This window comes from Lacerta agilis, chromosome 18, assembly GCF_009819535.1.
Source record: "Lacerta agilis isolate rLacAgi1 chromosome 18, rLacAgi1.pri, whole genome shotgun sequence".
NCBI lineage: Eukaryota > Metazoa > Chordata > Lepidosauria > Squamata > Lacertidae > Lacerta > Lacerta agilis.
In genome coordinates this window covers 5,074,336-5,146,424 of record NC_046329.1, presented here as the reverse complement: position 1 = coordinate 5,146,424, position 72,089 = coordinate 5,074,336, and the positions used below count along the sequence as shown (strand labels likewise).

Below are 72,089 nucleotides of genomic sequence, written 5' to 3'. Positions count from 1 at the left end.
TATGCAGGCAGGTGAAGAATACACCCTTCCACAAATGTTAACGGATTTCTAATTTTAAGTGTGGTGCATGTATCTATCTATCTATCTATCTATCTATCTCTATCGTTTTTATGGTATGCTTTCATGCACAACTGTTGTAAACCGCTCTGGGGTGTTTGTTTTTAAATGAACAGCGGCATATATTAAAAAAAAAAACCTCGAAGAAAATAAATAAAGGTTGTTAAATTTATATCTTGTGCTCCCTCCCTTCCCAAAGGAGCCCAAAATGTTGTTGTTGTTGTTGTTGTTGTTGTTGTTGTTGTTGTTGTTGTTGTTGTTGTTGTTGTTGTTGTTTTAGGAGGGAAGTCTCAATACTTCATTGTATAACGTTACTTTACTCCCAACAATTCAGTATTTATTCTGTGTATATTTCTGATGGAGGAAAAATAACCGTGATGCATTTTAAAAAAATAAAGATTAAAATGCAAAAGAAACTGGGGGGGGGGCGGCGGGGGCGGGAAACACGACACAAAATGTTTTTAAGAGACACAGAACTACACTTCTCAGAGTGGGTTTAACAACCAATCCCTCTTCCCAGGGAACTCTGGGGGAATTTTAGCTCCGGGAGAGGAATCGGGGTGGGGCACGATTCCCTAACACCTCTCAGCACCCTTAAGGAAACCTACACTTCCCAGGATTTTGAAGGCGCGGCTATTTCAAGTGGGATCGTAGCGCTTTTAACTGTCTGGGGATGGGTGCCCTTTGGTGCCAATTGCCTTGGCGTCTTTTGCGCGCAAATGGGGCCAGGACCCAAGCCCCCCCCTCCTCCTCCTCCTCCAATTTGTCACCATCTGCTTGGCAATCCTTCCTGGGCGACAGCTTGCATCTCTCTCCCCCCCCCCCCACGCAACCCGGAGGCGTCCTATCCGGGCTCCTTAGCCTGCTGTGAGCGCCGGCATTAGCAGAGTCTCGCAGGTTATAATCCGCGCAAAAGACAGATTAGAAGGCAGCCCGTGTGTCTCCAATCCAGCATCAAGTTGCGCTCACTTCGCGCCACCCTGGCCAAGCGGCTTAGTGTGACGAGCGCCAGGAAAGCTCCTTTAAGACCGGGGTGGTGTGTGCGCGCCGGAAGGATATTGGCCATGGCACGGCGCCCAGCCCAATAATAAATTGGAAACGCATGTTTTTACAAGTTCTGATCTAATATTAAGATACATACAGAACGCAGGAAGATGCTTGCTGGATGAGGCGAGAGTCCAGCAATTCTCTCCTCCTACGGTTATTTATATACATATTTTTAAATTAAATTTTCTGTTTTACAATTCAAAACACTCATTTAAACATCCTTAAAATATCAACGACTTCCCTTCTTCTCTTTCCCTGGTAACCTGGTTCATTCTGCCTATCATGAATCCCTGCATACTTTACAAAAACTAATAAAACCATCCGGTATTCCACCACTTCACCCATCAAAACTTATTTACACCGTTGAATTTATCTTAATGCTGCCCACGTTTTCAGGCGTACACAGTCCCCGTCCCCCCATATATTCAATAAACGTTTCCAATCTTCTCTAAATGTATGTCTTCTTGTTCTCTCATTCTATATGTTAAGTCTGCAAGCTGCTATATTTGTCAGTTTAAGTTGCCATCTTCTTTAGTTGGGACCTCGCTCATTTTCCATTTTTGGGCTAACAAAACACGGACCGCAGTAGTTGCATACATAAACAACCTTTTTTGACACCTGGGAATTTCCGTCTGAATTATCCCCAACCAAAAGGACTCTGGTGTTTTGTTTGTTTTTTAAAAAAGTACTGTACTTATATATATTTTCCAATGATTACTGTTGTGTATTGATTCAAGGGTTATAATATCTGTATTACTATTGTCTGTATTCACATTAGGGCAAAGTAACTGCCTTCCTTTCCAGAAGGAACAGCTACTATTGCTTCATTCAAGTTGCTGCATTTGGATCCTCAGTCTTATTGGTTCCCACCAAAAGGCAGCTTTGCGATTGCTTGAGATTGTTCCCTCCAAAATGTATCCTTTCTAGCCAGTCTACTGTCCCTATAAATGTAGCATCCCTCTCCTCAGTTCCCCAGTCTTGTTTGTCTGAATAAAGAGTGTTACATGAAGAAGCTGTCTCCTGCCTGCTACGTCAGAGAGCTGAAATCACCTGCTGAATCACGATCCCCACGTTACAACAATTACGAGTTATTTCCCAATACTCTTTTACCCTTTCACAGGCCCACCACATATGAAACAATGTTCCTCAACCTATTTCCATCTCCAGCACTTACCTGATTCAGTCTTAGACATCTTAGCAAGCCTGCTTGGAGTTGAATACCACCTGTGAATAATTTTCAAGTAGTTCTCCTTCAGAGAATAACATGCTGCAAACTTCAGGTCGCTCTTCCAAAGTTTGCCCCGGGAGATTAAAATCTGTACTATGTCCTATATCTATTGCCCAAGGTGTCATAGAAACTTTGACAAGCTCGTCTTTTGTTTCCCAATCTAATAACAGATTGTACATTTTAGATTAAAAAAACGTGCCTCATTTCCAACGCTGCGGTTAAGGTGACTTAAGCGATGCTGCCCTGTTGACGTCCCTCCCATCTTTATTTAATATTTTTTTAATTACTCAGTTTACAGGTTACCTTCTCTGCGGTTTACAGCAACGGATATTCAGAAGCATTTCTGCCTCCAGCAGCGGAGGGAAGAGGGTAGCCGTTGTGGCTTGCAGCCATTGATAGTCTTCCCACTCATTGAATTTGTCCAACCCTCTTTGGGACCATTCAAACTGGTGGCCATCCCTGCTTCCTGTGGCAGAGAGTTCCATAGTTCGTAGAATGAAGACGCCGCAGTTTGGCCAAACTCATGTTAGTAGCTTCGAGAACACTGTCCCACCATCTCATCCTCTGTCGTCCCCTTCTCCTTGTGCCCTCCATCTTCCCAACATCTGGGTCTTTTCCAGGGAGTCTTCTCTTCTCATGAGCTGGCCAAAGTCTTGGAGCCTCAGCTTCAGGATCTGACCTTCCAGTGAGCACTCAGGGCTGATTTCTTTAAGGATGGATAAGTTTGATCTTTTTGAGTCTCCTCCAGCACCAGAATTCAAAGCATCCATTCTTCGGCGATCAGCCTTCTTGATAATAATAATAATAATAATAATAATAATAATAATTTAATAATAATTTTTATTTATACCCCGCCCATCTGGCCGGGTCTCCCCAGCCACTTGATGGTCTGGCTCTCACTTCCGTACATCACTACTGGGAAAACATTAGCTTTAACTATATGGACCTTTGTCGGCAAGGTGATGTCTTTGCTTTTTAAGATGCTGTCTAGGTTTGTCATTGCTTTTCTCCAAGAAGCAGGCGTCTTCTAATTTCGTGACTGCTGTCACCATCTGCAGTGATCATGGAGCCCAAGAAAGCAAAATCTCTCACTGCCTCCATTTATTCCCCTTCTATTTGCTAGGAGGTGATGGGACCAGTGGCCATGATCTTAGGTTTTTTGATGTTGAGCTTCAGACCATATTTTGCGCTCTCCTCTTTCACCTCATCAAAAGGTTCTTTAATTCCTCCCAGTAGCTTTTGTGTGCATGCACACTCTTAGATACCATGCACACGATGTGCATGCACACGAATGCTCATACCAAGAACAAACTTAGTTGGTCTCTAAGGCGCTACTGGAAGGAATTTATTTTATTTTGTTTTGTTTGACTATGGTAGACGAACACGGCTACCTACCTGTAAAAGGTTATATAGTTACTCATCTCCTTGACATCTGACGGGAGGGCATTCCCAGGGGGGCGCCACTACCAAAAAGGCCCTCTGCTGGTTCTCCGTAACTTCACTTGTTTCAGTAAGGGAACAACCAGAAAGCCCTCAGAGTTGGACCACAGAGTTTGGGCGGGACGATGGGGTGGACACGCTCCTTCAGGTATTACTACGGCTACCTACCTGTAACTGGAATTATGTCGTTTGTATTGCTGGCTCTTGCTGTAATAAAATCGATTGATTGATGGATAAATTATTATTATTATTATTATTGCGGCAGGGGTGAGCAGTGCCATTTAGAAGGGGCATTTGACAGTGGAACAGTCTCCTCGGAATTGTGGACTTTCCTTTCCTGGAATGTTTTTAAGCAGAGATTGGATGGCCTGTGCCATGGATGCTTCAGCTGAGATTCCTCGGGTCTCTTCCAACTCTACGATTGTAGTTCTGTAATACGTAAGCCAAGAGGCCTCTGGTCTCATCAGCTGCTACAATCATTGTGCATTCCGGTTCCAGGCTATGGGCGGTGTTTGCAAGTGTGCAGCCGGCGGGCAACACGGCCCAATGGTTAGAGAGACCACCAAACCCGCCCTCGCTGAGGCAAACAAACCCAGACAAGTAAAAGGAGACGAAGCCAGGATTCGAGAGAAAAGAAATCTATTAGTGCAAAAAATTAACAGTTCTCTATTACAGTACAATATATGGAAAAAAGAACATACAATTGATTCAATTTTTAGTCAACAACCAATCCTGAAGAATAGAAGAAATTCAAATGGAACTTTTTTTGTTTGTTTTTCTTTGTGTGTAAATTCTATTTAAAACAAAAAAAAAAAAAAAAAAAAACATCAGGGAAAGAGAAGGAATCTCTCTCTCTCTCCCCCCCCCCCAACGAGCCTGAAATTAGTGTTGGATACGAAAGCTGGGTGCTATTAATTTTTTAAAAATATATATTAATATGAGAAAATGCTAAAGCGTCCCTACGTAATCCTCAACCCTTCCTGAATTTATCTACCTCAAAGCAAGGGTTCGAACAGCAGTTGAGAAAGATGAAGAAGAGAAGGAGAAGAGAAGAGAAGACGAAGAAGAAAGAAGAAGAAGAAGAAGAAGAAGTGGGGTGGGGGGGGGAGAGAGACAGAGAGAAAGGAGAAAATACATTAAGAGGAGAAACTTCACAGCGGAGCAGAATCTGACCCGGGGCGGGATTCTCAATGCCAACTTAGGAAAAAAAGATGATTTGGAGCAGGAGGGGGTGGAAGCCTGCGAAATTACTGCAGGGAAGAGCAAATTCAAGAACCGAGAGGGATAAATTTAATCTCTGTAGAAAAGGAAGCAAGCACGCAAATATATGAACAAGCCGTTGAACAAGCTTCTGAGGGATGGCAAAGGTTTGTGTGTTGCTGTTTTTTCGCAGGGAAGAAGGAAATCTTCTTTCAGGAATTTCCCCCCTTTCGAAGGAAAAGGCAAGCTATAAACACATGTCTTAATGAACAAGATGCATTGCTGGGGCAATTGATGCATAACTGAGATAACATGGGATTTGGGGTAGGGTGGGGTGTCCTTTGGGCAGCATCCAAAACCAGTTTCAAGCTGGTTTCAACAGCTCACAACCAAGAGACCCTGAGAGCATTATTTTTTCTTTTTTTCTTTTTGCAAAAGAGGAAGCAAGAATCCTTGGACAGCGTCTTCCCGCAACTCTGCGTTCTTCCAAGGAGAATCCGGGAGTTCAGTTAACTGCATGCGCCCTTCATCTCACAAGAAGGAAACGGAGATTTTCCCCGAGCCGCTTTGTTACTCCCACAAATCCTGAGGAGGAAGAGATTCCATGACTGGTAAATATGGGGGTTAAGAGCCCCCCAAAATGTTTCAAGGCGGTGGAGCCATGATGAAGAATGGGCCATCCCATATTGGGGTGACGGAAACCCTTTTGTAATCCAGAGCTGCAGTCAATTCGCAGCCACTCCTATGTAGGGAGGTGTGAGCCCCCCATCTCCCGCCTATCAAATTCCCCCCCTCCAAAAAAAAAACCTTGAATACATGAAGGCACCTTTTTATCCGTTTTTTCTCAGCGAAGCTAAGAAAACTACACCTATCCCCACCGCCTCTTGCTTTGGCTTAAAGTTCCTTCACTACAAACCGCGACGGGAGATTTCGCTCCATCTTTCTCCTCAGGAATACGTCCCGGGTGGAGTTTTGGTGAAGGACACGGCACTCGCTAGGCCGTGGTCCCCAGAGTTTTAACTGGTTCCAAACCAGGGAAAGGAAGCGAGGGGGAATGGGCCAGGACCGGTTTGTCTGCAAACTGGTGCAAAACCAGCGAGAAGTGGTTGGAACGAAGAAAGGAGGCACAGCAGAAGAAAATGGCTTCCTTCTCCCTGAGCTCATCGGAGCACATCAGGAAGAATCTAATGGCTTGGTTAACGTGCTAGAAGAAGAAGAAGAGAGACTTTTTCCAAGCTCAGAAGTTGTCGTTTTTCCCAGAGTTGAAAGGGGTCAAGTAGAGGCTAGTCAATGTCTTCAGTCCCAAGAGCCACGGCCACTATCACCCCAAATCTCCTTCTGCACACCCATCAGGTCTCACATCCTAACTCTCTCCTACCGAGTTCGACCAGAGAGGGGTGCCGAAGACAGTCTAAAAGGAATCGGCCGATGGCCAGAGATCATGGGAGTTGTAGTCCAGCAACAACCGGCCACTGTTTCCTCTCCTCCCTGATTTAGGGGGGCGGCTGGCCGTTGTGGCTTGGGCTGGGTTGAGAGCAGGCCGCTGTTGCCGACGCAAGGGTTCCCGCCCGCCGGGAAACGTGAGGACAACTCGATGAGCAGCAGTGGTTCGCAGTTAGCTCGGATGGGGGTCAAGGAAGGGGAGTCGTTCCTCAACCCCACCCATGGAAGACGACCGCGGGAACAACAGCCGCGCGGATGCCCTGTTCTCTCGATCTGTGCAATGCATTTTGCAGACGGTCTGTTGTTGTTGTTTTTTGGGGGGAAGATCCGGAAAGAGAATCCTGCACAAGGTGACGCGCCTGGAGATATTGGGTCAGAGTAGACCCAATGGAATAAACTGAGCCTCCGGTTCATCGACGAGTCTGCTCTGAGTCGGACTAACATGGGACGCAACCCATTGTGCCTTGGGTTGCAGTGGGTGTTGCTGAGCGTTGGTAGTGACCTCAACTGGAAGAGTTTAATAAACCAGTCTACGCAAACACTGACTCGTCTGCCAAGGACTGCTGAGCCACTTTGCATCCACCACTTGCCACTTTGGGGAATTGTGTGCCCAGGACAGTTTCCAACGGAGTCTGCTCCGCATCAATGGAAGCCAAGCCGATTGACACAGCCGGTTTTTTTCAGGCGGCACAGAGTCATTACAAGTCGACTCTGACGCAGTGAGCCACTAGCTTCGCAGACGTCGCATATCCAATTCACCCTGCCAAAATCCATGCTTTTAAAAAAAATTGTTTTGGAAATCATTGAAGTTTACAGCTTATTGGCTTTAGGGTTTTGTTTTTTTTTAAACAGCACGCATGCTCAAGAATGGTGAGGTCTTTCTTCTGGTCAAAAAGCAGGTAAGAGACACCGCCAGCTGATATTTGCCCCCAATTTTGGAAAGGAGGATGTACGACGCGCAGGTGTCCTTAAACTCTGATCGCGCCCACATGGTTAGACATTTAAAGCAAGTGGCTTGTCCCAAAGAATCCTGGGAGTTGTAGTTTGTTAAGGGTACTAGGAACAACAGCCCCGCGAGCGATGAACTACAGTTCCCGGGATTCTTGTGCTTTCGACGCGGGGTGCGGATATGACCAGAAAACAGTGCAGAGAAGGATTTTTTAAAAAAACAAGCTTTAAACATATAATTTGGAAATGTGCTTTAAGGGTCACGTCTTAAGTTCTGATCTTTACTTCTGAAGGCAAATCCACGTTGTGGTTTTTTTTTGCTACTCGGACTACAATCGCAGCCATGTACCAAAAAAAGCCAAAGTGCGAATGCACATAGATCTGATCCTGAGCATGGTTTGTGTATTTAAATCCTCCCCCAAGCCCTGGCATCCAAAAATTTCACAACTCTGCCAACATGGTGGGGACGGGGACGGGGACGGGACTCCGGCCATTTGAGTTGAAAGGAGTTGCACTTCGGCAAGATGTGCGAGGCCAAAGATTCCTCACCTCTGACATTTACGGCCATACCTCGGCTCCGGAACGCCTTGCGAGTCGAACGTTTTGGCTCCGGAACGCTCCAAACCCGGAAGCGGGTCTTCCGGTTTGTGAACGTCCTTTGGAACCCAAACATCCGGCGGGGGCTCCCGATTGGCCGCAGGGACTTCCTGCGGCCAATCGGAAGCCGCGCCTTGGTTCCCGAATGTTTGGGAAGTCGCAACGGACTTCTGGAACGGATTCCGTTCGACTTCCGAGGTACCGCTGTATATACAGGGGGGTTGTGTTCAATGTTAGCCCTACTCAGAGTATCTTACTTCGATACCACTGAAATTAACAAACATGGGTAACTTTAGGTCCATTCATTTCAACGAGTCTAATCTGAGCAGGACCTAACTGGCGACACAAAGCAGGGTGCCCAGGAGGGGGGGTGGGAATTAACGCAACCTTCCCTGCCCAGATGTTGCCGAAACTTAAGCTGCCACCATGGGTTGGCGGGAACTGGGGTTCTTGCAAACCGATTTTAGTTTCCAAAGCAGGTTTCTCAGCTGCAAACCTTTCGACAGGAGGATGATCACCAATTTGGACTGACACCCATTTCCCCAGGGGAAATGGGTGTCAGGTCAGGTCCGAAAGCTGGGTCTCCACAAAAGAAGCCGGCAAGCTGTTTCTATTACTCTTTGGACAAGATCCAATGGTTGCGCCATTGGCTTCCCGGGGCTACGTCAAACGTTAGCCCTCCCTCGGAGGAAACCCACTGAAATGTATGGACGTGACTATTTCGGGGTCCGTTCATTTCAATGGGCTTACTCTGAGCAATACAAGGTGCAATGCAAGCCAAACCGCCCCCCCGCCAACTTCCAAGGGAGCTTTGGGGATCAGTTTCCTGAAAAAGCACCGAGGGTTAGCCATTCAAAGAAATCTACACAGAGAAGGCAAAACCCACTGGCCACGGGCAAGTCGTTCTTTGTAACCAGCAAACTGGCTTCTCATCTTTCTTTGCATCTTCGGTTCAGAACCGCTTTAAACTCCCAGAGCTTAAAAAAAAATAACGATAGAAAGGGGGGGGGAGAAAAACAACTTAATCAACATTGGGGTCATTTCACGCTTCAAAAGTGGGTTGTGTGTTTTTAAAAAATATATATATACAAGAATTGGGGGGGGGGGAACCAGCCGCGTTGTTCTAATTATATTTATTTTTAAAGCCTCCCCTCCCCGCAAAAAGTGCATTTTATAATTATATATATTTATATTTATTTATATCTATCTATCTATAGATATTTTTTTCTGTATTCATTTTCTGACTCCCCCACCCCCCCGCTCCTAGCAAACCCCTTATCAAACATACAATCTCTGGAATGTCTTTTTTTCCCTTTCCTGTGCTTAGCTTTGCCTCGTTCGACAACAGTAAATTAGTCATTTAAGGGTTCGTGGCGGTGTTTTTAAAATATGGATTTATTTTATTTTTTTTAATAAGAGTGCTCCGGCTAGATCGTTCTCTGTATAGCTAACGGACGACGGCAACAGCAAGAAGAGCAGGAAGAGATTCTTAAGCAAGGTGGGGCCCCAACACACCTGACCTAAGCTGTGCTTTTTAACTTTCGCAGACCCCAAGAGGATGGAGAACCTGCAGCCTTCCCTAGAGGATGCTGAACATTTGCCGAAGCTGCTGGGGTTTCGAACCCAGCAAGGAAGGCCTTAGGTTCCCCCACCTCCAGGTGCACCTGAAAAATTGGGTGTCTAGAATGAACAAAAAAAACCTGCTCCCAGAAGGACGTTTCAACTCTCCCTTGGTTGGGTCGTTCTTAAGTCATTCCGCAAGCGGAGCAGCTTCCGCTTGTGCAATTAAACCCTCTCTCTCCTCCCCGCCACCCGGCATGCCCCCGAATCTGCTCTTGGGTTCCTCCAGCCATCTGGAGCGGATTGGGGGGGGGTTTTGGGGGGGGAGGAGAGAGAGGGGGGAAAGTTCTGCTCAGCGAGCGGAAGCCGTTCCCGCTTGCGGAATGACTCTTCCGCCGCAGCCGTTTCCGAGAAGCTTCTGAGAAACCGTCTCGCCGTTGCTTTCCAAAGGATGAGAAAAGGGAGGTTTTCAAGAGGGGGGGGGGAGGTATGGAACTAAATGCAAAACAAGCTAGCAAAATGCTCTCTCGCAAAGAACATTAAAAAAATAAAACCAGCATCCCACCCCCAACCGCGGAAAAACAAACAAACCCCAGCATCAACGAGAACACTCCGGGGTGCTCTTCTTAAATTAAAAATTATAGACGTTCAGTTGAAAATATAAATAGATCTATAGATTTCATTTTTAAATAGCAGAGTCAGGCCGCCTGACCTGGAGAGAAGAAGGGAAAGCGGCGCGGTTATAGGGTAGGACTTAGAACTTGGGGGGGCGGGGGGGGCGGCAAGAGGCTATCGATATATGTCTCGCAACGCTGACGCAGAAGAATCGCGACAGGCCTTTTCCGACGACTTCGACCGAAGCCACGGGAGAAGAAGAGATGGAGTAAGGCCAAATCAATTTTAGAAGCATGGAAGATTCTCCAACCTTAGCTACCGATGGCGGCGGCGGCGGGGGGACGGGACGGGGACCCCCCACCCTCCGTTTCTATTCTGCTCCCTCAGCAAACCTAGGCAGCTATTCCATACAGCTCTTTTATGAAATGTCTCGGGTGGAAAGCAAAGACTGGAGAGAATCGGGTCTAAAGAGAATAAAGAAAAATCTACCCCATTTTAAAGCAGAGGACAACCCCTTTCCGTACATCAACTCACACACACACACCCAATTAAAAAACCACACATATCTGAAGTCCCTGCCCTTTTCTTTTTTTGCAAACAGTCTCCAACATATCCTCTTTTTTTGTGTTTTTAAAGTGCAACAGAACAATATTCCCCCATTGGATCCAGCATTAGTGCAAAAGAAGGAAAGTCCTTAAGACATTTTTTCCTTCCCCAAGAGGCTGTATCCTCCTTTTCTGCTTAAGGCCTCTTATTATTTTTTTGTGGGTTTGGGCTGAGGCGAGTGGGTCGGGCACATCTTATCCAAACCAAAGCCCTCTCCTAAAATTCAGGGCCACGGGCAATGGGGCGGGCGGAAGCGGCCAGATCGTCTCTGCCGCCATTTGAGAACCTGCAAGCGCCAACTGGTCCTCTCTCCATCTCTCCTCCACCTGGACCAGCAAGTTCTCAAAAAAGCTCTCGCCAACCGAGGTCTCCTTTTTTTTGGAGACGAGGAACACTTAGGAACCAACGGGGTTTGCTAGAAGGTGGGCAAACATGGCAACTCAAGCGTTGGCGGGGAAGAGTGGTTAAGAGCAAACACCCACGTCCAACTTCACGACGGTAGGTTGCCACCAACTCCTCACTCTGGGGTGCAATAAATTTTAGCGGGCCAGCCCAGTTGCAGAGCTTCCTTTTCCCTGTGCAAAAGAAACCCTTTGCAAAGAGGGCAAGAATTTATTACAGAAAATTATACCAACGCCCTAGAGACCTGCCACTTCTGATCTTAGCCGGGGGTGTGGAGGGTGGCAACCTGTCTCCCCCCCTCTGCCCCTGCAGCGCCTCTTGACAAACGCAGCGGCCCCCTTCCCCCACGCCCGCGGACAACTCCCCAACTCCCGGTCCGACTTAACATCCGCACAAACGACAAGGGTTTGCCAGAAGCAGCTAAGGCCAGCTCACCGGCGGAAGAACGGTCAAGGAAGCAGATTGTACAGCAGGGCGGGAAGGTGCAAACAGAGAGATGGACAGCTGTCACAGGATCAACGGCAACGAGAGAGGGTGTGTGTGTCCCTTCCAGGTCAGCAGGAAGCGGGAAACTGTGCCCCCCCCGCAAGCATTGCATCCCACAGAGAGTTGCAAATAGCTCTCTCGCTTCTCAGGCTGAAACCCCTTCGGTCATTATTGGGCCAAATAGACTTTGATTGAACTATCCCCCAGCCCTTTGATATTATAATATTATTTTTTTTGCAATGGAATCCACTCATTTACAAAGATGTCTCTGCAGACAGGCTCCCCACCCCCCACCAAAAATTTTTGCAAGCAACTCGACTTTTCCTAAAACTCTAATGGCTGGAAGCGAGCAGCGCAGCAATTTGGGGGCAGGGGGCGGGGAGGAGAAATTATCAGAAGGTGCCGACGTAGAAGACGAACACATACCCTGGGGGAAAAAGAAATACAGCTCCAACCACTTGAAATTAACATTTGATAAATTAACTTTTTTTTTTTTTTGGATCGTGAATTCAAAAGAGAAAAAACAACAACAACACGAAAACAGCCCAGCCACAATAAGGATAAACACGTCTGTCATGTGTATTGTCGTATTATCATTTTTTTGTCGCTGATGTCATTTAGAAGCGTTAGGTTTCTTTTTTCCCCTTCCCCTGAAATACGGTAATATAACCAATAGTTTCTTTGGCAACACTTTATCACAAGCTGCATCTTTTTAGAAAAATAATAAAAAATAATAATTAAAAAACAATTTTCTTTTTTTTTAAAAAGAAAAAGAAATCGAAACCTTATATACAGTATGTGATTCGAGGAAGAGGAAACTGCATGCGAAGAGATGTCCTTTTGTGTGTGTTTGTGTGTGTGTGTGTGTGTGTGTGTGTGTTTGTGATCACTTGTACAAAGAAGGAATAAGAAGGTTAAGGCAAAATGTATTCGGGAGGTCAAGGCCTCCCTACCAACGGAGAAGGTACATAATTTTGTCTCTCTCTCGTTCTCTCTCTCTCTCTCTCTTTATTTAGTGGCAAACGCTTCAAAGGCTTGTGTTAAAGTGTTGCCAGCACTCGCGCACGAAGCTTAGCCCCCACACCAAGCAAACGAACATCGGACCCCCCGTTCCGCGCCCCTTACCCTTATTTCTGAGGGCGGCGGCGAGGGGCGGAAGTCCATCTAACAAAACAAGGTGCGGTATCTCTGCTCAGGAAAACGGGGGGGGGTTAAAAAGATGGGATCAGGACAGGTATATCGCGGCGAAACCAACCGGGGGGGTCCCGACGCAACGGCCACCACGCTTTCCTTTCCGAAGGGTCCTGGGAACTGTAGTTTGGGGCGAGGGTGCCGAGAACTCTCCCACGGAGTATCCCAACCCTTCCCCTTGTTAGCCCTTCCCTTGACACAGAACTACTGTTATGGCGTATAAGACTACTTTTTAATCCAGGGAAACTTTCTCAAAAGTTGGGGGTCGTCTTATACGCGGGTGGAGAATCTGCGGCGGTCGAGTACATCTCAAACTCTGTATTTTAACTGGGATTTTTTTGGGGGGGGTGGGTGTCGTCTTATACGCCCAGTCGCCTTATACGCCGGAAAATACGGTACGTACATTTCGCAGGACCCCTTGGGAAAGAGGGGGGTGGCGGTTGAAGCCAGCGGCCGTTGGGTCAAGCATCGAGGACGTGGCGGCAGGAGGTGGCGGCCCCCCCCACTCTGGGCAGAAGCTCTGCGGAGACTGAAATGGACGAGGGGAGGAAATTCTTGAGATGGAGGAGGTGAGAGGGGGATACAGAGAGGGTCATGCACGGGAGGGATTTGTTACAGGGATGCCGGGCAAGCCAAAAAATAAAAATAATAAAAATTGTGGTGTCTCCTCTGGCCCACGCTTGCAATAGCGGTTTGTGCAAAGGCTAGCTCGGTGGGGTGGGGTGGGGTGGGGTAGCACACAGCAAGGGGTCCTTGGTTGTCACGGGGGTTGGACACAGATTTGGAATCGGTCGGACCAACCCCACCTGGTCTTCTGCCATTTTCTGGGCGGGACAGGATTTTAAAAAGCGTGCCGGGGTTGAAGAGATGCCGGGAGGAAATATGCTGTGGGGGGCAGGCGGTTGGGGGAGAAGAAGAGGGATTTGGCTGCTATTTCTTAGTTTTCCCAAATTAAAATAAAAGTTAAACCCCGAAGAACAAAACCCACCCCTTTTTCCTTGTCCCTACGGTTCGAAAACACCCTGAACTTTGAAGAGAGAGAGAGAGGAAAAAAAAAACTAAATATAAAGCAATTATTTTGCACCGACCGATGGAGCTAGGGATTATTGGATATATTGATTGGTTGTTAGGTGGCTTGAGAAGTGGGGGGAGAGATTTTGGACGGGGAGGCGGGTGGGGGGGGAGAGGGACGGGGTGTGGAAAATACACACAAAACATAAACAGTCATGGAAAACAAGGAGGTGTGTAAAACGAACTGGTAGAGATACCACAACTTTTGATTACAATAAAAGAATCTCATGTATCTATATTTACAAAGTCCACGCTAATTTTTGCATATGCAATCGTTTTTTAAGTCAGTGCTAAGCCGAGGTTCTCTATGGAAGAGAAATTTGGGGGACGGGGGACGGGTCGGTGTTGGGGCCACAACCATCCAAGTTCCAGGACCTCCTCCAATTTGCTTTGAATGGGCCGGATCCATAAAAAAAAAAAAACGACGGAAAGATCCCCAAGCAGCCGTTTGTCCGCCAAATTTGCCGATTTGTTTACTTTTTTAAAAAGCCGTTTGATTCGCAGCGTTTTGTTTTTAAATAGGAGACAAACCCTTGGAAAGGTTCCCCCCCCCCCTGCCAGTTGTTACGGAAGGCGAGTTACAGCTTAAAATGAATGTGCTCCCAATTCAGGACTTTGCAAAAAAATAAAATTTATAATAATAATCCAGTCCCAAACTATGAAACCAAGATGGAAGCTGTTTTGCGCAGCGCTGAACGCTGCCTTCTGATCACAAGCTTTTGGGTATCTTTCGCCGCTGTTTTTGCCAACCAGACTTTCTCCTGCCGGCCCAAAATTGGCTCCCCCCTCCTTTCCCCCCTGGAGTGGGGAAAGTGGAGATCTGATCTCTGTGCCCTGAAAACCAGCCTCACCTCCACACATACTCCATGGGAAAACTGGATCTTCCTTCCCTCTCTGCACCCCTCAATTTCGCTTCGGTTTTGATCCGCTTTGAAGGGCCGAACTCGGATCGGAACCCTGTTCCCCCAAAGGAGGGATGAGCGAGGCTGACCCAAAGCACTTGGGGGGGGGGCAAATGAAAACAGGGCACCGAATTTGGAATTCAAACCGCCCTTAAAAGCTTGTTTTCAATTTGGAGGGGTGTTTTTTGGGGGGGGGGGTATATGTGTGCAAGAGCCGGGGGGCAAAGCGTTTGGAAAGCCGGCACAAATGTGAGCCAGGTTGCAATGCCCCCCTCATCAAATGGAGCCCTCTGTCCCCCGAATCCATTTGGAAAAACAGATTTTGGGGCGGGAGGTCGGTGGGAACCAATGTCTCGAAATCTCCTCCCGTGATGGAGGTGGTACTGGGAATGATGGTTGTGGCCAGATGGGGGGAAACCAATTAGAAAACGTACAGGCCAGCACTGGCAGTAAGACATGAAAAGGAAAGGAAAAATAAAATAAAATAAAGAGGGCTGGGGTAGAGAAAACATAACACAAAATAACCCAATGATTCCTGCCTAAAAATTCAAGCTTCCATTTTTGTATTTTGTGTTTTTTTCCGAAGTGCAAATCACTTCCGAGGGCTACTTTTTCCTCTGAATTTTGCTGTGTCACAGAATCTAATTAACTTCAGTCCTCCCGGTTTTATATATATATATTTTACGTTTCGCTTTGCTTCTGGTCTCAATCCATGAACCAAAACGGTGGATTTCATTTTAAGTCTCTCTCTCTCTCTCTCTCTTTTTCTTTCTCTCAAATATATAGATAAGATAGATAAGATATATACATTTGTTTTTTTTTTTTCTCTCTTACAAAAATAAATTCAATTTTAGGAATTATTTTAATAAAACAACAAACAACAATAAATTTCTTTCTGTAGAAGATGGTTTCAACGTGTAAACATATTCGTTTCTTTTTATATATATATAATAGATATATATTTCTTTTAAATTAAGATAAAGTGATTTCAAAGTACCCGTTCCATTTCAAAGTGCTAAGACTTCTTAAGTTTCTAATCTTTTTTTTGTGTGGGGGTTTTTTATTGCTTTTTTTCTATATTAAATAAAACATCCCATCCTCCCACCCAACTCATTTTATTTTTCTTTGTTCCTCCCCTCACACTTTCCCCTCACAAACAAACAAAAAAACACACACGCACTCCCCTGTTCGGTTACATTAGGCCAAACGGTTCACCTTTTTCTTTCATATTTAAATTAAACGAAAAATCTTTAAAAGTGCTTGCAAAAGGAAGAAAAAAAAACGACTTAAAATCTCTCTTTCTCTCTTTTAGAATCTTTTTTTTTTTAAACTGTGCATTTAGAAAATTCTGAAATGGATAAAAAGGTGTCCTTGGTTTCTTAGCTTAAGAGGGTGCTAAACCTGATAAAATATTCACTGCAGTATCTAGAACGCTATTCTACATCAGATGATTGGTCTGGGAAACGGGATTTGGTGGGCGACCACACAAAACAGCTTGGACCACAAACCTTGCCTTGGTCCAAACCAATACCCCCAATTTCTTTATTTTTATTTTTAGTGAGGCTCCGTAAAATCTCAATAACTCGGGGGGGACGACGACACCCTACTCGAACAACCCCCAATTTCATTTCAGTGCGTTGGCTGGTCCTGGCTTGCTTTTTTGTGCTAGGCATCTGCATATATATAAATATATATAGTACCAAAAGGGGTAGGAGGACTGGGGAGTGAAGGGTGGGAGGGGGCACAGGGAACTGCACCCCACGGACAAAAAAAAGGGAGAGGCTGTGGACCCAGAGGCCGCCCGGATCCATAGAATCGCCACCAACTGCTTGCAAATCTCCTGCTCCTTGCAAATCTCCCCCCAACCAGGCCTATTTGCCCTTCTGCCAGCAAGCCCCCCCCCCACGAGAACTCTTGGCGTGTTCACACACGCAAGACCCCCCGTGGGGTGGAAAGGGAGGGCTCCTCCCAACCTGAGGTGCTTGAGGAGGTGAAAAATGCAACCCCTGCAGAGAGGCTAAAGGCGCCACAAGCTCGTGCAACCCTTTAAAAAGAGTCCTGTTCTTTTTGCCCGGGAAGCTTTTAAGTCAAGGTGCAGTAGCTCCAGGTTTTCGGCACTCAAAATAAGAGCATTTGCCACGGTGGCCTATAGCCCAGCCCAGCCAAAATCCTTGCGTTACTGGGACTAAGGTTTCGCCGCAAGGGTGATTAATGATCAAGGCTGGAACCTGGTCAGCACGCCGGGGAGAGGGGAATTTTAGAAAGTCGGACCGTGCGAGACAACTTCCTGCCTGCAAAGCACAAGGTCTAGTTACAATATGCCCTTAAAATATGCAATATATGTTTCGGAGGGTGGAAGAGGCACATTGCTGTGTTTAAGGACTCCAACAGCGCATGTTGAACCCCAAAGGGTTGTTTCCAGCCAAATTCTACTCAGAGTAGAAGTTGATAACCCCGAGTTAGGCATGACCCTCGTTAAATGGGTCCAGCCCTGAGTAGAGACAGCCCTAACTCTCCTTTGTGAAGGCAACTTACTTTATCCGCGAACAAAATTTGGTTTCACTCCACAGGGCACACTGGAGCAATGCTAAATAGCAAACTTTTAATCAACGAAAGTTGTTAACAGGTTGGATCAGAGCCTCCAGCAGAGTCTGGCCAATTGACGACTCAAATGCTGGGGGAGGGGAGATCTTTAACGGAAGTCAAATCGAACGTGGACAGATGAACGATTCGAAATTTGCGAGCCGAGAGGGGCTGGGGATCCTCGAACCAGCATCGGAGAAATTCCCTTCCGCTGGTTTGAGAACTGCGGTTTGCAAGCCGAGCGCACAAGCCAATTCTGCAGCCAGGATACATTTGACACCTACCAATGTAGGTGAATCCTAGACTTGAGGTCCTTGGGTGGGGCTGCCGGCGCAGCCTCCTCGCCCCACCCCTTTTACGGCCAGGGGTGTGGGTCTGCGGCCGCCCAGCAGGAAGGGCGAACGGATCGTTTTAAAATCCGCGAGCCTTTCGAAAAGTAAAATTTGAATCGGCCTAAATTTGACCATGGGGGTCACGAAGAGTCGGACACGGCTCTGAACGGCAACAAAAAATTTGCAGCACAGGAAACCCACCTCCGCCGATTTGCAAGGGCGGATTTACGGGGCTCCTCGAGATCTTGCGATGGAAAAATCAGGAACGTGGACCCCCCAAAAAAGTCTTCTAAGATTTAGACAGCATTTAGACAGCGCCAGGAACCCAGAGGCTGAAAGATCTTCCTCCAGAATTTGCCACCCCACTACAAAACAAAGCCCACGAGAGAACTTAAAACCTCCATGGGCATTATCTGAAACAAAATGAGCACCTTCAGGATGGGGGGTGGGTGGGGAGGGCGGGGTGGGGGGAAGAGGAAGAGGAAGGAAGTTCCCCCCCCAACCCACCGATTCATTGATTCCTCAAGCCGCCGACCAAATTTATCTCCCTGCATTTTGTTCCTTTGGAACATTACGCTTGCTAAAATAGATAAAATCTCCAATATATATATTTTATATTACACATAATATATGTATAAGTTTTAAAACGTTTAACAAACTAAAAACTCTGGAAGCTTCGTCTTGTATTTAATAGACCCTCTCTCTTCCCCCTCCAACCCGGTTTTCCAAACCTTTCCTCTAAACACCTCCCCCCCCCCGGCCGCCCCCAAGGGCAGGAAAAACAAAAACCTTAAAAATTAATCTGCGGCTAACGAGAGGGGCACAACGAACTGCCTATTATTATGGGGAAGAAGATCACAAACAAGATTATATATATATTATAGACTTATAAGGCTATTCTTTTTCAACGCCCCCAAAAAGAGCGAGGAAACCATATTTTAAAAGAGGAACTGGAGGAAAGTTATAACTAGATTTTGTGACATTTTTTTTTCTCGTTTCGGGTTTTTTCTTTTTTACTTTTCTTTTTGGTTTTTCTTTTTCTAGGAGAGTTCTTGCGTTTCGCCCTCGGACTTCTCCCCCCCTACATTCAAACTCCCCGGCGCCGCTTCGGCGCTCGAACTCTCGTCAAAGTGCTGTTCTAGGCCGTCCTGCGGCGCAGTCGCATCCTGCGTTTCCTGGGCTCCTCCTCGCCGCCCGCCAGGCTCCCCCCGTCGTCGGGGTTGGAAGCCGTCGGGGCGGGAGGGGCCGACGCATCTCGCCCGGGGCTTCCGCCCCCTCCGGGAAGGGATCCCGTTGCAGCCCTTCTTAAGGTGCCGGTGCAAGTGGTCGGAGCGCACGAAAGTCTTGAAGCAGCTCTCGCACTGGTAGGGGCGCAAGCCCGTGTGGACGCGCATGTGGTTCTTCAGGTCGTAGTTGTGGGCGAAGGCCGCCCACACTGCTGGCACAGGTAGGGCTTCTCGCCGGTATGTTTCCTCATGTGAACCTTCAGCTTGTCCTGCCTGCGTCGGAAAGAGAAGGAGGGAAAAGTTGAGATGCCACTGTGTGCAAAATAAGGTGCTCTACTATGTCCAAGAGGGCGGCGCTGTGGTCTAAACCACAGAGCCTAGGGCTTGCCGATCAGGTCGGCGGTTCAAATCCCCGCAATGACGGGGTGAGCTCCCGCTGCTCGGTCCCTGCTCCTGCCCACCTAGCAGTTCGAAAGCACGGCAAAGTGCAAGTAGATAAATAGGTACCACTCCAGCGGGAAGGTAAACGGCGTTTCCGTGCGCTGCTCTGGTTCGCCAGAAGCGGCTTAGTCATGCTGGCCACATGACCCGGAAGCTGTACGCCGGCTCCCTCGGCCAGTAAAGCGAGATGAGCGCCGCAACCCCAGAGTCGTCCGCGACTGGACCTAACGGACAGGGGTCCCTTTCCCTTTACAGCGCAGCATCTGCAGGTACCTCCAGTGCCTCATGAGTAAGCCTGTTCTGCTATTTAACAACCCTTACTAAGAAGAGAAGAGAAGAGAAAGACTCCCAGGAAAAGACCCTGATGTTGGGAAAGATGGAGGGCACAAGGAGAAGGGGCGACAGAGGACGAGATGGTTGGACAGTTCTCGAAGCTGCTAACGGAGTTTGGCCAAACTGCGGGAGGCAATGAAGGATAGGCGTGCCTGGCGTGCTCTGGTCCATGGGGTCACGACGACTGAACGACAACAACTCTAAGAAGGTCCCCCTCATATTCAGCCAAATCTTACTATGTCCAAGTGGCAATGGGGTTTTGTGTGTGTGTGTGTGGTGTGTGTCTGTGCATCTGACAGCTATGAAGGTTGGGAGGGGCATCTATCTGCATGTCAAAAAGCAGCGTAGGCTCCGGGATTCAGGGTGGGGAGGAGAGCATGGGCAAAAACATCCTCCGTGGTTCTCCCCGGCGTTATATCATGCCGTCTTCCCTTGAGGCAGTGCAGCAGGCCGCTCCATCAATCTCCCTAATGCACCGCAGTTTATGAACTGGGCTGCAACAGAGCTGCTTTTTAATGCATCAGGGACTCGCCCTTCCTGAGGGGAGGGGAGCCGGAAAATAAGAGCTGGGAACATTAAAAGGGGGGGAGGGGAGAAACAAGAACAATGAACTGTCGGCGTCACGAGGGGCTGACTAGACTCTTCAGCTCATGAGGCTTGCTTCCCTGCACCCTAAAGACGGTTTGCACCCCCCCCTTCCAAAACTGGCACAACCAGTGCGGATTTACGTATAAGCTAAACAAGCTATAGCTTAGGGCCCCACTCCTCGGGGGCCCCCAAAAAAAAATTAAAGGGAAAAAAAAATGGATGTACATTTCCAAAATATAAGATAAAAAACCAAATAAAATAAAACCTACATACAGCAGCATGGCCACTGGTCCCACCTCCTGGCAAATAGAAGGGGAAGAAATGGAGGCAGTGAGAGATTCACTTTCTTGGGGTTCCATGATCACTGCAGATGGTGACAGCAGTCACGAAATTAGAAGACGCCTGCTTCTGGGAGAAAAGCAATGACAAACCTAGACAGGATTTAAAAAGCAAAGACATCACCTTGCCAACAAAGGTCCGTATAGTTAAAGCTATGGTTTTCCCAGTAGTAATGTACGGAAGTGAGAGGGACCATCAAGAAGGCTGATCGCCGAAGAATTGATGCTTTTGAATTATGGTGCTGGAGGAGACTCTTGAGAGTCCCATGGACTGCAAGAAGATCAAACTTATCCATTCTCAAGGAATCGGCCCTGAGATGCTCACTAGAAGGACAGATCCTGAAGTTGAGGCTCCAGTACTTTGGCCACCTCATGAGAGAGAAGACTCCCTGGAAAGGACCCTGATGTTGGGAAAGATGGAGGGCACAAGGGAAGGGGACGACAAAGGATGAGATGGTTGGACAGTATTCTCGAAGCTACTAACATGAGTTTGGCCAAACTGCGGGAGGCAGTGAAGGATAGGCTGCCTGGCGTGCTCTGGTCCATGGGGTCACGAAGAGTCGGACACGACCTCAACGACTGAACAACAACAACAACAGCAGCAGTGTTTTGTGTTGTGTAGGCTCCAATTTTTTATGTGCAAATGGCTTATAAGAAGCTAAGATTTGAATGATGTTTTATTTGATAAGAATAAGTTTTATGATTTAAGATAAGTGATTATAATTATAAGATTAAGATTAGTTGTAAGAACTAGATTTGATGATGTTACAAAGTACCGAAGAAGAAAGAAATGAACGCATTAGAGAGGGCGTGAGGAAGTCCTAAGCTAAGAGTTTAAAGATGTAAAGGATTTTAAGTAATATGTGTTTATTGGGTGTATTGCGTTGTTATGTGTGGGGTGGGTATTGTAATGTGGTTTAATTTGGAAAATCCCCAAAAAAATTATTATTAAAAAAAATAGATACCTGTTAGGTCCATAAAGGTAAAGGTAAAGGGACCCCTGACCATTAGGTCCAGTCGTGGACAATCTGGGGTTGCGGCGATCATACAGTGGTACTTCGCTAACGAATCCCTTGCTAGACGAAAAACTCGCCAGACGAAAGGCGTCGCTAGCGAAGGGAGACTCGCAAGAGACGAAGTTTCCTATTGCCGCGACTCGCAGAACGGAAATGTTTTGTGCTCCACCCCCACCCCCTGGAAAACCGCCGCGCTTCCTCAGGCCGCGCTTCGCAAGACGAAATTTCCGCTAGACGACGGCACTCGCGGAACGAATTAATTTCATCTTGCAGGGCACCACTGTAGTTATAATAATAATAATATAATAATAATTTTTATTTATACCCCCCCCTGGCCGGGTCTCCCCAGCCACTCTGGGCGGCCTCCAACAAATACCAAAATACAATACAAGTCACAGTTTAAAAACTTCCCTAAACAGGGCTGCCTTTAGGTATTTTCTGAATGTCAGGTAGTTGTTTATTCCCTTGACTTCTGATGGGAGGGCGTTCCACAGGGCGGGCGCCACTACCGAGAAGGCCCTCTGCCTGGTTCCCTGTAGTTTTGCTTCTCGCAGTGAGGGAACCGCCAGAAGGCCCTCGGCGCTGGATCTCAGTGTCCGGGCTGAATGATGGGGGTAGAGACGCTCCTTCAGGTATACAGGACCGAGGCCGTTTAGGGCTTTCAAGGTCAGCACCAACACTTTGAATTGTGCTCGGAAACGTACTGGGAGCCAATGCAGATCTCTCAGGACCGGTGTTATGTGGTCCCGGCGGCCGCTCCCAGTCCCCAGTCTAGCTGCCGCATTCTGGATTAATTGCAGTTTCCGGGTCACCTTCAAAGGTAGCCCCACGTAGAGCACATTGCAGTAATCCAAGTGGGAGATAACCAGAGCATGCACCACTCTGGCGAGACAGTCCGCGGGCAGGTAGGGTCTCAGCCTGCGTACCAGATGGAGCTGGTAGACAGCCGCCCTGGACACAGAATTAACCTGCGCTTCCATGGACAGCTGTGAGTCCAAAATGACTCCCAGGCTGCACACCTGGTCCTTCAGGGGCACAGTTACCCCATTCAGGACCAGGGAGTCCCCCACACCCGCCCGCCTCCTGTCCCCCAAAAACAGTACTTCTGTCTTGTCAGGATTCAACCTCAATCTGTTAGCCGCCATCCATCCTCCAACCGCCTCCAGGCACTCACACAGGACCTTCACCGCCTTCACTGGTTCTGATTTAAAAGAGAGGTAGAGCTGGGTGTCATCTGCATATTGATGAACACCCAACCCAAACCCCCTGATGATCTCTCCCAGCGGCTTAACCTGTTACAGAAACCGCAATAAAAGACCGGGCTGGAATTCAGCACCAGGTGATGGGTGTGTTTGTGTGTGAAAGAATGTATTATATTTATTTTTTTGTGCTTATATTTAATCAATCTATGTATGTTAATCTATATTGTGTTCTATTTTTTCGTCTTTCTTTTCCTTTTATGTTGTCTTCTTTAAAAAATGATAAAATGTGTACGTAATATTTTTTTTATTTTTTTAATAAAGTTTACTTTTTTTAAAAAAACAGTTGCTTACATGAATTAACTTTCCCACGATATTCTAATTTTTCGAGTTTCACCTGTTATGTTGCATGTTCCATATGTGACTGTAGAGTTTTAAACTGAAAAACTAAATATAAATGCATCATAATGAACAAGAAAAACAAACGGGGGCAAAAAATTAAAGCAACAGGTTAAAACAAACACACCTTTTTGAAAAAAAAAAGTTTCCTACCTTGTTTCCTACCTGGGTGCAATTTGTTCCTCCAGTAACTGGGGGCACTGAGAGGGATGGGGGAAGGGCAAATTATGAGTTGTGGATCTTAGCACACCTCTCAAATTCCTCTCCAGGTGTGCTCAAAGAGATCCGCTTGCATTTGAGAGGGTGCTGGCACACACCTGAGCAGGCCGTTCGGGGGGGGGGGGAGAGAAGTCGTGTATTTCGTGTTAACTCTAGAAGTGTATACAGTCGTACTTTGGTTCTCAAACGCCTTGGTAAACTCGTACATTTTGGCTCCCGAACGCCGAAAACCCGGAAGTGAACGCCCCGGTTTTCAAATGGCTCTTGCAGCCAATCGGAAGCCGCACCTCAGTTGCCAAAACGTTTTGGAAGTTGAACGGTCTTCCGGGAGGGATTACGTTCGACAACCGAGGTTAGACAGCACTTGATTCTTACCAAACTGAGCCTCCTAGAGAGGAATATGCATATAAAGGCATCGACATCTAGCTGGGGGGCAGGAAAAGGGGTCGAAATGCGCCACCACTCACCTCAAGAAACCTAATTCAGGCCTATCTGAAATTCACTTCCAAGCATTTCGTGTGGCGCCTCCCCTTCGGAACTCGCTGCCTATTTATTGAGAGCAAGCCTTCACTGAGCCGGCTCTCCTGCTTAGACAAGCCTACGCAGATGCTGAGAAAAGTTGTGGCGGTTGCAATCTATTTTAGTACAGCGGTACCTCGGTTTCCGAACGCTGGCGAACGTTTCGGAACTTGGGCGCCGTAAACCCGGGAGGAAATGCTTCCGTTTTCGAACGCGCCTCGGAAGTCGAACGGCTTCCGCTGAGTCTATATGTTATTTTTCTCCATTAAATTTGCAGGCCGCCCTTCGCGCCTCGGTTTCCGAACGTTTCTGGAACTTGAGCCAGTGTGGTGTAGTGGTTAAGAGCGGTAGACTCGTAATCTGGTGAACCGGGTTCGCGTCCCCGCTCCTCCACATGCAGCTGCTGGGTGACCTTGGGCTAGTCACACTTCTCTGAAGTCTCTCAGCCCCACTCACCTCACAGAGGGTTTGTTGTGGGGAGGAAGGGAAAAGGAGAATGTGAGCCGCTTTGAGACTCCTTCGGGTAGTGATAAAGCAGGATATCAAATCCAAACTCTTCTTCTTGCTGAACGGATTACGTTCGGAAACCGAGGTACCACTGCATTTTAACCTTCGTATGTCATAAAGCACAGCTGCAACCCGCCCCCCTTGATCTTACTGTTTCATCTTTCGCAAACCACCTTGAGGGTTCCTCCCCCCACCCTACATTCAAGGAGAGTATAAATTTACGAAAATTTACGAAAATTCAGAACGAATGATAAATAATATTCTCACAATAGTAAGGACCGGGATCTTCGGGTCCCACCCCCAGCCCAACCCCTCTCCCCATGCTCACCTCGTAAACCGAACTTTGCAAATGTTACATTCATACGGCTTCTCTCCCGTGTGGGTCCGGATGTGGCGCGGGAGCTTGCCTGCCCCCTGGATCACCTTCTCGCAGATGGGGCACTTCTGGAATGCTTTCGCCCGGATCTTCTTCTCCGACTTGTGGGACCAGGACGGGTACTCGCCGCCCTCTTGGGAAGTGCTAAAGTATTTCAAGTAATAATCCATGACTCCGTCGTCGTCCTTGCGGTCGTCCTCGGCCAGCTGCTGACGCCCCACGGAATTGATCATCTGCTGCAGGAGGGCGCTGGCGGCCAGGCCGTCCATATCCCGGGCGTCCGCCTCCTCGCCCTCCCCGGGGGCGAAGGCGGGGGAGCCCCCCGCCTCCTGCTGGTCCAGTTGAGCCGCCGCCTCGTCCTCCCCGGGCGCCGTGGCCAGGCCTTGCCCGCCGTACTGTCCGTTCTGCGAGGTGGGGAACAAGGGTCCCTGGGCGGCCGCCTTCGCCTCCTCGGGGTCCAGCCACATCTTGCCGTCGGGGTCGCCGTCGTTCGCCTTTGGTCTGTCGCTGAGGGCGGCCTGAGCGTAGAAGTCCAGGCCGTTGCAGTCCGGCTCCTCCTTGACGTCGGGGCCCCGGAAGCCGAGCCGCTGGAGGTCCCTCAAGTCCGGGTTGGTCCACGGGTACGTGCCCTGCTGCCCGTTGATGGGGTTGCTCTGAAAAAACTCCAGGTATTCTTTCGCTCTGAGATGGTTCCTTTGATCAATTTGATCTACTGTGTCCATCTGGTCGTTCTTGGCCAGAATTTTCCTGTCCAGCAGATCCGTGCAAACGTCCCTGACCGCCTGGATCTCTAGCAGCGTGGCGGCGTTGAGGATCTCGCCGACGTTCGAAGTGCTGATGGTAAGGGTGGCCGTGTACGCGAACTCCAGCAGGGACGAGAGCGCGTCGGCACTCACAAAGTCTATCTCGTACACGTTCTGCTGGTCGACCACCAGGCCTGAGGTGAAGAGCTTCTTGAAGTACTGGCTGCAGGCCGCCAGGACCGAGCGGTGCGTGGGGAACTCCTGCCCGTCCACCAGGATCACCACGTCGCAGAGCAGGCCGTGGTTCCTCTGCTCGTTCAGGCTGCTCAAGATGTCGCTGCTGTGGTCAGGGAAGGGGATTCCGATGGGGCCGTCCACACCGCCCTCCATGCTGACACCAGGGGGCTGGGGAGAAAGAGAAACCGTCAAGCAGTGCTAGAAACCGTCGGTGCTAGAAACCCCGCCCCCTTGCAGGTGGCTTCTGGGAAATGATATATAACGAGCCAGAGAAAATGTTTAAGATAACTTTTGTTAACAAACCAGAGGCTTTTTTGTTAGGTATTACACAGGTGAAACTCGAAAAATTAGAATATCGTGGAAAGGTTCATTTCTTTCAGTAATTCAACTTAAAAGGTTAAACTAATATAAGAGATAGACTCATGACATGCTAAGCGAGATATGTCAAGCCTTTATTTGTTATAATTGTGATGATTATGGCGTACAGCTGAGGAGAACCCCAAATTAACAATCTCAACTTTGGGGTTTTTCATCAGCCGAATCTCGTATATTAAACTCCAGTAGGTAATGAAAACAATTGCTTACATAAATGGACTTTTCCACGATATTCTAATTTTTCGAGTTTCACCTGTAGGTGAACTACCAAAAGAAAATTGGAAGGGGGTGGGTGGGAATTCCATCAGTAAGCGAGTGGCAAATCAAATTACGTGGACACATTGACTTGGCAAGGTTAATGGCAGTCTTAAGAAGACAATCAGACCAAAAAGAATGGGACTGTGTTAAAAAAAAACAAAAACATTGTTCTGGAATCAATACATTGAAATGTGACGAACGAAGTTTGCAGGCTTAAGGAAAAGAAAAAATAAGGTATAAAACTGGAAGTAATAGATGTACATATAACAGAAAAAAAAAATGGAAAATTTGAAGTCGCTAAAGGATGGGAGGAAGTCAAAATGTATTCATGTATGTATGTATGTATGTATGGCTATGTTCTGTTATAGTCACGTCTTCCTTTCTCCTTGTTTTAGTTTTTTGATTATTGTTTTATTTTATTTGTATCTTATGTTGTAACTTGGCATGGGGAAAAAAACAAATAAAATAAGAGACAACTGATGTATGCAACGACGGCAGCAACGATGCTCTTAGCCCAGAGATGGAAAGAAGATAAAGTACCGAACCAGAGAAGAATGCCAGACCAAGCTGATGGAATACGCAGAAATGGCAAGGCTGGCGGGAAAGTTCAGAAACCAGGAAGACCAAGCATTCTTAAAAGACTGGAATAACTTTTTAATATATCTGAAAGACCACTGTAGACAGTCGAAATCACTGGCAGGAATACAGTGATGCTTGTAAAGTAACACAGACTTTGGCTACTATGATTATACAATTAAGATGGATTGAAGTGCAAGTAGATAAATAGGTACCGCTCCAGCGGGAAGGTAAACAGCGTTTCCGTGCACTGCTCTGGTTGGCCAGAAGCGGCTTAGTCCTGCTGGCCACATGACCCGGAAGCTGTCTGCGGACAAACGCCAGCTCCCTCGGCCTATAGAGCGAGATGAGCGCTGCAACCCCAGAGCCGTCCACGACTGGACCTAATGGTCAGGGGTCCCTTTACCTTTAAGGTAAAAGAAGAGGGACGCGGGTGGCGCTGTGGGTTAAACCACAGAGCCTCGGGCTTGCTGATCAGAAGGCCGGCGGTTTGAATCCCCGTGACGGGGTGATCTCCTGTTGCTCGGTCCCAGCTCCTGCCCACCTAGCTGTTTGTAAGCACGTCAAAGTGCAAGTAGATCAATAGGTACCACTCCGGTGGGAAGGTAAACGGCGTTTCTGTGCGATGCTCTGGTTCACCAGAGTCGTCCACGACTGGACCTAATAGGGTTCCCTTTACCTTTACGGTAAAAGTTGCAAGAAAAATAAAAACATTTCAGAAATGGAACCCACAGAGGGAGGAAAGGAGGTCTCAAGGTTCGAAAGAACCTCCTTTTATTTATGTGTTTGGAATGGTTGTGCTTATGGTGTACAACTTTATGTAAAACCAATAAAAAAATTATTTAAAAGAAAGAAAAAGAACACCCTCCCCAGGCGCATTTTTAGCCACCGGTCCACTTGGCGACGGACATCTCAAATGTGGGTCTCCAGCTGCAGTTGGACATTTTGCAAAATACACACATGAACAACCTCTCGTCGTTTCAAACGTAGTTAAAATAGCAAACTGGTAAAAAACTGCATAAATCTAGGGGGGCCAACAGACCAAAAGAAAAGAGTAACAGCTCACAACAAGCCCCCCCAAAGTTGCTAGTCCTCAGATATGTTGAATTTAGCTTCCTGTCCCTGGACCACGATTTTCCGGCAGTGAGTTTTGGCTTCGGGAGCCAAAATGTTTGGAAACTAAGCTGTTCGAAAACCAAGGTACGACTGCATATCTAGGGGGCCCACAGTCCAAAACAACAAAACAACAAAAACAGAAGATAACAGCTCACAACAAGCCCCCCAAAGTTACTAGTCCTCAGATATGTTGAATCTAGCTTCCTGTCCCCGGGCCAATTTTCTGGCAGTGAGTTTTGGCTTACAAAGAGCCAACTTTTAAGTACGTTATTCTTTCCAAAGTTAGGAATGTTGCTTCTTTGGAAAATAATCCAGGGTGTCATATAATGAGAGCCAGATTGGGAGACCTGGGAGAACAGGGTTCGAAGCCCCGCTCAGCTCAGCTGGTGGGTACAAATAAAACAACAACAACAACAACAACAACAACAACAACAAAAGTGACAAGTTGGTGTGTACCCTGATGCTCCCTGCAAGGACTGTCATAGACTCTGTCTGGAACTGTGGCCTTACAAGGAAAGAGGATACTTTGAAAAAAGGTTTTGGCGTAAGATGGAGGAATGTTCGTGGGGAGACCCAGAGAAGGCACAGGAAAATGGTCAGAAAAGGGATAGGGTGAAATATAATAAATTAAAATTAGGATTTATTATGGTACCCTGAAGCCGGTGTGTTAAGATTTTAAGTTTGTGAACTAGAGAAGAGATATCTGAATTTTTTGTTATTAACAGCAGTCTAAGTGAAAGAAGATGTATGATTTGAAATAAGAAGTACGGTATTTTGTTAGGTTTTGAAGTTATACTTTTAACTAATATGAAGTTATATTTGAAATAGAGTTGATTTCAGTTAAGGAGTGATTAATATTGATTTTTGAATGATTTAATTTTTGAGTAAGAAGTTACTAAAGTAAATTGGAATTGGAACCAAAGGAGGGAAAACAGGGGAAGTCACCTAGTAAAGATTCGAACTAGAAAAGTTTTTTTTTGTATAAACAAGAAGAAGAAGTGTTGGTGTGTTTTATATCTGTTTTATCATGTTTTGATTGTGGGGTTGGGTTTTGGTCTGTGTTAGTGTATGTGTTGTGTTGTTTTTTGTTTTGTAAAAACCAATAAATTTTCTATAAATAAAAAGTGACAAGTTGGAAACAAAACACACTTTTGCAAAAGTTTCCTACCTTGTATGTGGTTCCTGACCCCCGGCTCTGCTAGCCAGGGGCCCTCAGCAGTCCCACCAAAAAGTTAATTTCAGTGGGTCTACTTAGAGTTGGCTACAACTCTTAAGACTTCTCTTTTTTTCTGCAGGGGAGAAGAGGGAAGTCTGCGGAGGTGCTATTTGAGAGAGAGAACGATCAGCTGAGCATTAAGCTAGAAGGCCGTACCGAATTAGAGAAATGAAGTATATCTTTGCTAGTGCTTTATTTATAACCAGACCTAATAATGCTCTTTACTTTAACAAAACAAAAACCACCAAAATGGTGCATCTGGAAGACAACGCATTGTGCAAATTTGGTGTATTTGGTGCAACTAATATGCAATTAGAGTGGTACCTCAGGTTACCGTTACCTTTGGGTAACGTAATTTCGAGTTATGAACGCGACAAACCTGGAAGTGTATACTTCCGGGTCTTGCCACGCACGGATGTGCAGAAATGCTTTGCGCGCTTTGCGCTTAAGCACTCTATTGCGTTGTGCGTGTGCGCACAGAAGCGGCGCCTACGGATACGGGCTTTTTGGGTTAAGAACGGACACCCAGGACGAATTAAGTTCGTACCCGGAGGGTCCACTGTATTCTGAAACCACCACCCGCTCCAAATACTTTGGAACGCCCAGGATTCAAAAGGGAATATACCCACTTCTGGGACAGCTCAGTGGGGTAGGGCACGAGATTCTTAAAGGCCGGGGTCGTGGGTTCGAGTCCCGTGTTGGGCCAAGGGATTGCTGCAGGGCGGGGGTTGGACGAGATAACCCCCTTAACTCCACAGTTCTACGATCCGCGCTGACGTGCATCTCATTCTAGAAGAGTTTCCCGGGTGCTTGTTTGCACATCGCCCTCCCATGCCATAGTCATGATGACCAAGCAAGGCTCAAGACAGGAAAGACTGGCTCCCCACCCACCGTGCGCCAACACGAAACAGAAGGAAATTCTGGTTTGCCCAACCACGAGTGCAGCAAGAGAGGGTGCCAGCAACACACACCCAAAAACAGGCAAGTTCCTGGCTCGAGAGAAACCAGGGTGGATAAAAACCTATGATTTAAACACACACACACACACACACACACACACACACAAAACGTATTTTTTATTTAGTTAAATTGAATTTTTTAAAAAACAAAATGCTTTTGGAGGAAAAATCTTTCCAAAGGTTTTCTCTTTAAGTTACAACAAAATAAAATTAAAAAAAAAATTCCTTCCAGTAGCACCTTAGAGACCAACTAAGTTTGTTCTTGGTATGAGCTTTCGTGTGCATGCACACTTCTTCAGATATGCACACTTCTCCATATATTTGGTATTCTTTAGATACCAAAAAGTACCAAGAACAAACTTAGCTGGTCTCTAAGGTGCTACTGGAAGGAATTTTTTATTTTGTATTTTGTTTTGACTATGGCAGACCAACACCGCTACCTATCTTTAAGTTACATTATAATCCAAAGGCTATTCATTAGGAAATAAGGATTTGTTTTAAGTTTTTCACATGTCCTAAAACTCACGTCTATGGTCGGGGTTTTTTTTTTAATTAAAAAAAAATGGTTTAACCACATCAGTTAACAAACATAGATGCATACGCTATAATGCATAGGTAGGCAAGCTAAGGCCCGGGGTCCGGATCCGGCCCAATCGCCTTCTAAATCTAGCCCACAGACGGTCCAGGAATCAGCATGTTTTTACATGAGTAGAATGGGTCCTTTTATTTAAAATGCATCTCTGGGTTATTTGTGGGGGATAGGAATTCGTTCTCCACCCCAATATAGTCCAGCCCCCCACAAGGTCTGAGGGACAGTGACCCAGCCCCCTGCTGAAAAAGTTTGCTGACCCCTGAGTCCAAAGGCTATTCTTCAGGAAATAAGGATTTGTTTTAAGTTTTTCACATGTGCTAAAACTCAACCTAAGTTGTTCTTCTTCTTTTTGTTTAACCACATCAGTTAACAAACATGGATACATACGCTATAATGTTACTGTTTTGGCTAAATGAATTGTTTATGATTGTTATGACCATGAACAAACTCAGTTGGTCATACCAAGAACAAACTCAGTTGGTCTCTAAGGTGCTACTGGAAGGAATTTTTTAATTTAATTTTGTTTTGTTTTGACTATGGCAGACCAACACGGCTACCTACCTGTAACTGGAACCATTAAGAAGGATATTGGCAAGTTGGAATGTGTGCAGAGGAGGGCGAGTAAGAAGACATAGAGTGTTTCTTTGATGTCCAGTCCCCCCCCCCCCGAATGGGGACCCAGGTGGAGCTGTGGGTAAACCACAGAGCCTAGGGCTTGCTGATCAGAAGGTCGGCGGTTCGAATCCCCGCGACGGGGTGAGCTCCCATTGCTCGGTCCCTGCTCCTGCCCACCTAGCAGTTTGAAAGCACGTCAAAGTGCAAGTAGATAAATAGGTACCGCTCCGGCGGGAAGGTAAACGGCATTTCTGTGCGCTGCTCTGGTTCACCAGAAGTGGCTTTGTCATGCTGGCCACATGACCCGGAAGCTGTACGCCGGCTCCCTCGGCCAGTAAAGCGAGATGAGCGCCGCAACCCCAGAGTCGGACACGACTGGACCTAATGGTCAGGGGTCCCTTTACCTTTATTTCTTACCTTACTCTTGCTATAATTTCTAGTACTTTCTTATAACATATTGTACTGTATTTCCTTGTTTAATAGGATATAATTTACACAAGGGGCATTCAAATGCTGCCATAGATATTATGTCGCTGTTATATTTCTGCAGGTATATCTTAAACATATCCCATTTTTGAGTCTTTGCACTGTGAGACTCTAAGCTGGCCTCGCTTTTAAAGTAGGTGGACCTCTAAGCTAAGAGGGAGGGAAAAGGAGGGCTGCCCACTTCAGCTCCCAAAATTTTACCTTTCCACATCCGTTTGTGAATTGTTTTTTTTTTTTTAAAGACCCCGGGAAAATCCATCCACATTTCCGTGCAAATTTCTACTGTGCACACACACCGTCACTATGTATTTTGCAATGTCCCCCGATAAAATGTGCTTGTGGTTTTCGCTAACACGCACATTTTCCTGCACCCAGAGCATCGTCTCCCCCCCCCCTTCGAGAATTGCACCTTGCAAAATTCCGGGGAAGTGCAAATTTCGGGGGGCGGTTGTGTTTCGGCTTGCGAATTGCTCCAGAAAGGTTTGCCTTTTTTAAACGCAAGCCAAATCCGGTTTCTCCCCCCTCCCCATTCCCAGGTACAGGTGGCAAAGCATCCCAAAGAGTTGGGGGGGGGGGCTGGCAGGCTGACAAGCAGGCAGAGCAGCACCCCCCCACCCCGTTTCCTGGCAGAGACCACGTGTCTCTTCTTCCACACCCAGCGCAGAAATGCAGTAGGATGGCTAGAACGCTAATCCGTCCATATTGGAAGAAATCCCAAAAGCCACCTTCTATAGACGCATGGCTTTCTAAGGTGTGGGGACAGTTTACAGGATTCGGCCGACCACAGGAGTATTGGGAAGGTGGATGGTGGGTCGGGGGGGGGGGGGGGAGGAAAAATCTGCGGAGAAACAAAAGCATGTTACAGGAATGAGAATGTGCAAGAATCAACCGATCCTTATGTATTATTAGGGCGATATAAAGGTAGGGAAATGCCCCCTTCAGATTTGCTCAATTTGTTCATTAGCTCAGGACTGTCTCGACTGAAATCCTGGTGAGTTGATACCAGTAAGATGGGTCTCTCCTAGCCCTAGATGGAGATAACCCTAATCCTAGCTAGAGACAAAAACTTGTGTTTGTGTGAATACACACAAACACACACACACGCTTGTGCGTGCATATTTTACGTGACATGTGCAAAGATGTATCTTTAAATATATACATATTATTAATTCTAATTAACTGAAAGTAGGGAAAAGGAATGATGATTCATGTGCACAACTTGTCCCCCTGTTTAGAAACCCCCAACGCAATCTTAAGTGTGCGTTATTTAATATCCCTGGTACAACTTATATGTCTTTTTGCATACAGGTACAAATCAATTGAGCCATTGTAAACGACCTGCACAATATTGTCTAGTAAAGGTAAAAGGTAAAGGACCCTGGACGACTGAATCCAGTCCAAGGCGACTATGGGGTTGCGGCGCTCATCTCGCTTTCAGGGCGAGGGAGCCAGCGTTTGTCCACAGACAACTGTCTGGGTCACGTAGGCCGCAGGACTAAACTGTTTCTGGCGCAATGGGACACCGTGACGGAAACCAGAGTGCATGAAAATGAGCTTTACCTTGCCACCGCAGCGGTGCCTATTTATCTACTTGCACTTTGACGTGGTTTCGAACAGCTAGGTTGGCAGGAGCTGGGACAGAGCAACAGGAGCTCACCCCGCCATTGCGGGGATTCGAACCGCCGACCTTCCGATCGGCAAGTGGTTTAAGACCACATCGCCACCAGTGTCCCTATCTGGTACAATTAGTACAACACAGGTTCTTGAAGCAGAAGATCCTACACTAGAAAGGATCTGCCCCATATTGCCAACCTCAGAGAGTCCTCTCCCCATCTGGCCCAAATGCAACAAGAGGGTGATTTGGCATACAGTCGTACCTCGCAAGTCGAATGGAATCCGTTCCGGAAGTCCGTTCGACCTCCAAAACGCTCGGAAACCAAAGCACGGTTTCTGATTGCAGCGTATGACGTTCAGGTTCCAAAGAACATTTGCAAACCAGGACAAGTTTGCAGCGTTTGGGAGCCAAACCGTCCAAGTACCAAGGTTTTTGGAAGGACCCAAGGTACGACTGGGCAGTGGTACCTCTAGTTGCAGACACGACCCATTCCGGGGTGCCGTTTGCACCCCAAAAAGTCCGCAACTTGAGTGGCGCTTCTGCGCATGTGCGAAGCGCGCAGAACGCTTCTGTGCATGCGGCGAAACCAGGAAGTGTGCACTTCCGGGTTTGCTGCATTCACAAGCCGAAAAGACGCAACATGAACCTAATGCAACATGAGGTATGACTGTACAGGGGAATTCCTCTGCGGGGGTTCTTTTCCCTGCCGCCGCACATCAGCGGGATGCGCCTAAGTCCCTTCCGATCCCCCTTGCCCCGTTCCGCCCCTCCCCCTTTCAGAGCTGAAAACGGCACACGTGTCGGACATCGTGTGTGAGTGGCCTGCATGTCACCTCCTTACAACACAGAAGGGAAATATTAACCAGAGGAGGTCATTCTTATGGGCGCCAATATCACATGGAAGATGCATCAGGCCAACGGCCCTCCTGGTCCCGCATCTTCTCCTCTCAGTGGCCAATCAGATGCATCTTACGGCAAACCAAAAACAGGACCTGAGCACAACAGGAACTCTTCCTACTTAACGAGTTCCTGTAAAGGGCATTCAGAGGCATCTACTGCCTCTTGCCCACAGTCAATAGTAGTTCTCCCATGAATCAGCCTAAGCTGAACGAGTGACGTACAGGCAACGCCCCGTTTGCGCGCATTTGAGACACGCACGGCCGTGCGCATGACGACTGCCGCAGAATAAATCAGCTGAAAAGCCATGGGGTGGCACAAAAACGGCCTGAAGGGAGCATGGCAACGGCAGAAATGGCACAAAACCGACGTCCAGCAATCCCACAGGCCTTTGCAAGTGCAATCCCATGAGCCTTTGCACCAAGCTTTGAATAGGAATAATAGGAATAGGAATAATTTATTATTGGCCAAGTACATTTTCCAACATACTTGGAATTTGTTTCGGCTACATTGCAATGTAAACATACAGACACCGTTCCTCTCACAATACAAAGAAGCAAAGAAACCCCACCCATATTTTACCTCCCCTTCAGCTATACAACTATGAATTTAACAATTTAATGGCACAAGGGAAAAAACTATTCTTGTGCCTGGCCGATTTTGTATATGAACTCCTGTAGCGACGTCCAGATGGAAGTGAATCAAGCAGATGATGACCGGGATATAAAGGATCTGCTACAATTCCCTCTGCTCTCTTCCTAACTCGGGTAGCATAAATTGTCTCTATTGAAGGCAAGCTAACACCAATTACCCTTTCTGCAATTCTTACAGCTCGTTGGAGCCTTTTCTTGTCTCTCTTGGAGGCTGTACCGTACCAAGCTGTTATCTCTCTCTTTGGAGAGCTGGAGTCTGAGCAAAGTCTGGATGGAGCAGCTGTGGTGGTGTTTGGTGGGCGTTGGGTTCTCTACAGGGGTTTCCAAGAGTTTTTAGAGGGTGTTTGCAGGCATCTTTTAACGGTGGTCCCGGTATAAGTGATTTCATTTACACGCGCGGTGCCTGTATGTTAAGGCTAGAGAATATGACAAATGCCTCCAATTATCTCAAGTGTCGTTTCGCGCATGGAACACGGGAGGGGAGCAGATTCCAGCTAAATGCCAGGAGAAACTTGCCACAGCTGTTCAGGCTGCCGCAAGGAGGTGCTGGGCTTTACTGGTACCGGTACTTAATCTGCCTGCCAAGGATGCTGTAGACCACGCGCCCAGCCGGGGGCCATATTGGAGGACCTCAGAGATCCCTTTCCAACCACATAGATACTGTGTCCAGTTCTGGGCACCACAGTTCAAGAAGGATACTGACAAGCTGGAACGTGTCCAGAAGAGGGCAACCAAAATGGTCCAAAGGCCTGGAAACGAGTCCTTATGAGGAACGGCTTAGGCAGCTGGTATGTTTAGCCTGGAGAAGAGATAGGTTAAGGGGTGACAGGATAGCCCATGTTGAAATGAATATCAAAGGATTTCATATAGAGAGGAGAAAGGTTGTTTTCTGCTGCTCCAGAGAAGCGGACACGGAGCAATGGCTTCAAACTACAAGAAAGAAGATTCCACCTAACATTAGGAAGAACTTCCGGACAGTGAGAGCTGTTCGGCAGTGGAATTTGCTACCAAGGAGTGTGGTGGAAGTCTCCTTCTTTGGAGGTCTTTAGAGCGGAGGCTTGACAGCCATCTGTCAGGAAATGCTTTGATGGGTGTTTCCTGCTTGGCAGGGGGTTGGACTGGATGGCCCTTGGGGTCTCTTCCAACTCTATGATTCTATGGTCCCAAGAGCTCCAAAACGGGAGCCAAGTGGGCTCTCTGCCCAAACGCTCTCCTAGCCCAGAACGGCTGGGCTCCATTTAGCAGAGCAACTGCTGCAGGTGTTCCCCGAACCGGTGGGGCAAGTCCTCGGTGGAGAAGGCCGCATTGGAGGCGCACCAGCCAACGTAATGGCAGGTAGGGCACAGCCCCGAACGAAATCCGGCAGAGCAAGCTCTTCCAGTATATAGGGCAATCGGGACGAGGCGGAACACCCCCCGAGCCAGAAACGCAAGCAGCCTTTCTCCGCCGGTGTTTCAGAAGTAGGGCACGTCGCAGTGGGATGTTGCAATGGGAGGCTGCCTTGGAATAGTTTGCTCCACCCAAGGGGCTCCTTGCCAGGTCTCTCCTCTGTGACACCAGGCGGACTGCGCTCAAAACCCATCAGGAACGCAACTCCCAGGTACCCGAGCTTGGCTTCCCTTCCTGAACTCAGTTCCCCTGTCCCAACTTGACTTGTTGAGCGTCCAAGGTGCCCAATCCTGGGCTTGGAAAAAACAAAGTTCACTGAGCTAGTTCAAAACCAGGGGTGAGCTCCTGTTGCTCGGTCCCAGCTCCTGCCAACCTAGCATTTCGAGAGCACGTCAAGTGCAAGTAGATAAATAGGTACCACGGTGGCGGGAAGGTAAATGGCGTTTCCGTGCGCTGCTCTGGTTCGCCAGAAGCGGCTTAGTCATGCTGCCCACATGACCCGGAAGCTGGACGCCGGCTCCCTCGGCCAGTAAAGCAAGATGAGCGCCGCAACCCCAGAGTCGGACACGACTGGACCTAATGGTCAGGGGTCCCTTTACCTTTTACATAGGTAATTATGAAATTATGGTGTGGTTTCACAAGTTAACTGTTTATATTTGGACTTTTCTGCTGTGCTTTGTTGGAAGGGGAAAAACAATCATTTCCTTAATAAATAAAAAAATTAAACAATTTATTTAACTAAAACAATAACATTATAGCATATGCACCCATGTTTGTTAACTGACGTGGTTAAGCAATTTAAAAGGAAAAGAAGCTCAGACTGAGTTTTAGCACATATGAAAAACTTAAATCTAATCCTTGTTTCCTGACGAATAGCCTTTTTACTATAATGTAACTTAAAGAGGAAGTCTGTAGGGAGACTTTCCCTCCCAAAGCATTTTGTTTTAAACAACCCATTTAAATTTTCAAAAATTCCAGTTTAATTTTTTTATTAAAAAATCCAATTTAAATTAACAAAATCCAATTATTTTATTTTTTAAAAAAAACTTTTTTAATTTTAAAAATTGATTTTTATCCAGCCTGGGTTAAGTGCATTTTGGGTTGCAGCCTTGATGACTGACTCTGGCACAGCTTAAAAGACACAAAAACGATATGAGTTGTTGTAGCCAACATTGGTCAGCCTCAGTAGACCCATTGAACATATGGAGTCTGTTGATTTCGCTGGGCATGCACTGATTAAGTCTTAGTTTCCCTGTCGGTGCAAGTCATTCATCGCTGTTAGGGAACTATCCCCGGTTCAGCGCAGGGTGGTTGGAAGGGATCTCGGGATGGTACAGAGAACCCCAACCCCACCTGACCAGCAGCACCTCCTCCAGCGGGGAAAACAGTGATGCTTCCAGTGGGGAGGGGCAGGCAGCCCAGAGCGTAGGGGCTCTGGGATGCGGGGGAGACCCTGCACGCCCCTCGGTCAGCGGGCCAAGAGGGAGGCACGTAAAGAAATGTAAGAGGTAGAGTCGGGGGGTGCCGAAATTCTTACGTTGGGGTCGCAACCGGAAGGGGCCGCTCCCGGATTCTGCGAGCGATTGATACAGACATGGAACTTGTTGCTCTTGTGTGTGTGTGTGTGTTCAGTCATTCAGCCATGTCCGACTCTTCGTGACCCCGTGGACCAGAGCACGCCAGGCATGCCTAGCCTCCCGCAGTTTGGCCAAACTCATGTTAGTAGGTTCGAGAACACTGTCCAACCATCTCCTCCTCTGTCGTCCCCTTCTCCTTGTGCCCTCCATCTTTCCCAACATCAGGGTCTTTTCCAGGGAGTCTTCTCTTCTCATGAGGTGGCCAAAGTACTGGAGCCTCAACTTCAGGATCTGTCCTTCTAGTGAGCACTCAGGGCCGATTTCCTTGAGAATGGATAGGTTTGATCTTCTTGCAGTCCATGGGACTCTCAAGAGTCTCCCTCCAGCACCGTAATTCAAAAGCATCAATTCTTCGGCGATCAGCCTTCTTGATGGTCCAGCTCTCACTTCCGTACATTACTACTGGGAAAACCATAGCTTTAACTATACGGACCTTTGTCGGCAAGGTGATGTCTTTGCTTTTTAAGATGCTGTCTAGGTTTGTCATTGCTTTTCTCCCAAGAAGCAGGCGTCTTCTAATTTCGTGACTTTAGTATGCACAATAAGCCTGTTAAAAGACAGGCTGGACTTCTGCTCGTTACTCGCGAGCAACCACCGCAAGATGGTCCTTACATCACCAGTGGAGCAATGCAGATTCCGCAGTTGGGCCAGATTTTTGACCTGCGTCGGATGTGAGCCAGCAGCTATTTTGCAAGAGTTGATGCCACCTGCGCTTTGAGTGTGCATATTGTACCTTAAAATTTACGTACCACTTGATTGTAAGCAACCGCCGCAACAAAAACCAGCCAACAACCCTCAAAGCAGTTTACAGAAAGAAGATAATACAACCGAGTTGCCGGTACGGGAAAAGTTAACAATAATTTAACAATTAATATAACAGCGGACTTAAAAGCAGGTGAAACTTGCATCGGCTTTCTGAATATTCGGGTAGGCCTGTCTCAACAAGAATGCTTTTAGCAGGCGCCAAGAAGAGTACAGTGAAGGAGCCTTCTAGATGTCATAAGCAGGGATTCCAAAGTGTGTTAGATACTTACATCTATACCAGGGCTCAACATCAAAAAAACTAAGATCATGGCCACTGGTCCCATCACCTCCTGGCAAATAGAAGGGGAAGAATGGAGGCAGTGAGAGATTTCACTTTCTTGGGCTCCATGATCACTGCAGATGGTGACAGCAGTCACGAAATTAGAAGACGCCTGCTTCTTGGGAGAAAAGCAATGACAAACCTAGACAGCATCTTAAAAAGCAAAGACATCACCTTGCCGACAAAGGTCCGTATAGTTAAAGCTGTGGTTTTCCCAGTAGTGATGTATGGACCATAAAGAAGACTGATCGCTGAAGAATTGATGCCTTTCTGAATTATGGTGCTGGAGGAGGACTCTTGAGAGTCCCATGGACTGCAAAAAGATCCAACTTATCCAGCCTTAAAGAAATCAGCCCTGAGCGCTCACATGGAAGGGCAGATCCTGAAGTTGAGGCTGCAGTAATTTGGCCACCTCATGAAGACTCCCTAGAAAAGACCCTGATGTTGGGAAAGATGGAGGGCACAAGTAGAAGGGGATGACAGAGGATGAGAGTTGGACAGTGTTCTCGAAGCGACTAGCATGAGTTTTGCCAAACTGCGGGAGGCAGTGAAAGATAGGGGTGCCTGGCATGCTCTGGTCCATGGGGTCAGAAGAGTCGGACCGACCTGAAACGACTGAACACAAAGCCTCTACCCAAAATTCACCATGGTTCCCACTTATCAAAATGGAGCACATCCGAGCTAGTTATTGACAAAGCTCCCACTTGCCGTAGTAAGAATTGCTTTTGCAGAATTACGGACCCAATCGATGCCCTTGGCAGTGGTGATGGTCGGTACGGCAAAGTACAGTACAAAGAGAGACTTGTCTGTGTGGGCAACCGTGCGTAGAGGACCTGTGCCACTATTTGTTGGAATGCCCGCTATATATAGAACCAAGAGACCGATTTATAAAAACCCCTGCTCCCGAATGGAACACGCTCGAACAGGGCAGAAAGGGTGAAATGGCTGCCGAGTGACACTGATAACTTCGTAACTTATAAAGTAGCACTATATGCATTGGCCATAAAGGAGGCTGATCGCCGAAGAATTGACGCTTTTGAATTATGGTGCTGGAGGAGACTCTTGAGAGACAGAGTGGTGTAGTGGTTAAGAGCGGTAGAATCGTAATCTGGTGAACCGGGTTCGCTTCCCCGCTCCTCCACATGCAACTGCTGGGTGACATTAGGCTAGTCACACTTCTCTGAAGTCTCTCAGCCCCACTCACCTCACAGAGGAAGGGAAAGGAGAATGTTAGCTGCTTTGAGACTCCTTCGGGTAGTGATAAAGCGGGATATCAAAGCCAAACTCCACTGCCACTTGGCTGGGGTGTGGATCTCAAAAGGTGGGCTGGGTGTTGTTGTTTTTTTAACTTCATTTTGTTCCCACTCTCCTGGGCACAGAAGGGAGTAAGCAAACTTTAAATCTACTCCTACACATCGCAGAACGCAGCCCTAAGTAAACCACGCTCGCTCCTCCTTCGGCAGCTTGCTGCAGAACAAAAAACCAACACCTACGATCCCCTTTCCTCTCTGGCAAAATCATCAAAATCCAGGTCTGGGGATTTATTTGGGCAACACCCGATCTGCCCTCGGGAATTCTGCGTGAGGTTCTGGTCGCCTCGGTCCCGAAAGGAGTTCGAAAAGGTTGATGAAACAGGCCAGCCAAATGATCAAAGGGATTGCAGGGACTCCCCTAGGAGGAGTCGGACACGACTAAAATGCATCTCTGGGTTATTTGTGGGGCACAGGAATCCGTTCATCCCCCCCCCTTTTCAAAATACAGTCCAGCCTCCCCACAAGGTCTGAGGGACAGTGGACCGGCCCCCTGCTGAAAAAGTTTGCTGACCCCTGACTGTTGTAAAGCATCCTGTTGCATCAGGCCAGGTGGTCCATCTATTGCAGCATCCTTTCTTCACAGCGGCCAATCAGACGCCTGCGGGGAAACCCGCAAGTGGGATTAGCAGGAGAGCATCCTTCTCCTCCTGTTATTTTCCAGCAACTGTTCTTCACAATTATTGCTGCTTCCAGCTGCAGCAGCAGAGCACAGCCAGGATTTATGTATAAGCTAAACAAGCTACAGCTTAGGGCCCCACTCTCTTGGGGGCCCCCCCAAAAAAAATTAAAGGGGAAAAAAACCTGGTTGTACATTTCCAATATATAAGATAAAAAAACAAATAAAATAAAACCTACACACAGTTAGAGCCAAATAATTATTTCGCTACTAACATACTTCGTCTTAACTGTATTTCAGTTCAACAATTCCTTTGATAAAATACCTATTTCGTTATGTGCAAATGGCTCTAGGTACCTATAAGGTTCATAAATTACCGTATAGCGTATATTCAACACAAAAAAACAGCGGCAATTTGTTGTCGACAGCTGGACATATAAAGGGGCCCCATTACCTTCAAGGCTAAATCCGGCGGCCCTGAGCACAGCTATCATTGATTTTGCCCAATCCTCCAAGTTTAGGTGGCCGTCCCTGCCTCCTGTGGCAGGGAGTTCCAAAGTTTAACTATGGGTTTAAAGAGCCACAGACATCGTTTTTAAAAAAAAAAAAAAAAAATGTTTGCGTGTCGAGACCCTGTAGCCGCCCCCCAAGGATGAAATAAAACACCAAGACGCAGGATATAAGGTTAATGTTATTGGGCAAAATTTGGCCACAACTTTATTGGTTACAGAATGTGAGCGGTAATTGGCTTAGGCATTGACTATATCTGACTCCTGCCCGCAGAGCAGGGAGTCCAGTAAGGGTAAACCACTGGTAGATGGATAGACCGATAGATAGATAGATAGATAGACCGATAGATGATAGATAGATAGATAGATAGATAGATGGGTAGACCGATAGATGATAGATAGATAGATAGATAGATGGATAGACCGATAGATAGATAGATAGACCGATAGATAGATAGATAGATAGATAGACCGATAGATAGATGGATAGACCGATAGATGATAGATAGATAGATAGATAGATGGATAGATAGATGGATAGATGATAGATAGATAGACCGATAGATAGATGGATAGACCGATAGATGATAGATAGATAGATAGATGGATAGATAGATGGATAGATAGATGGATAGACCGATGGATAGATAGATAGATAGATAGATAGATGGACCGATAGACAGATAGACAGATAGATAGATAGATAGATAGATGGATAGACCGATAGATGATAGATAGATAGATAGATAGATGGATAGACCGATAGATAGATAGATAGATAGATAGATGGACCGATAGACCGATAGACAGATAGATAGATAGATAGATGGATAGACCGATAGATGATAGATAGATAGATAGATAGATGATAGATAGACCGATAGATAGATAGATAGACCGATAGATGATAGATAGATAGATAGATAGATGGATAGACCGATAGATAGATAGATAGATAGATAGACCGATAGATGATAGATAGATAGATAGATAGATAGACCGATGGATAGATAGATAGATGGATAGACCGATAGATAGATAGATAGACCGATAGATGATAGATAGATAGATAAATTTAAAAATCCAGAGTGTATCAGTCCAAAATCTAATTTGGGGTTTGTTTGTTTTTGCTGCTGCCACCACCATGGCTGCCCACGCCGGAAAGCAAGGGAGGAGTTACAAGTTTGCCGATGAAAAGAGAGGAATTTGCAATGCTCAGGCTGTACTTTGTACGATTCCCGGTGTCTGTCTTGCGCGTGTGGATGTGAAGAAGGGATTTCTTGGCTTGCTCCTGGCTCTCTGCGTGATGCGAGGTGTAAAAAATGCAACCCAGGAGGAAGCGAGGCCTCAAGAAATTCCTAGGAACTCTGCCCTTTATTTGGGAGCCCTGACTCCCCACCCCCTTCCCTTCCTGCAAGACAAGATCGGGACGTACGGCTGACGAAAGGAAGGAGGGCGAGAGCTGGGTATGCCTTGCTTGTCGAGGCAAGAGGTGACAGCCAGAGGGGTGGGGGGAAGAAGGGGGAGAATTACCTGTCCCTGCAAGCCCAAGGCGAGCGCCCACGTCTTCGGAGTGGAACAGAACAAGCCTCTCCCTTGCAGCCCTCCGGATGCCGAAGCATCTCTGACCATTGGGCCTGCTGACCTGGCCTGGAGGGCAACAGGTTCCCCCAGCCGGGAACTAAGAAAAGGCACCCCCTGACTTCAAGAGGGAACACCTCTTCTAAACGGAAGCCTTCTTCCTTTTAGCCCCTCCTTTAGCAGGGCCTTCTTGGTGGCTGCTCCCAAACTTCGGAACTGCGAATGGAGTTTTAGTCCAACAGAAGCTGGATCGCTCGGTTGGTTAGAGCGCGGTGCCGGTAACGCGAAGGCTGCGGGTTCGATCCCCGTTAAGGGGCGGCTGCAGATTCATGCACTGCAGCCGTAATGGGAAAGGCCGCTAGGGAACATTGCTGTTTATGTGTAACGTGAAATGGTCAGAACCCTCAAATCCCAGGTCCTAGTTCTGCATGCGAATCCTTCTATCCCTTCCAAAGGCCGGTTCTCAGCATGGCAGGTCACACTGTGCATTGTAGTCATCAAAGAAAAGGATGAAAGCAATTTTTTAAAAAGTGGGGGGCGGGCGGGCAGGGGCCCCAGAGCTCAGGCCACTCCCTAACAAGGCCACTGCACCAAAATCAGAACAGACGTCAAATGGGGTGGGGCCTATTTTTTTCACCCCAGATCTGCTGCACGCAGAGCTGTTTCCCTTCTGCTGCAATTCAGCCCCTCCAAAAAACCCCACCCCATTATTCAGCTTGTTGTTTGCTGTGACCAAATTTAATAGCATAACTAATGGCGTTATTGCTACGTGTTGAATCCACACCACTTGTTCCAATGGGGAAACATAATAAATGACAGGATTGGGGGGAGTACAAATCATATTATTATTATTATTATTATTATTATTATTATTATTATTATTATTAAAATTTCTATACTGCCCTTCATCCGAAATGAGAGTGCATCGTAGGCTGGAAAATAAAATGACAGCAAATACGGATCGTGGAATTGTAGCGTCTGAAGGGGCCCCAAGCGGTCATTTAGCCCAACCCCGTTCTAGTCCAACCTAATCCAATCTCTGTTTTAAAATCTCCAAGGGAGGAGACTCCGCAGCCTCCTGAGGGAGACCGTTCTGCTTTCATACCAAGTTTATTGCAATGCCATCCAACAATTTGGTGAACAATGTGGACTCTATAAATTCTATCATTTGCGGCGGGTGTGCATTTTTGGGGTTTAATTTTGGCAGGATTGATAGTTATTACCAAAGAAATGGCTGTTTGTGTATGCAACCACTGTACCAAGGACTCTCTCAGCCCCAAAAGAGATACCAACGTTTGAAGAATGGCAGACGAAAACGCTGGGCTATGCACATTTGGCGAAACTGACCGAGAAAATCCGAAACCAACAGGATCAAGCCTCCCAAAAAGACTAGAGTAAATTTATATTACACTTGAAGGAACACTATACGCAATTAACAACACTAGCATTGTTGATGCTTTTGAATTATGGTGCTGGAGGAGACTGTTGAGAGTCCCATGGACTGCAAAAAGATCAAACCTATCCATTCTCAAAGAAATCAGCCCTGAGTGCTCACTGGAAGGGCAGATCCTGCAGTTGAGGCTCCAGTACTTTGGCCACCTCATGAGAAGAGAAGACTCCCTGGAAAAGACCCTGATGTTGGGGAGGATGGAGGGCGCAAGGAGAAGGGGACGACAGAGGACGAGATGGTGGGACAGTGTTCTCGAGGCTACCAACATGAGTCTGACCAAACTGCGGGAGGCAGTGGAAGACAGGAATGCCTGGCGTGCTCTGGTCCATGGGGTCACGAAGAGTCGGACACGACTAAACAACTATTTCAGACATGTGGGACAGATCCTAAAGCTTAGGCTCCAATACTTTGGCCACCTCATGAGAAGAGAAGACTCCCTAGAAGGCTGATCGCCGAAGAATGGATGCTTTTGAAGCTGGAGGAGACTCTTGAGAGTCCCATGGACTGCAAGAAGATCAAACCTATCCATCCTTAAAGAAATCAGCCCTGAGTGCTCATTGAAAGGACAAATCCTGAAACTGAGGCTCCAAGACTTTGGCCACCTCATGAGAAGAGAAGACTCCCTGGAAAAGACCCTGATGTTGGAAAAGATGGAGGGCACAAGGAGAAGGGGACGACAGAGGATGAGATGGTTGGACGGTGTTCTCGAAGCGACTGGCATGAGTTTGGCCAAACTGCGGGAGGCAGTGGAAGACAGGAGTGCCTGGCGTGCTCTGATCCATGGGGTCACAAAGAGTCGGACACGACTGAACGACACTAGCAGGGTTTTAAGAAGACTTGTAACGACAACGAGTTGTACCCTTTTACTTTTACTGACAATTAAAGAGAACAGCAAGGAATACTGTAAAAGGGAAGATTAACAATTGCTAGAAAGAAAGATATAAATTTGGAAACCGTGCAGCGGGACGGAGGGGAGTCGATGCTCGGACGAGCAACATAGAAGGTGTAGGGTTCACTCCGACTTCCAGGAAAATACAAGAGTGGTCTATTTCCGCTGGGCCTGCTCTCTTTTGAAAAACGTCGCAAAATAAACATTTTGTGCTTTTGATCTCAAGCGGCAAGAAATCAAGTCTTCTGACAGACGACGGCAAGAAGCCCAGGAGAGGCCTTTTTGGCCGGCCGCACGATTAAAGTTTTTATTACGCGTGGGCCATTCTGAGCAGCGGTCGGCAAACCGTTGTTAAGAACAGAATTAATACCCGTATGTAAGATATCAAGCAACACCTGGCTTCGCTTTTTTTTGCCTGCTCCGACATCGCAATGGGGCAGTTCCAAGTTTAGGGGGTCGATTCAGGGACAGATAGAAGCCGGGGACATCTTTCTGAATGCACGCCCAGACACAAGAACCGCATTGCAAGACTGAGCCATGGAAATGCCCTGGTTCCCAACGGAAGAAGAACTGGAACTCAGGACCCGAACCCTTAATGCTCATGTCAGTACGCGAGCGGAATACGGTTCAAAAGCAAAACAGGTGCTAAGGCAGTGTTGGAAACTCAAGATTATCACCAAATAGCACTGTAAACCTAGGTTGCGGCCGTCACAACAGAATGTCTAAGCGCCTTTTCTTTCCTGGTGAAATAATAATAATAATAATAATAATAATAATAATCAGTCGTACCTCCATTTACGTAACCCTCTGGTTAAAAGGAACATCTTGTCCAAGGGTGTCAGTAGGTTTGCTGCTCATTCTGCTGAACAAATGCCATTTAGCCTTGTCCCAACAAGGCCATCCACACCTGTGTCCCCTAGGCTAACCCAACGCTACTGAACATGGCTCCCTCCCAGTGTTGTTGACTAAAACTCTCATATCCTTTTGTCGTTGCCATATGCATTTCAGACTGAGGAAATCTGGCCCTGAGACAAGTGGCCCAGGACCCCAAAAGCCAAAGAAACAGGTGGATGCAGCCACAGGTCAGTATCACGTTGCACCTCTGGGTACTCCAGTTAAAATGGCCTGGGCAAAATTCTTCACGTTCATCTAGGATGGATGTGAGGGCGATCTGACTGCGACATCTGTCACCCCATTGACCCTCTGGTTACGTAAACTTTGGGATTCACGCGCTGCAAACCTGGAAGCATTTTGCCGTGTGCACATGTGCAGAAAAACAGTCCTTAGGTTGCAGAAACCTCGGGATCCAAACGGATCCTGTCCGCAAGCAGAGGTACCACTGTATTATCATTATTATTACTAAAGTGGTACCTCGGTTCTCGAACATAATCCGTTCCGAAGACCGTTACGACTTCCGAAACGTTCGAAAACCGAGGCGCAAAGGGCTGCCTGCAAGTTCAACTGGAAAAAAGGGGGATTCGACTTCCGAGGAGAGTTCGAAAATGGAAGCAATTACTTCCGGGTTTTCGGCGTTCAAAAAACGAAATGTTCAGCTTCTGAGACACTTGAAAACAGAGGTACTACTGTATTTATTATTAATAATAATTATTACTATTATTACTACTATTATTATTTTTATTAATGTAATTTCTATGCCACTTTATATTATGAAGAAAAAGAATCTCAAAGCGGTTTGCGACACACAAAAACATCCGGCGAAACGATCCAGAACTTGTTTTGTCCTGGATTGTTTCATTTTATGTTTTCACGTGTTGCAAACCCCTTTTGAGATCTTTTCTTTATATATTTAGAAAGAAATGAAATGTAATCTCCCTCCTCCTCGGGGGGGTGTGTGTGGGGGGGGGGGTGAGAACAGCGCTGTTGTGCCGACCCTAAGCTACAGTAGGTTTAATTAAGGTGCCGTTTGGCGATTAGCTGCCCCAAACACTGGCCGTGATGATAATTTAAGAAGGGGAGGGGAAAGCTGAAGAACGGCTGGCCGGCCCCACATTCAAACACCTGCACGAGATAAAAGCTCGAAAGCAGGTTAAACCACTACGAGGAACATCTGCGGGAAACCCAAGTAAATGACCTCGCTCTGGAAGTGCTGCCAGCATTGCATAAAACTCAGGAAACGCGGCTGCCCGGAAGAATACTTTCCTGTTCGTACGAAGAAAGAGAAAGAAGAAAGAGAAAGTAAACTATAAAGTTGTTAACAGTAAACTATATATACCCAGCGAGCTTCAGGTGCTGAGTGGAGATTTGAGCCATGGATTCTCCATTACTAGTCTGACACACTCTAGCCACTATGCCACCGCTGCCTCTTCAGTGCTAACTTCCGGCATCAGGCAAGAGAAATAAATTTATGGGTCCAGATTTCTCCTTCAAGAAGAAATGTGTGTGTGTGTGTGTTTGAGAGAGAAAGAGAGAGACAAAGCATTAGCCTGGATAGCTCATCTGTTTAGACCAGGGGTCAGCAAACTTTTTCAGCAGGGGGCCGCTCCACTGTCCCTCAGACTATGTGGGGGGCCGGACTATATTTTGAAAAGAAAAAAAAGTGAACAAATTCCTATGCCCCACAAATAAATAACCCAGAGATGCATTTTAAATAAAAGCACACATTCTACTCATGTAAAAACACCAGACGGGCCCCACAAATACCCCAGAGATGCATTTTAAATAAAAGGACACACTCTACTCATGTAAAAACACCAGGCAGGCCCCACAAATAACCCAGAGGTGCATTTTAAATAAAAGCACACATTCTACTCCTGTAAAAACACCAGGCAGGCCCCACAAATAACCCGGAGATGCATTTTAAATAAAAGGACACATTCTACTCATGTAAAAACACGCTGATTCCCGGACTGTTCGTGGGCCGGATTGAGAAGGCGTTTGGGCCGCATCTGGCCCACGGGCCTTAGGTTGCCTACCCCTGCCATAAGGTGTAAATTTAGATGCTTGGGGCGTGCAGAGCTTTAGGCACAGATAATGAAATCCGTAATGCCGAAATGGCTAAAATGACCGGAAGAAATCAGGAAGGTCAAGATTTTAATAAGGAATGGGGGAAATGATTACAATTTGTATTAAAAAAAAAACCCATTGCAAACAGCTAAAATCTTGGAATAACACTTGTGGTTTAGTGGTGAATTTTGGACAAAATGGAGATGTAAAAAGATTTGGATTCTCATAAAAGATGCAGGAGGAAATAATTTAACAATAGGGCCCCACAAAGAAGAGGAGGGAAGACCAGGAAGACTTGTTTTTTTATGTTGTATGTTGGATATGTGATTGTAAAATATGAAAAATCAAATAAGTAATTTATTTGTTGTTGTTTTTTTAAAAGAAGATACTGAAATCCATCACCATTTTAATTTATTTCCCACCCTGCACTTCAAGGTCCCGGGGTGGGTCGAAAACTGTTTAAAATGGGCAACGTTACAAACAATTTCTAAAAGCTTCCGATTACCACAAAAAAAAACCCCGGCGCTCGAATAAGAACAACAACTTCTAATAAAAAGCAGCAAAGGTCAAAACCACTGCAATTATTTATTTTTATTTTTATTTGTACTCATCTGACTGGGTTGCCCCAGCCACTTTGGGGCAGGATTCAGATTTCAAATCTTTCTGCACTACAAATCTTCGAGGCTGTTTTCTATTTTGAGAGAGAGAGAGAGAGAGATTTCTTTCCCCAGGACATGGGGGTGCGTCCAGCAGCACAACCTCTCGTTCCGTTTTATTTATTTTTTTATTTATTTTCCTTTTCACGCAATTTATTTGTCAATTTTGCCAATTCTGCATAGTTCTTTTTCTTTATTCATAATTTTTATTGTTTTTTTGTCATACATACATAAACTTATAAATTATATTTACATTATCGCCCTTTAAATTGCCTTCCATCCCATAAATATTCTGTTACAATTTATATTTCCCCTTACATTCTATTAACTCCACTCTTCTTTCAATACAAACCGATCAACATTTGACCCCCCCTCCCCTCTCTTTCCCCCCTGCTTCCCCCCTTCTTCTTCTGTTTTGTTATTCCTTTTTCTTAATTCTTGCGGCTTTGCCCTTCTTTATTGTTTTTATCTTATATTCTAAATTGTTTTCTTACTCTATAATCTACATATTATCTTCTTTTTTACATTATACATTTCCATCCTTCAATAAAGAGATATAAGTTTAGCCATGAGTTTATATTACCATTCATATGCCACACGTATTATTTAAATATAACAAAAAAAATTCCCCATTGTTTTTCAAACGTCTCGCTTCCTGATTGCCGAATTCTAGCTGTCAATTTTGCTACTTCCATGTAACCTCTCGTTCCGTTTTAAAGGCCCAACGATGGACCGAAAACGGGCCTTTTTCAAAATGGCGGGAGCCGCCGCCACATCCCTTTGCCGGGTTTGAGCCGAGCAAGCATTTCCCCGGGTGTGAAAGGGGAGAAGTTGCATCTCAACTGGGTGTGAGCACATTGCCGATTTATGCCGGAACAGCGGCGGGTAATGATAGGGGAGGCGGATTTGCATATCATGATAATCCCGTGTTCCTGCCTGGTGGCTCCTTGCAAATCAGCAGCCTGCTCCTCCACCTTGCTCTCGTCCTCCCTTGACCCGAGCGGAACAAACATGTGCTTCCTGCCGCATCTGAACGAGGGAGCAACTAACCACAGCCGCTGACAAGCCCACGGTGATTGAAGCTTTGGTTTATCAAGGCGGATCTGTCAAGGCGGGGAGTTGATTGGCAATAACTCACAAGGTGCCGGTGCAGTTACGGCGACTCTTCATTCAGAGAAACCAAAGCAGCTCAGGTCTAACGCGCACAGCAACTCTTCCCAGTAGGCCTTACCCCCAATGGGGCAGTTGCGAGGACTGAAGGTCCCCAGCGTACCACTGCTGAGTCTCGTCCTTCCGAAGCAACCAGAGACTTCTCATAGAATCATAGAGTTGGTATCTGAACACGGCTGTCACTTCCTCTTCTCCAGGCGAAACATCCCCAGCTCCTTCAACCGTTCCTCATAAGGCTCAGCTTCCAGACCCTTGAGATCATCTTGGGTCTCTCTCCACCTTCCAGCTTGTCAATACACTTCTTGGTATTGGGGCCCAGAACCAGAAGCCACTGTTTTCATCCTTTAAAAATTATTAAGGATGAATAAATTTAACAACTACAGCGGAACCTCGGTTTAAGAAGCCCTGTTCATGAACTATTCGGCTTACGAACTCCACAAAACCGGAAGTAGTGTCCCGGTTTGCGAACTTTGCCTCGGTGAAAGAACGGAAGTCGAACGGTGGAAGGCCTCATTAGGGAAAGTGTGCCTCGGTTTAATAACGTTTTTGGTTTAATAACGGACTTCCAGAACGGATTAAGTCCGTAAACCGAGGTACCACTGTACAATCTAAAACGACCCTCCAGCTCATAGGTCTCCTATGACCCTTTTTAAGATTGTTTTGCATTTGTAACGTCTTTGCACCTGCAGGTTTTTAATTCATCAACTCCCCTGCAACGCATCTTCCTTCCTTCCTTCCTTCCTTCCTTCCTTCCTTCCTAGAATCATAGAGTTGGAAGAGACCCCAAGGGTCATCCAGTCCAACCCCCTGCCAAGCAGGAAACACCATCAAAGCATTCCCGACAGATGGCTGTCAAGCCTCTGCTTAAAGACCTCCTTCCTTCCTTCCCTCCCTCCTTCCCTCCCTTCTTTCTTTTTCTTTCTCTTTCTTTCTTTCCTTTCTCTCTTTCTTATGGGTATGATAACAGAGAACCCAGAAGACCCGTGCCACTTCCTTAAACCAGTTACAGGTGGGTAGCCGTGTTGGTCTGCCATAGTCGAAACAAAATAGAAAATTCTTTCCAGTAGCACCTTAGAGACCAACTGTGTTTGTTCTTGGTATGAGCTTTCGTGTGCATGCACACTTCTTCAGATACACATGCACACGAAAGCTCATACCAAGAACAAACTCAGTTGGTCTCTAAGGTGCTACTGAAAAGAATTTCTATTTTGTTCCTTAAACCAGTTACAGACGGACCTCCTTAACAGGTCACAGACTACCACGACTTCTTGGAAGCTCATCTGAAAAGTGGCAGCTTCTGAGTTCAACCCGCGTCTTGCAGAGGGGCGGCAATACTCAACCCACCCACTAAGTTTATGAGGAAATGGACACCGCGAAGCAAGGTCTGGTTTCCTTTAAGGACTCAAATTGCGTTCCAGACCCAGATTAACCGAGCGAACTTGCATCCTCCTCGGCCCAGCAAAATCCACTCGGCGTTAAGTGCAGCCCTCGGCCGAGAGACGGCAAACATAACACCACATCCCACCATCTTAAGAACATTTGGGTGGTGCCTCTCCACTCCCACTTTTCCCAGAACAGGCTTGAGCAGCAGCCAAAACAATTATTAAAACGGGAATCCTCCGCTCCATCAGGGCTTTGGTTTTTATTTTTTGAGCCAATTCCACGCAGGAACGTACGCTCTTGATCAAAATTGATGGTAACCTCTCGAGCTCAGCGTTGCCTCTTCTCCCGCAGCTTTCACCCCATTTTAGCCCTGCGTATAGATGATGCTAGGAGACTCTTGAGAGTCCCATGGACTGCAAAAAGATCAGACTTATCCATCCTTTAAGGAATCAGCCCTGAGTGCTCACTGGAAGGGCAGATCCTGAAGCTGAGGCTCCAGTACTTTGGCCACCTCGTGAGAAGAGAAGACTCCCTGGAAAAGACCCTGTTGTTGGGAAAGATGGAGGGCACAAGGAGAAGGGGGCGACAGAGGATGAGATGGTTGGACAATGTTCTTGAAACGACTAGCATGAGTTTGGCCAAACTGCGGGAGGCAGTGGAAGACAGGAATGCCTGGCGTGCTCTGGTCCATGGGGTCAAGAAGAGTCGGACACGACTAAACCACTAAACAACAACACAGATGATGCTTCAGGAAAAATGCATCAAGGAGGCAGCAACCTGTCACCCTCTTGCGATGAACTGTTTTGCTTTTATATCGTACTGAGGAATCCTTCGCTTTCATCTCCACGACCCTGAGATTAAGGGTCTCACAAGCTGCTGCTTCTTCTTTGGCGATCCCTCGTAGCCGAGTAAGATTGTCATCCATAAACGTGGTCTTAACAGTGAGTCCGTAAGTGACTGTGGAGGCCAATTCTGGATCCACACGTCCTTCCACAGTGGGGACATTGGTTTCCGGACAGGAGTTGATCCCGGTGAGGGTTTGCCAAGCGTGCCTTCCTCTTAGCACGTTTCTCCCTTGCGTCCTGAGTTCGAGTGTCTTCAAAGCCCATGACACCTTTGGTAAAGGCTGTTCTCCAATTGGAACGCTTGCGAGCCAATGTTTCCCAGTTGTTGGTTTTTATACTACATTTTTAAAGATTTGCCATGAGACAGTCTTTAAACCTCTTTTGTTGACCACCAGCATTACGCTTCCCATTTTTAAGTTCAGAATACAGACAGGTCTCAAGCCCAGAAAGCTTGCCCTAACCTAAAAGTTTCACGGAAATATCACGAGCATCGCTTCTCGCCTCTTGTGGTTCTGCTAGAAAACTCTTCAAAACCCCCATAATGCCGCATACAGATCTGTGCAAGTAAAAGCAATAATTTTAACCTCTATGTTTCGTACAAGCGACTCTCAATTTACAGTGGGGTTACGTCAAAAAGGGACGCGGGTGGCGCTGTGGGTTAAACCACAGAGCCTAGGGCTTGCCGATCAGAAGGTCGGCTGTTCAAATCCCCACGACGGGTTGAGCTCCCGTTGCTCGGTCCCTGCTCCTGCCCACCTAGCAGTTCGAAAGCAAGTCAAAGTAGTAGAAGAAGAAGAGTTTGGATTTGATATCCCGCTTTTCACTATCTGAAGGAGTCTCAAAGCGGCTCACATTCTCCTTTCCCTTCCTCCCCCACAACAAACACTCTGTGAGGTGAGTGGGGCTGAGAGACTTCAGAGAAGTGTGACTAGCCCAAGGTCACCCAGCAGCTGCATGTGGAGGAGCGGAGATGCGAACCCGGTTCCCCAGATTACGAGTATACCACTCTTAACCACCACACCACAGATAAATAGGTACCACTCCGGCGGGAAGGTAAACGGCGTTTCCGTGCGCTGCTCTGGTTCGCCAAAAGCGGCTTAGTCATGCTGGCCACATGACCCGGAAGCTGTACGCCGGCTCCCTCGGCCAGTAACGCGAGATGAGCGCCGCAACCCCAGAGTCGGACATGACTAGACCTAAGGGTCAGGGGTCCCTTTACCTTTACCTTTTACGTCAAAACACAATACAGTGGTAACTTGGTTTTTGAACAGAATGTGTTCCAGGAGTCTGTTCAAAAACCAAAGCACGGCTTCCGGCTGGCTGCAGGAGCGTTCAGCTTCCGAAAATCGTTCGAAAAGCGGAACATTCACTTCTGGGTTTCGGTTGTTTGGGAGCCAAGGCGCTCTGCTTCCAAAGTATGAATGTAGGTTCAAAGGCGAGCAGGAATGCTAAAGACTTTTTCCTGGATGCCATAGAATTTTACAGTTGGAAGGGATCCCAAGGCTCATCTAGTCTAGTCCAACCCCCTGCAATGCAGGAATCTCAGCTAAAGCCCCCATGACACGCATCTCCTTTCCAATTTTTAAACATTTCCCACCCACCCCCCAATCGCGTAAAGCTGAATGTGTACAAGTTAAATGCGCCTAAGTTGCGAGCTACCTTAATCCTTTTCAAAAGGTACCTCCTTAGCTCTTGCCCTGGGGGGGAAACAAACAAACGCTTCCTTCTGCCACCAGCTTGTAGATTTTGGTGAATGCCGACTCCTTCGGCCGGACAACTGCGTTTGTGGAGAAGACTCAAGCCAAAAGTTGTTCCGAGACCCAACAGATCTGCAGCACAACATTCTGCAAATGTCATCGCACATATTTACTTGAGTTGTCCGTCTCAGGCATATCACGTTTTTGCACGCTTCAGAATTTCTGCGCAAAGCAAGAGAGGTCGTTTGAGAAAAGGAAAGACGCTGGTGGTTACGGCGAAGTCACCATCGCACTAACATCAAGTGTGTTTCTTTAAGACGCTAGTTTCTCGGGACTTTGAATTTCATGCTGGAGAACCAGATTCTACATGCTTTCCCCAGAAACAAAAGACAGGAAACAAACCACACTTTCCTAATACACGTACCAGCTTTAAGAGATAGCTATTTTGGCAAAGCCAAGTGAACGTTATGGTTTGAAACCAGTTAACAGGGTAACACCCCTCAGGTTCACTGTCTACACTAGAGGTTCCACAACTTGGATCTACACGCTCCCTATGCAGGTAGTCCAAGAAAGGCAGGGTGGTGTAGTGGTTGGAGCAACCCATCACTCAACAAGAGAAAATTTGTGGAAGAGTCAATGCCACCTCTGGATAGTTCAGTTAGAGCGTGGGGCTGAGGATGCCAAGGTTGCAGGTCCAATCCCTGTATGGGACAGCTGCATTGCAGGGGGTTGGACTAGATGATCCCTGGGGTCCCTTCCGACTCTATGATTTTCTATTTGGCCCTGCATGTGATTTGTGGGTGTCAGACAATGGAAACCAAGGCTGACTGAAGCAGGGTCCGACTTTTGCACAGCCCTAAGAGGACTCTGACTTACGGCCCACAATTTTGCAGAATACAAAACTGCTGCTTGCAATCAACTGGTTTTTCACTTAAAAACTTGCCCATTGCAAGGACCCTTCTCACCAAATGTATAATTTGCAAGGAAGCCGGTTTCTTACACATGTTCTGGACTTGCATTAAGGTTACGAACTGTTGAGGGCTATAAATGAAAACTTTGGTAGAAATAGAAACAGCAAAATATGTTTTACTGGGATATATCTGAACATAGGAAGCTGTATTATACAGACTCAGACCACTGGCCTATCTAAGCTCATCTACACTGAGTGGCAGAGGCTCTTCAAGGTTTCAAGCAAGGAACCCAGCTCTTTCACCGAGCTAGTGAATGAGGAAGACTTGAAATTTGCAACAGCGATGATCACTGCTGCCAGACTAGTCACAGCAAGAAACTGGATAAACCAGATGACACCTTGCAGCGATATACAAACATATGGGATACAGCACTGTTGACAAAACTCACACATTATAAGACATATCGAAGGCCACGCACCAAACAAATTCATCTGAAAATTTGAGCTTGTTAAAGTCACTGGAATGTAAAATTCCAAACACCCGTTTTCACTCCTATAATTTGACACCCTTGTAACCAAAACCACCTAAAAAGTTAAGCGAATATTTCTTTAAAGTAAAATTCATATTTATTTATTTATTTTTGCTGGGGGGGGGGGGATAGCATGCTTCTGAATACCAGTTGGTGGAAACTGCAGGAGGGGAGAGGACCACTGTGAGAACGGGACGCCTGGATGAAATGGGCCAGCTTCGTCTGCTAAGCTGCTCTTGCGTACTTTCGCCCTGCTGGGCGGGAAAAAAGTTCGCCGAGTGGTCCAGCGAGAGGTCCCGGCAATGTTCAAGAGGTCCACACACACACACAAAAAGTTTGAGAACCACTCTTAGGGGTTTCAGACCAGGGTCTTTTCCAGCCCAACTTGGAAAACTGTTTTTGCACGCGAGGCATTTATCTTTTTCTACCTAAGAAGCAACACCCGCCCGCCCCCTGCAAGTTTTCCACGGGAGTTGTTCGCCTAACTGCGGAGCAAGCGCTCGGGGAGGGGAAGAAACAGTAGTGACCTTTAGAGGCATCACCTGACCTTCGTGGGAAAAAAGCGCTGCGCACGGACAGGCCAGGAGCAAAGAAAACAAAGACCCACAGGACACACAAAACGCACACAGAAGCAGTGGAACCCTCAAGTTTGCTGGCTCGGGGAAGTGGGCGAGGGCGACGGGACCCGGGGGGCCCTCGCGATCCAGATTTCCAAGCGCTGCTGCATTACGCCGAACGAAAAGGGGGGTGGGATCCGTCTGAGAGCCCCACTTTTCCTCCAGTGCGCTCTCGAGAAAGCGTTCCTGGCTCTCGGGGGGGGGGGGGAGGCCACAGCAGCAACCACTCTGCGATTCAGCCCTAGGGGTTAAGTACAGGCAGTGGAGAGAAATGGGCATGGTGGGGGGGGGGGAGAGAAGAGAAATGGAAGGGTGGGGATTGGGGGAGTGCTAACAATCATAGTCTTTGAGCACCCTCCTCCACTCTTGGCCTCGCTGCCAGAGGGGGGGGGGAACGCAGGGAGGGGAGACTGGAGCCAGGACAAATTTGCATACTCCGCACCCTTCCTCCCTCCCTGCCAGAGCTGCTGTTTTGTTAAATCCACCAAGTGGGCAACTTCATACCTACTTTCTCAATCTGCCAGTTCTTCAGGGCTTAAGTGGGAAGAAGAAGAAAACAGGACCCCGCCCAACTCCCCCCCACCCTCTCTGAGCACTGGAAGGCATGCAAGACTGAGCACATCTCCGTGCTTCTCCTCCTCTCACTTGCCCCTTCCCAAATCAGCTTCTACCTCCCAGGATTCCCATTTTCCTACGCATTTTCCTACGCTCAGGTCCCCTGCCGACCCACCCCGCTCTCTGTGCGCCCCATTCCCACCCCCCACCCCGCGTCCTTAAACATCTCCCAACGGCATGGAGGTTCCAGGAGTTGCAATGTACCGATTCGGATTAAAGGTGACCGCCAGTTAGGGTGCGGACGCTCTTCAAGGGCAACCCACATGGTTCAAGGAGACCAGCCTGTCGGGGTGGGGTGGGGTGGCACCAGCCCCCTCCGACTTCAGTCTGCTGCCCAGCGTTGACCGTGTAGGACTCAGGAGGGAAGAGGATGGAGACAACACTTGAATTCTGGCTCTCTTGTCTTCCTCGCCAACAGATGCCACTGGGATGATTGGTCGCACACACACACCTGTTTTTATATCCCTTTTCTGCAAGGAGCTCAAGGTGGAATACTCACTTTGCCGCCTCTCCGGAAGTTGGGCCGAGAGATATCGTTACTGACCCACGGCCAACAAGTGGGCCTTTGAACCCAGAGCCCACTCGGACGCTCTAATCGCCGCATCATGCCATAATAAGGGTACATGCATCAATGTTCGAAATTTTGCGCATGCCTATTGGCCACTTGTGACCAAGTGAAAATGTCTGAAATCTGCCCCACCTGGAAACGCATGCCGGGGGGGAGCAGGGGATCCGTTGGATCTTGACTGTTTTCACACGCCAATGCCACATCCTCTAGGAACAGTCCAACATATATTCAGACTGTCCCTGGATCAAGCGACTTTTCTTCTTCTAAGTTCTCAGAAGTTCTTCACCAGGCTCAAGGTTGTCATCTGAACTAGTCAGGTGTTTTAACTGAGAATCAATCACGGTCCATCCATCGCTCGAAAGAAATTAAGACCTCACAGCCATCTTTCCCAAAGATGGCAAACCAGACATTCAGTTTTGGCGACTGCAACCATGGTTTAAGGAGCCATTTGGCTCCAAGCTTCTATATCTGAGTCTTCTAACCCTGAGTCACTGCCCTCTGCTCAATTCCAGCAAGCTGCCGTCAAAACCGCCACGTGGGAAGATTTTCGAGCTTCCGCCAAACAGTAAAACAGCCCCCTACACCTACTCAAAAGGGCCAGAGGCTCTCCACATTCCCAGCTAGCAGGAATTCGGGACTTGTGTAGGTGTTGCATCTGACGCTGCAAAAGGAAGCCATGGAGAATCTAGGCCGGCTCTAGATTCTGTACTTTCTAACTCCATTCGTAAGGCACGGGCATCCCTGATCAGAAAGAACCAGCTACTTTGCCAGTTTACGGAATCTCCCCTGCTAACAGAAGACTTTTTCTCCATCGCAACGGAACAGTGTGTGGCTATTTACAACCCCCCCCCAAAAAAACATCCCAGGCTTGTGGTCTGCGTCTTCAGTCTCATCAGCCACCCTAGGCTAAGCCTTTGCGACTACTGCAGTCCGCTACGCCGGCCAGCCCCATGGTTTCCCCAGCTCCTTTCAAGCAAGGGTGAGGAACTTGTTGGGAGCTCATCAACGCCAGGCAGCCCCCGTGGGACGGTGGGAGATACAGTCCAGCACATCTTAGACGGCACGTTGTCCGCTTCTACCTTAATGCACATTTCTCGAAGAAAAAGAGACAGAAAAAAGCCCAGTGCACATTTCTAAAATAAAAATCAAATCCCATGGCTAGGCAAGTCTTCCCAAACATCAGGTCTAGGCTGCTTCTTACAGCCTTATCAATCTGCTTCCTTGGACCCCTTATAACCACAGACAGAATCCACAGGAACGGGTAGGTAGCCGTGTTGGTCTGCCATAGTCAAAACAAAATTTAAAATTAAAAAATCCCCAGGAGAAAGAGATCCAGGTCGGAAGGCCTAGAGAGGCAGACAAAACTGAGCCGGGTGAACTCAGTGCAAGGCACTTTCTCATGCATCTCTTTGGAAGACAGGCCCCTATGGAGATTGGTTTAGGGCCGGGATCTTACTTTTGTTTCTAGGGAAGATTCCTAGCGCTTCGCATGCAGAAGGTGCCAGGTTCATTGACTGGCATTTATAGGTAGGAGAGCCTCTGAAGCCCTGGAGAGTGACAACAGACACGTTACCAATATATAGCCTACAACTGTGCATAATGCAATCTCCTGTGTTCTTTTCTGCACCTCTCAAGCACCATTTCCAACCTCATAATGACAAACATTGCTCTGGGGGCATTAAAATCCCTCCCCTCCCCTTTTCTCATTCATCCTTAGAGGCAAAGGGACCCCTGACCGTTAGGTCCAGTCGCAGACGACTCTGGGGTTGCGGCGCTCATCTCGCTTTATCGGTTGAGGGAGCCAGCGTACAGCTTCGTGGCCAGCATGACTAAGCCGCTTCTGGCGAACCAGAGCAGCGCACGGAAACGCTGTTTACCTTCCCGCTGGAGCGGTACCTATTTATCTACTTGCACTTTGACGTGCTTTCAAACTGCTAGGTTGGCAGGAGCAGGGACCGAGCAACGGGAGCTCACCCCGTCACAAGGATTCGAACCGCTGACCTTCTGATTGTCAAGCCCTAGGCTCTGTGGTTTAGACCACAGTCCCTCATTCATCCTTACGAACGACCCTTTTAGGTCGGCCAGCAATATTCACCTCAAGTGAATATCGTGAAGAGAGCCGAGAGCCAATGAGTGACCTTGGAGTCGGTCGCCATCTCTTAGCCTGACCTACCTCTCAGGGTTGTTGTGCGGATGAAATGGGGAGGAGGAGGAGCATGTCCACCGCCTTGATACCCTCTGAAGATAAAGGGGGTATATAAATGTAATAATAATAATAATAATAATAAAGCAGGTGTGAATTGAACAAGGGTCTTTCACATCCACCCTCCTATAAAGCACCTTTTAAGCCAGTGTTTTTCAACCTTTTTTGGGCAAAGGCACACTTGTTTCATGAAAAAAATCACGAGGCACACCACCATTAGAAAATGTTAAGAAATTTAACTCTGTGCCTATATTGACTATATATAAAGTAATTTTCCCACGGCACACCAGGCAACATCTCGCGGCACACTAGTGTGCCGCGGAACAGTGGTTGAAAAACACTGTTTTAAGCAATCAAAGGGTTCTGTACATATCCTTTCAGCTACTTTGACAACAGCCAGTCAAACACTCTTTGTAGCTTCTGCCCTCCAAGTTCAAACTCAGGATATTGATGATTCCTCCAAATATTCATCAAGAGATCTGTAGCCTGCCTCGGTAGGCTAATATTTAAAAAGGGCATTAAAGCAAAACAATACTAACATCCCAATGCAAGCAAACACGCTGTTTCCCCACCTGCTGCCGAAACAGATCCCTTTCTTTCGGGGATTTATGTGGGTAGGTAAGGCAACTTTACTAATCAATGAAATTGGGCGTTCCCATGCGCCAAACAGCCTCAACCAGAAACCTGCTATTTAGCGTCGCCAGGCCCATGCTGCGTGGAGCACTCTTCCAACAGAGATGCGGTGGGCACCCTCGCTTTTGGCCGAAGACCTTCCTCACCGACAACTGTGCGGTCATTTCAAAATTTTCTCGGGTAGCATCTCACTTATAACATCTGCTCCGTGCAGATTTTAATGTGTCTTTTAATGCTTTTACGCGACAGTAAAAACTGCCCCACTTATGGGAGAACGGCATACAGGATCATTAAACCGCAGAGTTGGAAAGGACCCAACCCCCTGCAAATGCATGAATCTTTTGCCCCATGAGGTGACCCTGAGTTTTAAGAGTCTCTTGCTCTACCAACCAAGCTGAATAACAACAACAACAATAATAATAAACCTATTTAATTGATAAAACCTTCCCCCTTCAATAGTTGTTTTGCTGTTGTTGTTTTGGAAACCTTTACAGACAAACCCCACCATTTAAAATACTTGCATAGGAACAATTTAAACTCCTATAACACAGGACCCCACCCCCTCTCACTAATGCACTTAAGCAAGTCCATGGGCCAAAAGTAGAAATCCAAACTCGGGGCCACATGGGCTTGCAAGCTGCGTAGGAGCTAAACCTTCCTGCGGCTGTTGTTGTGTATATGCATATATAGGTGTGTGTGTGTGTGTATTTATATATATATATACACACACACACCCTATATATGCATTATATATATATAATGAATGGTAGGTGGTTTGGGCAGGTGGTTTGCATGACTTTTTTAATTTTAAGAAAAGTTATGATGTGTCTTATTTTAAACGGGTTGCGAGTCACCTGAAGACCTTTGAGCAGCAAGCAACTAGTAAGTCTAAATAAAATAAAATAAAAATAATATATTAACAAATATGCTACAACTATTTGGAACTATTTCCATGCTCCCACCCCCCGTTTTTGAACCTTAAAATCGTTCAAAACCCTGCAACCCATCACCTGTACATTTACTCCTCTAAATATCAGAAGCTCTCCCCACCCCAAACCCCAAAGTATTTGCCCCCAGTTTCCATACACCCCGCCTTCAACAGCAGCCCCCTCCTCAAATTCCCCCTCAGGAGGGTGAGGAGGAGACCAGCGCCTCAGCTGCCCCTTCTGTACCCTTCACAGCCCCCACTGGGGAAGCTGGGAAGGCAAGCGAGCCCCGCCCGGGGCCTTGTACTAGGCCTCAAATCCCCGGCCTTTCCTGGTCGCCGCGCCCGCGGACCCCACCTCTCCCCCCCGGGGGCAGGGCTCGCTCGAGCCCTTAGCCGCTTTCCCTTCCCTTCCCTTCCCTTCCCTTCCCCCTCCTTCCCTCCCTCCCTCGGTCCGCCATTGGCCGCCGCGGCGGCTGGTGGGGAGAGGAAGCGGCAGGCGGGCTCGCCATTGGCCGCCGCGGCCGCCCGTCAGCAAGCCTCACGCGGAAGGACGAGGCAAGGCCCCGGCGCTGAGCACCTCGGGAGACGTAGTCCCCGCCTCCATTGCACCTGCAGGCCGAAGCGCGGGGGAAAGACTACAATTCCCAGGGAACCAGGCACTTGTCCTCCCTGGGGCTTGCAAAGCCCCCTCCCTTAAAAAAAAAAAACCACACACACATATCCTGCCCCCAGCCTTAAGAGTACAACGTATGCAACGCAGCACAGAATAGGGTCTTTGGCAGGAAGGAGGAGGAGGAGGAGAAGGAGGGGTGGGGGGGGGCGGAGGAGGAAAGTTATTTCCAGCTTCCCCTTTGCACTTAATTGCAACCTTTCCCCCCCCCCCTCAGCAACCAGCCCCTGCAGTTCCCCAACGCAAAGGGGCAGGACAGCCCCATTAATTGCAAAGGCGGATATCACATAGGCAATGCAAATATTCCCAGATTGCAACGTGCCCTACAGCTTGCATCTCGTGCAATGCACTTGCGCGGGTCCCCCCCCCATGCAAAACAAACACCCCCCACCCACCCCCACCCACCAGCAGTAGCACCCTTGACTTCAGGCTCGCTCTCTCCTTTCACCTTCAACGCTTGCTTTCCCTCCCCCACTCACCCACCCACCCCCACGCACTTCAAACACCCCCCTCCCCACTTATCCACCTTCCTCCCACCCCCCCACCCCACTGAACATCTCTGCTCTCCAACCCCCAAAAACACACACACAACAACACCCCCCCAAAAAAAATACCTCCATCCGCCTCCCCCCAAGAAACCCCCTCTCACTTAAGGCAAAGTTACTGACCCCCCCAAGATCCCCGGGTGAAAGTTACAAAGGTTTGGGGGCAAAAGCCAAGAGGAAGCAGGGAAAAGATGACAGCGGAGGGCTCTCCTCCTCGCTCGCTCTCTTTTTAAGGGGGATCAGGTCCCTTGACCAGCAAAAAAAAGAACATAAACAACCCCCCCCCCCAAAAAAGGAGAAAGATCCAGAGCTCTTACCTTGTTGGTCCTGAAGGTGTGGAGGGGGGGGCAGGAAGAGGAGGAGGAGGAAAGGGGGGGACGGCGCCTGGAGTTTGGAGAGTCAATTCCTGAGCAGCTTCTGCCCCGTCCGGCCTGCCTGCCTTGCCTGCCTCCCTCCCTCCCTTTTTCCTCCTCTTTTTTTCCTCTCCCTCTCTCTCTCTCCTCTCCTCTCCTTCTGCTGTTCCTGCCCCTACTGTAACAGTAGATGCAAAGCCCCGTATGATGCCGTGAACTCCCTTCCTGGTTTGCTCTCAGGGTAAAAAAAAAAAAGAAGGAGAGAGAGAGAGAGAGAGAGAGAGAAGCAGAAAAAAAAGACAGGGGTCCCTCCCTTCTCTTAAAGGTGTAGCAGCAGCTGCGCTCTGGGGGAAAACCTGCTTTCTCTTTGGCAACGAGGTTTTTCCTTTTTATTTTTTATTTTTTTGCAAACTGACATGAGGCTTTTGCAAACTGGCTCGGCGAGTCTTGGTTGCTTGGTTTGGGTTTTTTTTGCAAGGGAGTTTTTTTTTGCAAAGGAGGAGGAATGAGAAGGGAGATTGCAAATGGCAAAAGGCACAAGGGGGTGAGAGGGAGGGAGAGGGGGGGAAGAGAGAGAGAGAGAGAGGGAGCATTCAAGGCAAACCCCCCCCCCCCCTCCAAGCCCTTGCTTGCTTGCTTGCTTGCTTGCTTTGCACGGTGCCACGTCTCACCCTTGGCTTGTTTCGGCTCCTGCCAAGGGCACGCTCCGGCTGCAAATGGGCAATGGCAGTGTGTGGTTTCTCTCTCTCTCTCTCTCTTTTTGCAGTCTGCAATTGCTGCCTTCTCCGACCCCACCCAGGCGACGGAGCGACCCTTCTCCTCCTCCTCCCAGCTAAGCCCATGTTATCTAACCCGACAACGCGGCCAACCGGCGCGAGGAAAGCCGTTTTGCAAGCCGGGGAGCTGCAAAAGGAACCCTGCGAAGCAAAGCAGCCAGACTCCTGCTCCAGAAGACAGGTGCGTTTTCTTATTTAAAAAAGGTGGGGAAATAAAATCTTTTTGGATAGACTCGGAGAGAGAGCAGGAAGCGGGGACTCCCCCCCCCTCTCTTTTTTTCTTTGCAAATGATGTTGGGTGATAATGATGCAAGTTTTAGGACATCACAGCACTCCGGCGCAGGGATTCCCTCCTGCTTTGGCTAGTGTGCATTTTGATTTCACCGAGACACCCATCGCTGAGATCAGTTTCGGGTCCATGCTGCTGGTGGGCAGAGGGAGCCAGGGACGTTTTGCTTTATCTATGATGGTGGCGATGCAAGCTTTAGGACCTCACAGCACGCCACCGTGTCCCTAGTCAGCTGTGGGATTCCCTCCTCCTGCTCCAGTGCTTTTTAATGTCATCTCGGGCAACATCAACCACTGGGCTGGGTATTATGTTTAGGCTGTAATCAGTCTGGGTATAATAATAATAATAATAATAATAATAATAATAATAATAATAATAATAATAGTGTTTTGTGTTATTTAAACCACCCAAAGGCCTGTGTTGGTAGGCAGCCAGCATAAATACTGTTACTGCTAAATAATGGTTATAACAAAACAAACTATTATTGTTGTTGCCAGAGGGTGACAAATGCATTTTCCCCAACAGTTTTTTGTTTGTTTGTTTGTTTCATGTTAAACACATTTTCATGTTCAGCGTATTATTTTTTTGTATCATACTACAATAAATGAATGATTGGTAAATAACAAAGGAACTGTTCATATGATTTATTTATTACATTTGTGCAGTGTGTTGTTTTGAGGCTGAGAGCTATGAATAAAATATAGTAAAGCAGCAATAAATAGGGAAGTTTTTAAATGTTTAATGTTGTTGTTGTTGTTGTTGTTGTTGTTGTTGTTGTTATATATGTTGGAAGCTGCCCAGAGTGTCTGGGGCAACCCAGTCAGATAACTGGGGTACAAATATTATTAATAATAATAATAATAATAATAATAATAATAATAATAATATATTTAAACGCTCATAAAAACAACAGATAAAACATTAAGAAAAAAAACCAGTTTAGACCAAGTGCAACTTGAATCTGTAATCCTTTATCACTTAACCTTAGGAGTATGCTCTAATGAACGGGATTTCCTTCTGAATAGACATTGTGGGATTGCGCTGTTGACAGACATTGGGCTTTCCAGACACAGATTCTTGTAACCCTTTGCAGTCATGAGGTAGGTCTGTATTTTCTTATGAAACGCCTTCTGCGTACATGTCTTGTAGTGGCATACAGAATTAAACCGAAAGAACTTAAAAACACTTAACAACGGCACCACATAAACACACAAATTAACACTGGATAATTAAACCACAGAGCCCTAGGGCTTGCCGATCAGAAGGTCGGCGGTTCGAATCCCTGCAATGACGGGGTGAGCTCCCGTTGCTCAGTCCCAGCTCTTGCCCACGTAGCAGTTCGAAAGCATGTCAAAGTGCAAGTAGATAAATAGGTACCACTCCAGCGGGAAGGTAAATGGCGTTTCCGTGCGCTGCTCTGGTTCGCCATAAGCGGCTTAGTCATGCTGTCCACGTGACCCGGAAGCTGTACACTGGCTCCCTCAACCAATAAAGTGAGATGAGCGCCGCAACCCCAGAGTCGGACATGACTGGACCTCACGGTCAGGGGTCCCTTTACCTTTACCTTAAGTTTAAAAGCAGTATAGACACCCATGGATAGCAGAGACCCATTCATACAGCTGGGAAAGCTTGCCAGGAAGAGAAATAGTGGTACCTTGGTAGAATTATGGTGCTGGAGGAGACTCTTGAGAGTCCCATAGACTGCGAGAAGATCAAACCTATCCATTCTCAAAGAAATCAGCCCTGAGTGCTCACTGGAAGGGCAGATCCTGAAGTTGAGGCTCCAGTACTTTGGCCACCTCATGAGAAGAGAAGACTCCCTGGAAAAGACCCTGATGTTGGGAAAGATGGAGGGCACAAGGAGAAGGGGACGACCGAGGATGAGATGGTTGGGCAGTGTTCTCGAAGCGATTAGCATGAGTTTGGCCAAACTGCGGGAGGCAGGGGAAGACAGGAGTGCCTGCCATGCTCTGGTCCATGGGGTCACGAAGAGTCGGATACGACTGAACGACTGAACAACAACAATGGTAGTTGAATGGTTTGGCTCCCGAACACCGCAAAAAGTAGTATTCCGGTTTGCAAACGCTTTTCGGAAGCCAAACATCTGACACGGCTTCCGATTGAGTGCAGGAAGCTCCTGCAGCCAATCAAAAGCTGCGCCTTGGTTTTCGAACCGTTCTGGGAGTCGAACGGACTCCCGGAACGGATTAAATTCGAGAACCAAGGTGCCACTGTAATATTTATTTAGGTATTAAATTTGCATACCAGCCTGTCCCCGTAGATCTCAGGGCAGCTGCCAAACTCCGGTTGTTTTCTGAAAAGTTCAGGCGATGGGACGCCTGTCTTATCTCACGAGGAACGCCGTGTGCATACCAAAAGGGGCCACCACGCTGAAGGCCCTGCTCTTTTTGGATCACACAGAAGAAACTTGTTTTCTCCTGCTCCGGAGGATCAGGCCTGAACCCGTGGCTTCAAGTTACAAGAAAGGAGATTCCGACTGAACATTGGGAAGAACTTTCAGACGGTAAGAGCTGTTTGGCCATGGGGTGGAAGGTGGTGGCCTCTCCTTCCTTGGAGGTGTTTAATCAGAGGTTGGGTGGCCCTCTGTCATGGATGCTTGAGCTGAAATTCCTGCAATGCAGGGGGTTGAGCTTGATGACCCTCAGGGGTCCCTTCCCATCCTATGATTCTGTGAAAATCTTGCGTAGACTGCAGTGACCTGCTAAGTATATCAGGGATAAGGCGGTCTCTCTCAAGTATTGGAAATGGGGAGAGCACTGAAGCTGTATTTTAAAATCCATTAAAAGGTGGTGGGGCTATAAATAAAATCGGGGGCACCTTTTGTTTAAAGCCCCACCACCTTTTAATGGATATTAAAGTAAAATTGTGTTTGTTTATTAAACTTATTGGTCACCCAAAGGCTCCAGTATATATACGTATATGTCAGTAGAGCATAAGACTCTCAATCACAGAGTCATGGGTTCAAGCCCCACATTAGGCAAAAGATTCCTGCATTGCCAAGGGTTGGGCTAGATGACCCCTGCGGTCCCTTCCAAGTCCACGAATCTGTGGGATGTGATACATAAGTAGCAGTCAAGGACAACATTCCTTGTTTTCCTAGAGTGGCCATACAGGGGGAATGTTTGGTCCAGCCAGTCGAGAACTTCCTGTTTCCTCCTGGCTGGGACATACATCCTTTTGCATGTGACTACCTCTCCAGAAAAGACCCTGATGTTGGGAAAGGTGGAGGGCACAAGGAGAAGGGGACGACAGAGGATGAGATGGTTGGACAGTGTTCTCGAAACGACTGGCACGAGTTTGGCCAAACTGTGAGAGGCAGTGAAGGATTGGCGTGCCTGGCGTGCTCTGGTCCATGGGGTCACGAAGAGTCGGACACGACTGAACAACCTCTCCAGGTAACAAAAGGGACAGGGCAGGCAACCACCCCCCTCTGACTTCCTCCATGGTTGGAGCACCAGCTTATAGCTAGAAATGCTCTGTTGGCTCTCAGCCAACAGAGGACACTGGGACTGTCTCCATATGGGATAGTTCAGGGGTCGGCAAGCCTTATCTTTCCTGGGGCGGTTCGCTGCCATGAAGCCCCCTCCGTGGGCCGGGTTGCGGATGCACGGGTGCACATGAGCACTCAACGCGATTTCCAGCGTTTGCACAGACGCAGTTTCTGGCATCTGCACATGTGCAATTTCCAGCGCCGCAGAAGCAAGTCCCCGTGCCACGCTGCACTGGTTTAGCACAGTGCGCGGGGACTCGCCAAGCGGGCGGCTTGGTTCGGGGGTAGCTTGGGGGCCGGTAAAACGACCCCCGTGGGCCTCTTGTGGCCCATGGGCCTTAGGTTGCCGACCCCTGGGATAGATCCACATGTACAGGTGAAACTCGAAAAACTAGGATATCGTGGAAAGGTTCATTTCTTTCAGTAATTCAACTTAAAAGGCGAAACTAATATATGAGATAAGACTCGTGACATGCAAAGCGAGATATGTCAAGCCTTTGTTTGTTATAATTGTGCTGATTATGGCGTACAGCTGATTTGTTATAATTTTGTTTGTTATAATTGTGCTGATTATGGCGTACAGTTAATTTGGCGTACCCAAATTAACAATCTCAACCTTGGGGTTTTCATCAGCTGAACGCCATAATCATCACAATTATAACAAACAAAGGCTATCTCATATATTAAACTCCAGTAGCTAATTGCTTACATAAATGGACTTTTCCACGATATTCTAATTTTTCGAGTTTCACCTGTATATACTTTGTAACTAAGTCTGCCTTCAGGGATCCAGCTGTGAACTGATCATGTGAGTAAACTCCTTTTATTGACTCTAAATGAGTTCTGCAGTTACCCAAGAGAAAAATGGGAATTTCTCTGGGCTAGCTAAAGGATGGAGGTGGACTTTTTATTTAATTAATTATATTTGATTTTACAAATATAAATTTAAAACAATTACCAAATGCACATTCGTATATAGAGATTTCTCTCGAGACTTCCCTTCCATGGGTCTTATTGTCAACATTTTCAACTGCTTATTATTTCTTAATCTAGATTTTGTATCTGTCCGTATTATCCAAAGCGGTTTGTTACATTACAAGCGATATTAAAACCCTGCTAATGTTTTCATCCGCTTACAGTGGTCTCCTAAATAAATTATATCCCCCCCCCCCAATTCTTTCTTAAAAGTTTTTGTCTTCTTGGTTCCTGAGCTTTCCGGTAAGTTTTGCCATTTCAATGTAGTCCATCTGTTTGGTTTGCCATTCCACTCGTCTTCTTGGGCTAGTAACATCCGCACAGCTGTCGTCGCATACATTAAGAGTCTTTTCTGCTCTTTTGCAATATTGGTACCTACAAAACTTATTTTAAACATTCCCCCCCCCCCCGATTCATTATGTATCATTTCCCAGAAGGCTTTTATTACCTTACACGACCACCACAAATGATGGGAATGGATGTGGAAAACCTGTTGACGAATGTTCCACACCTATCAGCCAATCACCCATTCCCACCCCCCTTCTGAGTAACACCCCTCCCCACCTTCTGACTATATATAAGGGTCTGGTGACTTCCGTTTCAGTGTATCTGAAGAAGTGTGCATGCACACGAAAGCTCATAACAAGAACAAACTTAGTTGGTCTCTAAGGTGCTACTGGAAGGATTCTTTTATTTTTTATTTTGTTTTGACTATGGCAGACCAACACGGCTATCTACCTGTAACTGGAACTACCTGAAAACGATTCGCACATGTTATCTAACTCTGAGTAGGCTTGCTAAGATGTATAAGACTGAATCGGAGAAGTGCTGGAGATGCAAAGAAGTGGAGGGAATGTTCTTCCTGCAGCCAACCGGAAGCCGCGCTTTGGTTTTGGAAGCCGAACGGACTTCCGGAACTGATTCCGTTCGACTTCCAAGGAACGACTGTACTGAGCTAGTTTGACTCATTATAATGAAGCTCCCTTATGATCCACTCTGCCAACTGTTGCAAGCTGATTTTTCCATGCTGGTGTTACGGCCTTAATGTCCATTGCTATTTGTAACAGTGGGTTGTGCTTACCCATTTTTTTGCTGTACTAATAGGCGATAAACTAAGAAAAACTTTGAAAAACAAAGCATAACTGAGGCTTTTGGGTGGCTCTTCCTTGGGGAGATGCCTCGGCCTCGCGGCTTGCACACTGCGAACAAAAACCCACACGAAACCAGGCTTCTTAATGTAAAGTGCCATTTATTTCATCTCCCCATGGTGAAAATAGTTTCTTAAAAAAAAAAAAGCACCGTCAAAACGCTCAGCACATTCTTAAACCCCTTCCCCAAGAAACCAAAGCCGTAAAAGGAATCATAACCAAAAATCTTTTTGAACCGTAAAATGCACCCACACACACACCCAGCAAAAGCCTCAATATATAAGCATTATGAAAAAAAAGTACAGTAATTAGATCACATGATCCCACTAGTTCATTGACAACTTTTAACTCAAACACTGAATATTATACATTCAGATCCTCAGGAGTTACCCCATTTGATAAACTTAACATTTTGCACTTGGGAGTGGGGAGTGGGAGGGAGGGGTGGAATTAAACCAGCCGTCAGACAGCGTCAAAGTGGAAGAGACCCGGCTGCGGTAATGAATTTCAAATTATACTTTTGAGGGGGGGAAACTTGGGTTACAAAAGGCCTCCCCCTCCCTGCCCACCCCACCCAAGAAATGTCGCCTATAGATCTGCTAAGGGGGTCTCTTCCCATCTCCTTCGGCCCGCTTTAAGGGGATCGGAAACCTGCAAGTTTCCCCCAGCTGCTCCAGGGGGAGAAAACACAAGCAGTAAAGCTTCTCCCCCCCCACCCACCGCCGCCACCCCACAAGAGAATCCACCCATCTTTCTCCCTTGCTGTTTTATGAAGACTTTTATGAAGACAGCAACGACATGGTCAGAGTCCCTTAGAAAGCACATCAAATAAGAGCAACTGCAAGGTTAAAAGGGGTGGGCGGGCGAAAGGCCTCCCAAATGTTTCGTTTCTTTTTAAATCCATGATCGAGTCACTTGCACTATTTAGAAGGGAAAATAAAATGCACAGTCCGTTATTATTCTGCCTTCGTTCCATACCCAGTATATTCCGTATCCACAATCAGCAGCAAAACATGGATCAGTGAGGAGTGGGGAGGAACACAGGGGTCTCTCCCCTGGCCTGTGTTTATCTTCCTAGCAGTCCTCGTTGGCTTGCGGGGTCCTGTTAGATCATATCAGATGCTAGCAGTCCAGGGGCGGGGGCGGGGGGGATGCGAGAGAGAAGAAGAACCACCTAGGGAAAGATGTGGGCCGTGCCGTCTACCTGCAGGCAGAGGGCAGCAAAGAAAAACTCAAGGCAGCGACGAGAGACACACAAGGGCTCGGTTTCTCTCCCTCAAAGGTTTTGCGCAAAGCTTACATCTTTGCCCTGCAATCGGGTGGGAGTCAATGGAAAGCACTGATACTCAAACACCCTTCACAGACAAGCCACCGAGAAACGGAAGGAAGTTTGCAGACGCTTGAAAGGAAAAAAATGAGTATAATGAGGAGAGGGTTCGGTGAGAGAAGAGTGAATTGTTATTACTTTTTTTTTAGGGGGGGTAGGGGATTTCTCCGAGAAGGGCTTGGAGAGAAAAAATGGCTTGCCCCACTAAGTCCTGAATGCAAGAGACCAGCCCAGTTCACCAAAGTCAAGAAATGCGCCTCCACGGCGCAGCCTCCGTCTTGTGGCTAAAGGTTGTTCTGTGTACATATCTCTGCAGAGGGGGGAGTCCCAGGGATTTAAGGTCACACTGCCAATAGAGGGAGAGCTGTTTGCTCTTGGGCAACCCAATAACCTTTGGAAATTTGGGGAAGGAACCTCCAGAATCCCCCCCCCTCCAGGGGTAGGCACTCCACAAAGTTTCCCCCACCCCCATGGAGTCACTCTGGGAAACATGTTGGGAGACACGGTGCAGATTCCTAGAGGTAGGCATCCGGTCGCCGAACTGGGCCTTTCTCTCCCGCAGAGCACTTGGCAACCATGCCAGTCAGCTGCGCCATGCACGGGTGCCAAGATACCCACCTTTTGAGAGGCAAGTGCCAAGACAGGCCGGGGAAAAGTTAACCCCTTGCGTCGGGGAACTCAAGGCAGCCGTGTCTTTTAAAAGCAGCTTCACCTTAGATGGGTTTGGTTTTTTTTTTTTTTTGCAGGGTTCCTAGCAAGGTGAGCTAACAGGAAAGCGGTGGTACCATGCGAGCTGCTGACTTCCGTTGTGGCCGAGTGACTCACCCGCCAGCCCACCTGCTGCTTGCTTCGGCCTGCGCCAAGTCCTGCATCCCAAGGCGCAAACCCAAGCAAGGACGGAACGTGGCCAGTGCCTCTTCAACATCATCCTCAGCAAGCCCTGATTTGGCCACTCCCCCGAGCGGACTCCACCTGGTTCAGCCACCCAGCTGTGGCTTCCTTACCTGCTGGAATTCAAGGGGTGGGGGGGGGGCTGGGCACGATGGCCGGCTGGATGCCGATTCCCACACTTCCCAGAATGGCAGAGGAGAACAAAACGCT

At 47.4% G+C, this 72,089-nt stretch overlaps 1 protein-coding gene across 1 annotated transcript; it reads right to left on the bottom strand.

The window, feature by feature from the left end:
• Positions 1 to 18,714: 18,714 nt before the first annotated feature.
• On the bottom strand, positions 18,715 to 62,977 carry ZBTB7A (zinc finger and BTB domain containing 7A). The gene is given in 6 exon segments (XM_033136793.1): positions 18,715 to 18,889; positions 18,892 to 18,967; positions 18,969 to 19,137; positions 19,140 to 19,207; positions 24,822 to 26,017; positions 62,927 to 62,977. Coding segments are annotated over 5 exon segments (1,635 nt in total). The 5' UTR covers positions 26,003 to 26,017; positions 62,927 to 62,977; the 3' UTR covers positions 18,715 to 18,748.
• Between the last annotated feature and the right edge of the window lie 9,112 nt (positions 62,978 to 72,089).